Source organism: Myripristis murdjan, chromosome 12 (assembly GCF_902150065.1).
Source record: "Myripristis murdjan chromosome 12, fMyrMur1.1, whole genome shotgun sequence".
In the NCBI taxonomy this organism is placed as follows: domain Eukaryota; kingdom Metazoa; phylum Chordata; class Actinopteri; order Holocentriformes; family Holocentridae; genus Myripristis; species Myripristis murdjan.
In genome coordinates this window covers 11,603,701-11,675,789 of record NC_043991.1, presented here as the reverse complement: position 1 = coordinate 11,675,789, position 72,089 = coordinate 11,603,701, and the positions used below count along the sequence as shown (strand labels likewise).

General features: G+C 39.9%; 1 protein-coding gene across 1 annotated transcript; it reads left to right on the top strand.

Annotated features, from left to right (window-relative positions):
- Positions 1-31,583: 31,583 nt before the first annotated feature.
- LOC115369255 (zinc finger protein OZF-like) lies at positions 31,584-71,714 on the top strand. Its single transcript, XM_030065830.1, has 3 exons — positions 31,584-31,818; positions 70,606-70,902; positions 70,993-71,714. The coding sequence occupies exons 1-3, from the start codon at positions 31,584-31,586 to the stop codon at positions 71,712-71,714; spliced, it is 1,254 nt and encodes a 417-aa protein (XP_029921690.1).
- Positions 71,715-72,089: the final 375 nt, after the last annotated feature.

Below are 72,089 nucleotides of genomic sequence, written 5' to 3'. Positions count from 1 at the left end.
AAGAGTTTAGATTTTGTCAATTATGCATACAGTATATATGGACCTGTAGACGGTTGCTGTGATTTTATGGCTCTTTGGAACACTTATCTATCTAAAAAAAAAAAAAAAAAAAAAAAAAAAAAAAATCAGATGCAAAAGGTGGGTGACCAAGCTGCAGTATAGTGTGTTGGCCATTGTAAGTCTATAATATTTCGCTATTGTTTTGTTCCAGGCAGGGACCAAGTGCTTGTTGTGTGTTTTTCTTTCCCTCCTTCTGTTCTTTCTCTCTTCCTCCCATTTTCTGTCCAGGTGCCAACAACAGGATTGGTTTCCACCTGTGACATCCTCTCATGCAGCTCTTTGGCTCCCTGGCCTTTGAACCCTATACATACCCTACACCCAATACATTTTTACACTTACATAGTAAAACAATGTCTAGTCATTAGGATGAGTGATTGGTACCCTTGCTCTTTGGTTTTGTTGTGTTGACTTGCTTTTATTTGACACATTCCTTGAGTTCCATCCAAAAGTGGACATCACAACTATGTTAAAATAGAGTGGACAAGGTAATGTTTATTCAAACAGCACATTTCATACAGATGTAAACTCAATGTGCTTCACAATTAAAGTAATTAAGTGCATTATTATATTTAGACATGTATGCTATACCAACTACACTACTCACAAAAAGTTAGGGATATTTGGCTTTTGGGTGAAATTTATGGAAAATATAAAAAGTTCACGCTACAGTGATAGTATATCATGAAAGTAGGGCATTTAAGTAGAAGCATACACTGGTGATTTCCTCATCTCAAACAATTTCTTGAAACAAAAGCCAACAACAGTGGTGGGTATACCACAACAAAAAATGTCAGTGTCAGTAACTTGTCATGTGCCCTTGAGCATCAATTACAGCTTGACAACGACGTCTCATGCTGTTCACAAGTCGACTTATTGTCTGCTGAGGCATGGCATCCCACTCTTCTTGAAGGGCGGCCCTCAAGACATTGAGGTTCTGGGGTAGGGGAGAGTGGGGTAATTTGTGCCAAGGGGCAAGCACTGCCACCCCTGTTATCTAGAAAACCATAGAAGAAGTTGGTCATGTGACCACATATTTTTGAAGAGGCATCCATTTCACTCATCTTATAAAGAAGGGAGACACATGGCTTGAGAGGTAAGCACATTTAAGTTCAAAAAACATTTTTTTGCCCTCCAGAGTAAAATTTCTATGATCAAGGTTTTTTGATTGCTGTGTTTGAACAATTATAGAAAATTTTGAAAACAGTTCACACAGGTTTTAGTACTTTAGTAAGCTACACCATGAGTCTATACAGTTAGCATGATGTTTGCTCAAAACAGCTGGGGGATGCATTTTTTTCAAAATGGTGGGCTTGGGGTAATTTGTGCCAAAGGGCCTTGGGGTAATTTGTGCCAGTGGCACAACTTGTGATTATATACTATATATTACTTTCTTGTATTTTATTGTTATTGTACATTATTTTCTTACCTTTGATCACTAAAACTATTCAGATTCAGATGAAGATAATTTGCAGGTGCTCATTTTGGAATTTTTATTTTGTTCTGGGTATGTGTTCATGTGGCGCTCGGCCTTGTTATAGAAAAGTGGCCTGTGAGCTTGTTAAAATAATAAATAAATGTTAAATAAATAATTTTGCATTGAATTTGCTTTACTTTTATATAGCATTATCATTTGTGAGATTAAAATGATCTGTTTTACTTCAATTATCAATGGCACAATTTACCCCAGTGTGTTCTCTCTAATGGCACAATTTACCCCGCACCGGGGGCAAGTTGTGCCACAAAACCACTTTTTTTTCGAAAGCTATATTTCTCAAACAGTTTATATAAGATCCAAAGTGATTGTTCCCAGGGATGCACAACATCCTAAACTATATGTGCATATTTTAGTTGGAGGCATTACTGTAATCCCCTTGCTTTAAAGGCACTTTAAGTAAAAATTGGCACTATTTACCCCACTCTCCCCTACAGAGCTCCGAGCCTCTACACGGCGACTCAGCTGATCCCATAGGTTTTCTATGGGATTCAGGTCTGAGAAAGTGCAGGCCACTCCATTTGAGGTACCCCAGTCTCCAGCAGCCGTTCCCTAATGATACGACCTCGATGAGCTGGAGCATCAAACACTTGATGTGAATTTGGCCGTTAAACTCCTTGTTAGAGAACAGTAACTTGTGCAAAAAGTACTGAAACATTGAACAGTTGGACATTCAAAAGCATTCAAAAAGTTCACAGAAGGTCACATTAAGTTCACCTGTAAAGGTTATAATGCATTTTAGGTTCATCCTGAAATTTCACCCGAAAGCTGAATATCCCTAACTTTTTGTGAGTAGTGTATGCACACAGTCCTGACGATACTATTGCAGCAGATCTCAGGTCATCGGGCAGTTAGGATTGTGAACAGTGGTTTGCTAAGTTAACAGGGGATAGTAGTTTTAAATGCAGCTCCAGGTTAATTTAGAACTGAATAAGAGAGCTCTTGTCAAAAGTGACGAGCCAATATTCGCACTGGACTCAGTTTAAAGGTTTAAAGGCTGCAGGTTTTCATTCCAACCAACAACTCCACTAGGTGATTTCATCGATCATCTCACCTTCAAGCAGAGAGGAGGGACTAATCAGCGAAGTCACCTGGTGTAGATTTTGGTTGGAATGAAAACCTGCAGCCTCTTGGCTCTCCATGGCACATGGTTGCCTACCCCTGTTTCAGAGGTTTCCTTTTCCTCAGGACTCACCAAATTGAGGATACCTGTCATTTTGCAGCAGAGAGCAGAGACCATGCAGACAGTGGAGTTACTGGCATGTGTGTCCGCAGTGTTGCACAGAAAAATCTCAGTTAGTATTTTTTTCTTTATTTATAAAATTTCAAAAACTTGATACCTCAGAAATGTTTTGATATGATAAAATGCTGAACAATATTAAATACATTATATTATACAGTCCTGTTATTGCCATCACCACTCAGACTAAAATGTGAAAGCATAAAATCTCACTTTGAGAGAAAAGACAAGGGGTGTGTCTGTGTGTGTGTGTGTGTGTGTGCGCACAAGCAAGTACTTGCTAAGCAGTATGCAGAAAAATGTTGTCATTATCACTGTAAGATCTCTTGCTCTCTCTGTCTGTGCATCTATGTTATGCTAACACAGAGACACCTTCAATTCTCGCATCCAGTTTACTTTTTCCATTCTCACACATATACACACTTTTTTGTCCCTGCATCTCTCTCTTTCTCTCTCTCTCTCACTCAGTCACACACACACACACACACACACACACACACACACATGCACAAACACACTCCCTCCTTTATTGCCTCTCCCTGATCCTTGTCAGCTGTGCCAATTACAGCCAGAGTATCTTCTCTACTTCAGTGAAGGGCCAGGGAGAGAGCCTGTCACAAGCTCCTGCAAACTTCTTGAAACTCTGATGTTTCCAAGCTTCCAAAAGTCAGCAGTCATTTTCATCACGCTCAGACTTGGCAGAAGACTTTTTTTTTTTTTTTTTTTTTTTTTTTTTTTTTTTTTTTTTATCCTATAGCCACAGTGCCTGGTTCATTCCAAAACTGATTTTGTGATGGCTTATTGATCCTGCAAGGGAAATCTAATACTCTGTTACGTTCCTTCAGGGAGGTCAGAGGTCAGGGTCAGCTACAAAACAGTGCCCATGTTGCTGGTAGGGATTCAGCGTCAAGATCATCTAAAAGGTACTTCAGCAGGATGGAGGTTTGCCAAAGCTGAGCTTGAACCTGCGGACCCTTGGAATAACAAAGCCACACTGCTACCCTGCAAAAAAATTGCACTGCATTTCAAATAGACAAATTGCAAAAGATGAATATTAGCGGCATTTGATTGGTGGCATGTTTTTACTTCCCGGTGGCAGAACATAGGAAAAAAGACATGTTTTTAACTTTAATGAACATCTCTGCGTGTCTTTTTAGCAGAGATCTTTCTCTTGCTGCTGCCCATACTCTGTATCTAGTCTCCATGCCAGTGCCCCCCAATCCCACCCCACCTCAACATATCTCTGACATCTACAATGTCAGCTGGGCCAGAAACACTAGGACCTGTTGGTTTGGATACAATGCATACAGGGTGGGGGGTTGCAGATAATGCTTTTTCTCTCCAAAAATGTGTGTGTTTACAATCCAGAGACCCAGAAGCTGATCTCAAAACATCTGATCATTTCACTCCCAATGCTCCTCTACCTACAAACACAGAACAAGGAATATCTCGCTGAAAGTTAATGGAGTTCAGGTGCCTGTCTCACTCTCCCTCTCCCTCTCCCTCTCTCTCTCTCTCTCTCCTCCTGACCAACATCAGTCCCAGCCTCACTTGCCACAGATGATAATTTTTACCCTCTTTCTTAACAAGCAATACCTGACAACTTAGAATTGGTAGTGATGACGATGATGTGTTGCTACATTTTCTGTTTGCATTAATTATCCAACCGCTTTCAAGCCAAGCAGTTGAAAGTCATGTTTGCTGACATCACCTGGCCATGTTGCTCCTGCTGACGAATAGACCAATAGACTGCTTGTGTTTGCGTTCACAATATTTACGAGCCAGTTAGTTATGAAGCCCAATTGCTTCGAGCAAATATGATTGGGTGAAGTGATTGATAGCCGTCCCGCTTGCCAGGCCTCACTGCGAGGGAGCTCTGTTTTGCTAGAGTAATGAATCATTGCTCTTGTGCAAAAACCCCATAACTATTTTTTTCCCTTAAACTGCAAGTTTACACAGTGCTTTGACTGTGTAAGGTTTGTTACCTTAGTGCAAATTAATTCCTTTCCAAGTCCAAGAAATCCATTCCAAAGCGATTTATCTCTTCAAAAATGGAATGCTTGCCAATTTGAAAGCAAAGGCTGATTTAATTGCCCAACTACTTAAATAAAAAAAAACAACAACAATAAATTATCATTAAAAATAAAGCACTTTTTTAAAAGATAAGTCATTTTCATCCTTTTAAACTCGACAGAGTGCTGAATCGGTTGAATTGTAGACTCCCATAGATCACCTTTCACTGGGACTAATGTTTATTGTCATTGCCATAGAGGGGAATTTGGGCACAGAAACAGAGGCAGAGAGAAATGGCGTAAAAAATAAAGAGTCGAAGGGAAGAAGAGAGAAATGGAACAGGCAAAAAGAAATGCGATGGAAAAGAGAGCAGCTGTGTGAAGTAGATTCAGGGACAAAAATGGAGGGGAAGAGGGAGGTTGGGAACAATGGGGGCAAAATGATAGGAAAAGCCACTTAGGGGTAGATGAAAGTGAGCGAAAACAAGGAGAGAGAGGCGGCAGGAGATGGGGAGTAAAACTCGGTAGAAGCTAGGGAAGAGAGAGATGGGGGTGTAGAAAATTATTATTGTATAATGTTTTTTAGCCCGTTATCCTCAGGAACATTAACGGGCCTACAGTCCATGGCAATCCATGTACAAATTGCACCAGTCAGCTCTGCTGTTGTGACACATTTGGCCCTTACACACTACACAAGTTGTACGAGGACTGCTGCTTGGTGCACATTGAAACATTAAAGGTGTGCTTCAAAGTAAAAAAAAAAAAAAAAAAATGCTTAAAAGGAATGTTATCATACTCTACAAAACAACGCTGTGAGTATCCTATAATATAATTTCCAGGAACTGTTTTTTTAATTTTCTGTAATTAGGGTCAGCCATCATGCTTGTGTGTGTTGTAAGAGAGGTAGACACGGTAAGCTGTACTGCTGCTGTACTGCTCAACAACCTGTTTCAATAGGAAATGCTTTGAATTAAAGAAGCAAGAGGCTCACACAATGCTGTTTCAATGTGACTTTAAAATGTCTGTGTGTGCCATTCAGAGTAATAGGGCTTGATATGTTCTTCAGCTTGGTGTGGGGTATCGTTTTGGGAACTGACTCAGCACAGCAGAGGGCAGCAATTTTGTCCTGTGTGTTTGGGCAAAGCACCAAACCCTCCCTGTCCACTCATTTGATTTGGCACTAGAGATCATCTGTATCACCTTAAATGCCTAAAATGTAAATTAAAACACTTCATCTCCTGAAAACCAGACGCCCAGCCTTATATTAAACCATTTCCTACATTTTGAAGAAATTACATATTCCTTGATTTTTTTTTTTTTTCTTCATTTCGTTTTATAGAGGGAAGTTGGGGCAGGACACCATGTGAACCAATAGGATATCATTCAGAGAGAAAAACTTTTTTATAGGGCGGTGGGGTAGCATTGCTCAAGACTTGGCTGAAATTTTTATTTACACCTTATAGTGCAGCTTCATCTTGCATCATTTATCGTAAGGAAAAACTGGCGCAGTATACGTTGAATTTATATCATACTAACTACCAAACAGTTTACTGTGAAGTCCTCAATATGTACTGTTTAAAATTAGTATTTAGTATAAGTTTAGTAGTATGGTTTTGGCACATGGATGCTGTTTTCCAGGGAGTATCAATTAGGATTTTTAGCAGGATTTTTATTGGGGATTTTGAACAATGTCCTTTATTTTGTTAATTAAGACATGGGTGGCAGGGTTAGTTTGACAGACTGATTTCATTTCCATTGTTCACCTCTCAAAACACAGTCTGGGCTGTAGGATTCAAGCTGTTTGGGAAAGGGGCAGCACCAACAAGCGTCTACAAAAATACACAGTAGGTGATTGGATGAACCATCTGTCTATCACTTGTCCAATCAGAAAAACAAGCCAGATGATGTAGTATGAGAGAGGTGAAGCGAAACAATCAACAGTAACTGTAGTGGTGAAAGAGGCCAAACATATCAGTAATTATACTGCCAGCTTGTTAGCATGTTGGTAGACAATTTGTATGATTTTTGTAGTGAACGTCTACATTGATGTTTAGGTCTACTTGTTTCTGTTTTCCAGTTCAGTGTCACTTGACACTGTCTCATCAAATGGGCAGGCCATTTTCCAAGAGAATTGATTGGTCAGTAGGTGGGGCTTTATACCTGCTGAGCTCTTATCCTGAACTTAACCTGCTCCAGAGCAGGTTAGGTGTTCATCGTATGTTACCACGGCAACGTACCCTGATAAAAAGTAAACCACCTTTATGGTACAGAAAACCCAGGGTTAACCCTGAAGTTACCTCGCTAAGCCAAAATCCAGCTTTATGTTACAGGCCTCTGTAGCTCCTCAAAGAGTGCTGATTGGTCTGGCCTGTTTGTAGTTTCCAAATGATGCTTTGGTTGGATCATGGCCAAAATGTTGTGCAAATCAAAAGAAAATGCTCAGCTGGCTGTGCCACATTATGTCAGAGTTACATCACGCTTGACCTGTAATCAAATGATGACATGCTCGTTCCTGGAAGCTTCAATAAATAAGTCCTTGAACTCACACCTATAATGTGAGGTAAGAGGATGGAGAGGCTTTCAGCTGACAGCTGCAACGTGTGTGTGTGTGTGTGTGTGTGTGTGTGTGTGTGTGTCTGTGCTTTCATCCAAGTATGCTCCTTAGCACAACAGGTGTATTTTGAATCTGAGTCATGTCTGAGGCAGCACGGGGCAGCTTACTAATGAACCTCCTCTCGGTGTAATGTTCTCCGCTCAGCAGGGAGCACCTTTCTGAGCTCAGTTAAAAACTTTTATTTCCTCCTTTTACAGGCTCGGATTCACACCATGCTAAATAACGACAGATGTGTAGATTGAGGGGAATCGTGACATTTTAATTGGGATTTGATGTTTCATAGTATACACGCCCCGAATGCACGCACACAGACACACACGCACAGTTAGTTAGTTAGTTAATTTTATTGACAACAATATAAAATATTTGTGTCCAAACATTAAAATATCAATTTTTGATCATTTCCAAAAGTCAGATACACATGCACATCTTTAATTTTACAGTGGTCTTCTATTCAGAAATAACTGACTACACAGTGCCATAGCTGACCAATCAGATTTGAGTATTCGGCATATGATGCCTCCATATAAATGAGTAACAAGACTCGCTCCTGTAGTTTCAGCACTGTCATGAAGTATGTCGTCCATTTAAGTATTTGAATATTTGCCATTCCTATTATTGTTATCCATTATTTTCTCATGTTTGGCTCTTAAACCTACCCTACCTAAACCACCAATCCTAAAAATAATTTTGTTTTGGCCTAAAAAGAATTTTTGCCCACAATGTGCCATAACTGCCTTCTTCTTTCAGTTAGTCCTCCAATCCATATGACCACACAGGTTGTTTGTTCCAACCCTGTAATACGATAGGCAGCTAATATGAGCTACCTAGCTAAATTGAACTCTGTTTTCGTTTGGATTTGAACCTGGGTCAGCAGAATGAAAGACATGTTGATCGACCCATCCACCACCACACCATGTCCTTAATATGGACTTTGCCGTGCCCTCTATGTCATTATTTACAGGACCACTAGAGGCCGCTTAACGTAAAAAAAAAAAAAAAAAAACAACATAACTGGAGGTAATAATAGGCTGCTGTACAAGCTACTTATGGGGTCAAGTCCTATCCATATACACACACCCAGTCCCATTTGCAGAGTAACTAGAGTCAACTTTGATTGTCTGTATGTTTTTCAATTAAGCAGCCACCTGAGACTGCTAGTGTTTTTGTTAAGACAACTGAACTGAGTGTGAACTCGACCAGATTAAGCATAAAAATGAGCAGTGACAGCTGTATTTAGCTCATGGCCGATGAGATAAAGAACCCTGAGGTGAGATGTGGCTCTTCCTTACTGACCAAAACACATTTGCCTGTGTAGAGGATTATCAGAGATTAAGATCACACTAAAGATGGGAAGATTTGCAGTTAAAGTCAGATTTAAAATACAGCTTTAACTGCATTTTATTAATGATATATCCCTCAATAAAGAACGGAGTCAATTTGTACCACACCATGATAGTATAAGTGTAGCTGAGTGTATGAGAGCTCTTCTTTTAGGCTGTTGACAGTAATGAAATGATTCACTACCAGCTAATGTGATTCACCTCTCATAAAAATGACAGTTTAATAGCACAGACCATTTTGGGTGAGCCACCCCCCATATCTGAAACACTTCATAGGAAAAGTACACCACCAGAAGCCACATAATTACTTCTCTAATCACAGAAACGTCTATGTATAATCACAATAGGTATGGGGGGTTGCAAAAGGTGAGAACTTCATATTGTCAACATACTGTGTAATTTGAGTGGAAATCTTTGGATAAAGGTAACGTCAGCATATAATTCTGTGGAAATGGAGTAAGATTACTATTTTTTTCCCTCACAGTTTTCAAAAGAATAAAACAAATCTCTGTCCTCTATCACAAAGAAAAATAGTGTGGAGTTGAATAGGGCAGACTTTGTTGTTGTAAAGCATAAATCTTGCCCAAAATCAGAGAGAAAGTGGATCAGGACTGGGAGAGAGACAGGCAGGCAGAATTACATATGGAGGAGGAGAAAAAAACAAGAGACGGGGCGAAAGAAAGGTATGCAGACAAAAGAATGTGCAGAGAAGGAGGGAGAGAAATGGGATGAGAGAGAGGGAGAGAGAGAGAGAGAGAGAGGTAGAATGAAGTGCAGGCAGAGTCAGTCACACAGAGAGACAGAATGAAATACAGGGAGAAAGGGAGAAGCCAGACAGCTCGCTGATGTCTTCAGGGAATGAGCTGATAACTTCTCTACAGGGATTGTGTGTGTGTGTGCATATATGTGTGTGTGTGTGTGTGTGTGTAGCATGTGAGGTTTCAAGAGGAGCATTGTAGACAGTTGCATCTCTGAGACAGCTGCTCAGGAGAACTGACCTTTGGAAGATCAGAGCTGAAGTAGAAATGTGTGTGTGTGTGTGTGTGTGTGTGTGTGTGTGTCCGTGGGTGCTTGTTTGCATGTTTTTGTGTCTGCATATTTATGTGAAAATCACCAGCTGAAGTGTTTGTATATCTGTGTCCAAGTGTGTGCATGAGATATCTGTGTGTGTGTGTGTGTGTGTGTGTGTGTGTTAGTTGAGGTTTTTTTATGTCGGCTACTGTGTTGAATTAGATGTGTTCGTGTGTACATGTGTGCCTGTAGGTACATAAATATGCATGCATGTTGTTTTTAAGCACATCAATAGCGTGCTGGTGTTTGTTTGTTTGTGTGTGTTTTCATCTGTGTCCATGTGGGTTCTCATAAACCTTTGACTTTTACTTATGAGTGGGCATATGCATGTGTGTATTAAAGTGCATGTAAAAGTACTGTGTGTGTGCATGTGCGTGTGTGTTTGTGTTTGCTCTTGTGTTGACTGGAGCCTCCCCTCTCACTGACCTGAGGTTAGGACAGTAAATTGGAGCAGTGCAGTGTTTGCAGGAGTTTGAATTGGGGTCAGACTCCCAGGAGACACTCTTGACTTTGGAACAAAAAACTTTCCAAGCTAATTGAATAAAACTCATAGTAGCCTACTGAGCGCGGTGCTTGTGGTCTAATATTTACAAAACTGAAATATTAAACCACGTAAAAATTAAATTAAAATGATTTGAAGATAATCTTGTGGATATGTGGAGCAGCTACACTCCTCTTCAGTCGTAGATCAGAGGTGCTTATTCACTCCAGAAAAAGTAGTCTCACTAGAAAGATGAAAAACCATTAAAGACCATGAGCCGGCCTAAAGGTTTAGCCAAAAACAAATATAGTTATGTAACAATAGAACTTCTTCATATTAGTGGCTCTGTACCAAGGTAGTGGGAACAGAACAAGAAGTGAGCCCAGAGCCAAATTCATTTTCAAATTAATAAACAGGAATAAATCTTCATCAACCGATATCTTGTCACATAAAACAGTTCTACTTTGCCAGATTTAAATATTTAATGCAATGTTGTGACCACACAAAATTAGCTTGTCATTTCTATAAGGTTTATTCTCAAAATTCCCATTTACTCTGGATGGAATAACCCTCCTGTCCCAAAGGACAAATGGGACATCAGCCTCTAAAAATCACTAAGCCACCATGCCACTGCTGTTTTTTTTTTTTTTTTTTTTTTTTAGCACAGTGACATGTATTAAATTCATATTGATTAATAAATGAAACTCAATAGGGTGTGATTCTAAGCTGTTATTGTTGACTTTTTGAGAGTTTACCTGTTATAACCTACTTCTACAGTTTATGGTGCCTTTCACACTTCTACCAATGAAGTGTCACCTGAAGAAAAAAAAATGTGTGTTTGTGAGGGGGCGGCTGAGTTGGGAGATGGGATAAGTTGAGAAGTTATGTTGTCATGTGTCATGTTGTATAAAGTGATCAGTGCCTTCTCACATAAACAACTGTCATCCTGGGGGAAGAGTGGGTTACAAGACTGCAGGGTGTGAGTGATGATGTCTTGAGTTTTCTCTAGGAATTTGGAAATTTTAGCAGAGAGGAGAGTGCAGAGAAAAGTCAGGTGTTAGATGAGGATAAGGGGGGTGGGGGTTCAGCTGAAGAAGAGGTCAATGAGTGAGAGAAGAAGAAAATGAGGGGTGAAATAAGTTGAAGTTGGGAAAGGAGGAGACAGAAGAGGGAGAGGAAGAGGAGGAGTGGAGACAGGGCACCAGGGAGCGGTATCTGCTTGGTCAACATGTCCATGGAGCTCAGGCCAAACCAATCCTAACATTCATCCCTGCACTCCTGAACCCGGCCTTCAAACACGACTGGGGAACTTTCTCACTTTATCTCTGCAATTTCTTAGTGACAATTCAGTGTTTTACACCAATTTCAAATTTTACCTTATTTCATTTTCAATCTTACCTTTTTTCAGCACATTTCATTACAGTTCATTTTATTTTTGTCTGTTTTCTTGTCTCTTTTTTCACTGGCAAGTGCATTGCATCACATCTTAAATATATGATCTATGTGGTCTATATTATCTATATAAATGAATAAATAAGACTGATTGTTTGACTGATTGGACTTTTGCGCTGCAAATGCCTCTGGTTCATGGATTGAGGCATGCGAAGAGGAAATTAAAGTTTTCATTGACAGAATCATCCTCACGTGTGTCAAAAAAGCACTTGTTGACTTCTGGTCCACTGAAGAGGCCTCCTGATTAGCTTATATTTGCAGCACGATGTCCCACACAATGTTTTTAGCAATTCTACAAGTGCATGCATGTATCGCATCCAGCAATAAGATAAGCAGCAGGTCGGCCTCATCAGTGGAAAGACTCTTCTCTCTGCTGATGGGGCAGTGATTAAATTTGATGGTATGCAGTGGAAACAGTACATATCGAAAAAGTCAGTGAAGTGAGGCATCAGTGAGGACTTTGTGACAGCTTGACAGTGGTTATTGCCTGGCATTCAGCGGCTACATATGGGAATGATGAGGCACAGGAACAGGCTGAGCTCAGCGTGGCATATTCAGTCATCATGAAGCTAATGAGAGGCTAGCTGCTGCCATACCACCACTTATATGAAGATAGTTTATTCCCCGCCATCTCCCTTGTGAGTGACCTACTGCAGGCTGTACCTATTACAGCTGGTACCATTAGGCCAAATAGGAAGGACGATCCCAAGGTAATCACAAATGGGGCCTTAATGAGAGGGAGAGTGTCAAATGGTCAGTCAGCCATGGGAAGGGTGAACGGGATGTTGTTTATCCCCGCAACCTCACCAGGGACTGATGTGCTGAAACCAGCAACCAGGATTAGGCAGGATGACTTCATTATCGTGCTGATATTGGTTCTCGACTGTAGGGCCAAAATGGGTTGAGCATCTATAATGATGTAGGTAGCACAGAAAGAGGTAGAAGTGTACATATCTTTTTAGTTTTAGTTTTAGTCAATCTTAGATTTTTGAATCTTATTATAAAGAGAGTTTAGTCATTAAATGATCATACATTTTTCATTAAAATTTAAAATGAGTCAGTTTTCTGTTCACCTGGATGGTAGGTGAAGTGTGTCCAGATGTAGTCGGCATGACTTTCGTTGACAAACTTAAAACTGCTTAAAACCTTCAATCAATGCCCACGCCCTGTGTGATGGTTACAAAAAGAGGAAAAGGTGTGTAGAAGATGTAGTGCATGTGTATTATGAAAAATTAAAATATCTGTTGTCAAATTCAGTGGACACAAAGGTTGGGCATTAGGAGTCCATTATTTTTTCACTGTTGTAAAGGTCTTCAGGCTTTCCCATCATGTGTACAGCAGATGTATAGAACTGATCTAAATCACTTTTTATTGCTTCATCTAGGAACGTGTGCATCACATTGAGATTAATGCTTTCTCCACTGTGAAAACCAGTGAAAAACAGTAGAACCGGACACTTCTGTGATCAGAGATGCGTAAAATTATGTAACACTCAGATAGTAAACATGACTGCAGTGAAAATGCCAGACTATTTTCCTGTTTGCCTTCAATTTACTATGGACACACAGCTGCCATCCCTACAGGTAAAGACCATTAATTACTTCATAACCCAGACAGTCTGTGACACATTGAAAACAAGCTCCCATCCGGAACATATTGGCAGGCACTGATTGATGGTGTAACAGTGGCAGATAGGAAAAATTTGACATATTGCCCAACTCTAGTGGCCACAAGAGAGGGCGTGCTGCTTGTAGGAAAAATGGATGGAGAGCAAAGAGCAGGCTGGGGGCACATACAACAGGTGTGTAGTGCCATTGTGTAAACTGGGATTGTGTTTTCACAAATTTCACAGCATACTGCAAATATGTGGCTAATGATGGGGCTGCTTGAATTTAATTGTTTGGGTATATTTCAGTAAGTGAATTGATGTGATATGTTCTTTTCTTTTAAAATGATTTATTCATTATATTTGTATTAAAAATATGTGACTGGCTTTGATTTACTGCATTTATTTTCAACTACAGATTCAGCACAATACAACATGACTTGATGTACCAGTCATTTTTGTTTTGCATTTCTTGAACATCCACTGTGCAAAATAATTTGCAACCACAATTTTGCCGAGGAAGAATTGCCAAAAAAAAAATCTCAGAGTAATTCCCACCAAACCTGCCTTGAGGACAAACTTGTCAGCCTTGCTGTGTCCATCAGTCCACAGCTTGTACTTCTCTGTTTGTGAGAGCTCACCTGTGGTTCTATTCACTTCAGTCTGTCTTTGGCACAACCCACTAGGAGAAGGATATTTTGTTCTGGTCTGTCTGTATGACACACACAGGCAATATTAGTGTTTACTTTCCTGAGCTGCTTCCTTTGTTGGAGCTGTAAGAAGCAAGGTGATACTGTCTGAGCAAAAGAAACAGAACAACAGGTGGCTATTTTATCAGAAAGCTGCCACAGAGACTCTGTGAGGTAGAGGACAAAGCAAGAAAACAGTCCAGTGCCATCCTGATAACATGGAAATCAGGTTGAAATTTCACTAAGTGTTACTTTAAGGGCGCTTAATTAACTTTGATCACTTGTTTTGATCCAAGTTAGGTCCATTTAGTGTTCACACAGCCCTGTGTTCAAGCTAAATATAGCAATACTCCATGCATTTGGTTGACCCCTTGTAATGTGAGCGTCTTAACTGTGTGTTTTCTTTCCACCATACCATAATAATAATTATTGCCTGGTGTTAGCACTATAAATTTCTGTAGTGGCCCGAGAATATAAGCTCATCCTCTGTCTTCCACGTCACCCCAACTTACTTCATTCAAAGCTTCTCAAAATTTCAGATCAATCACAATCAGTCAATCAGTCATCAATCAATCAGTGACTCTTCTTTCACCCGAAACTAACTGTTGTGTGAGATGCACTTTATATTTTCAAATCCTGTTGATCTGTGCACCACTGGCTGATCAATGGCAAAGCAAGCTAACCAAGAAAAAAAAATAAAAAATACAAGCCAAACCAATACCATTTCCAGTCACAGCCACGTGGTGGGGAGCTAAATGGAGGCAAGGCGTTGCTCATTTAGTCTCTGTCTCGCTAAGTCAATACTTATCAGTTCATCAAAGCATGACAGCAGAGATTATTCTTTGGTCAAAATGAGGTAATAACAGGTTCTCTGCTCATCAGTGTCTGCTTCATTTTACTTTATTACTCCCATCTCACTGCTGGTTCCCATCTGTTTCTGACATCCTAATAGAAATGCCTCTCTGTTGATTAATTTGCACATTTTGTCAGAGCAATATAATTAGTGTTACACTGCTTAAGACCGAAAAACAAGACAAAACAACAAAACAGAAAAAGAAAAAAAGAAGAAAGAAATGACCACATGGAGATCCTGAAAACATGATTTATTCTTTAAAGTCTAATAAGCTGCTGAAATATCTGTGTACCAAATAAAACCAAGACAAATTCTTCTTGATTTATTTTTCTTGTGACTGAATCGATGGAGATACTGACTGATTACAGATAGCTAAGTATTTGACAGTTTCTGATGAAACAGTGGGAATACAAAACTAAGAACAAAAATATCCATGATCCACTTTTGCTATTTAGTCTAGTCCGAAGGAAAATTGAGCCTGTGATTGCGCTTCAGAATGGCAGCAACAAGTCGCCTTGGCACAATCAAGCAACACCAGATTTATGCATTTCTGTAATCATGAACAGAAGTTGTTGAAACCATTATTTTTCGTGTTGAAAAAGGATCAAGAATGAATATATCCATGCCGTGAAAGGTTTAAATGTGTTTTTGTGTGTGTATATATATATTTATAAATCAGTATTAAAGAAAAAAATTCTGCCATACCTGAGGAAGCATTTGCAGATGAGGTTAACAAACTTTGTGGATCTAATTTAAATGTCACCACTGTAGTGGGTATCTCGCAAATGTGAAAACCTGTGTGATTCAGCTGGCTCGTAGGGCCATAAGAATTGTGTACATTGCAACGGCAGTGAGGGGGTAATTTCCTAATCCTTGTACGTCCTCTCTCACCTGTACAAACAAGATTGGATGTGTGACTAATCCTGTTTTTCCTCTCCATACTTCTCCAGACGTATACAAACACACACACACATAAGGCAGTGATCAGAGCAGTCTGACCTGTTCCAGTGCAGAAAGTTTGTGCTGAAAACTCTCCACCATCCCCTCCAGTTTGGCCTTGACTAAGTAATTAGATCAGGAGGACAAAAACAAAAACAGGAAATACCAAGTAATAAAATGAGCATGCTTACCTTTTTTTTTTTTTTTTTTTTTTTTAACAAAGTGTGTGTTAAATGGTAATACAGCAGGCGAGGCAAGATAAGCTTTTTTTCCAGCAGGTCGCCTAATCATGATGAAGTATTTTAATGCTGAATGTGTTTCACAGTGAGATTTAACAAGTTGATGAGGAGGCACAGACGCGACCTGACCTCTGTATTACTCTATCAGAAATAGATTAGCTAGGTGTACGTGTGTGTGTGTGTGTGTGTGTGTGTGTGTGTGTGTGTGTGTGTGTGTGAACTGATAAAAAGATGAAGACTCCTAAAGGGGAGCAGGGAGTCTGCCCATTGCTGAGCCCCAAACACCAAGACCCATTTTCTCTCTTTTTCTGTTTCTGTCTTTGTGTTTATGGGTCACTCTACATGGATGCTTTTGTCTAGAGTTTGGAAATTGGTACCAAAATCAGGTAGTTAGGTGACAACAAACAAATACATGACTGAAAATACTTGATGGCACTGTTTCATACTGTCCATGTCTGTTTGTTTTCAGGCTAAAACATCCTTATTCCTTACCTTATCTCCACTTTCATCCACATCTTTTTGGCAGAAAAGGGTTTAATGGGTTTAAATACCCTCTCTGTTGAATCCTACACTTTCATTAGCTGAGAGGTGCATGTTGTTTTCTTACCTAGCTTTTAAGTCGTGACAACAATGGGTAATCACAGTTCTTAATGTGCCAATCAATATTTCCGCCATTGTTTTCCATTTTCTCTTGTCGTTAATAGTGTTGCAGATCCATTACAACAGGAGCACCGTAATCTGTGACCACTCAGCAATGTAGCCCGAGAGTTTGTGTCTTAAACTGCAATCCACCTTAGTGATCGTTACACTAATTTGCTGTCATTGTCCCCCAGTCGATGGAATCAGTAAGGGGAGGGGCTCAGAGGAGGCAAAATACAGATTCGCCTAATGGGCTGCTGCGAATAAAGTTTTTTTTTTTCTTTATGTTTTACTCAAATGCGATATCTCCAACAGTACTGATCGATTTTGACCTATCTTGGAGAGATGATGCATTTGGGCTTGATGCATGATCCTGACACAAAAATTGCATATCACCAGTTGATTACATCCCTCCACTTTAAATGCCTCCGACCACAATCTCACCTTACCCATCTGTATTATCTTGTATGCCATATATTTTTAGACTGCTCCTATCTGAGCCTTTGTTGACACCAATGTGGACTTATCAGGATCTTAACTTTACCCCCCTTTTGGTAACCACTGCTACCGCACGGCCTGTTTTATAAGGTTATTGTGAGCCTTCACATAAGTATATTCACATTCTCCCCTCCCCATTCACCCTGCCCATTTTTTTTAAATTCCTTGTTATGTTTTCATCTTACATGTATGTTAGTATAGTTTAATGACATTAAGGCACAGTCATATAATATACATAGTCTATATGGCATGCACATGTGAGTGCAAGCTCTTGACGAACGCAAGCTGTCATCCTTGTTCAGTTGTTGTATAATTCAGTTTGCTTTTAGAATAATATTTTGCTCCCTCCTCTGAGAGAAGTTTCATATTATTGTTCTCGCCCACATGGTTTGCTCATCTTTTGTACTCTGCGTTCCCCTGCTTCTTTTGTCATTGTCTGTTCTTTACATTGTTTATTTGACATGTTTTATATGTTGAGTTTGATGTGTTCTGTAGATTTTGCCTTTGTGCTCCGTTGTATTCCTTGCTGTACCCATGTTTTTGATGTAGGATAAATAAAGCATTGAGCTTTAGATACAGAGCAGTGCACACGAGCATATAACTGATCAGTATTAGAGTGGGTGTGAACACAAATGACTCTGGGATGCCAGAATTTGCTGTCACAGAGTCAGGGGTCTAATTAAACCTTGTGATTGGAAGAGCCTGCTTTATAACTCTAATGACTTAGGTCACTGCCTAGGTTCTTGAAAAAATACAATTTCAGTCGTTATGACAAACCTTTGCCAAACCTCAACAATAACCTTTTCCTAGCCTTAACCAAGTATTTTAGAGGCTAACTTGGTAGCTAGCTCACTGTGGCCACATTAGAGACCATCCTGTGGTTTGTATGTGCTACTAATTCCTGAAACAGTCAATCCTATTCCAAGTCCCGACTTCTGTGCCTGGCTGACCAATCACAATGATCCATGAGACTGGCTCCGTTAGACTCTGTGTTATAAAATGTCAAAGAACTTATTTCATCTCAGACTATGTTTGTCAGTAAACACAGAGAAGCTTGAACTCGTCAATCATCTGCCCGTGACGTTTCAGACTATATATCAATACCTGACGTGGTTCACAGGCTGGAAACTGATTGCTAATAACAAGAGTAGAAAAATGTTTCATTAACCTCAGCTTCTCGAGTGATTTCATTTTTCACCTGTGCACTGGGCTGAAAAAGTTTAAGAACCCCTTCCTCAGGGCTTTAAAAGATTAAGTTTGACCCATTAAATAATATATCTCATTTCAAGGAAGTTTTGACGGGGGTAATGCAGCCTTTGGCAACAGTCAGTGTGGAGAATAATTGATTTTACTGACTCCCTGTCTGGTGTTATTGACTTTTTTATAAGTTTAAAGGAAAAATCCAACCGAATGCACCTAAACACTTAAAAAAAATCAGATACTGGCAATGTATCTAGCATTTCTTGAACTGTCTGGCTGTTTGGTGATGTGTTTTTCTTGTTACCATGGAAGGCTGCTCAAACGCAGGTGATATCAAAATGTCTCCAACATTTACAACTCCACAACGGAGTTTAATAGCAAAGCTATCTGAGGCATCAACAGTAAAGCATCAGGTTTTTGGTGTCACTTTCTGACAGGGGCAAACATTTCAATCTCGATTCAATTTTGCGCCCGTGTTCAGCACAACATACATGGAGAAGTCCATCATAGACGAGGAGGAGGTGAAGATGTCAACACCAGCTTCACTCATTAGAATGCAAAGCAGACACAAGAGCTGTGTTTGGAGTACAGGCCATGACTCCCACTTATTCTCACATGGAAAAACTCTTGTTCACTCACTCTCTCCACCTACACAAACTGAATGCAGCAAAATATTGTATATAAAAAATAGGGCAGAACAATTCACTGAAATGTTAACAAAATCACAATATTGCCAGGTGCAGTATCCAAATCACAAAACTTAATTTTAGTAGTATTTTCAGTGAACATTTAAATTGGGAATTGGTATTGGAATATATTAAAAAATATATTTATTTATTTATTTATTTATTTATTTATTTATTTACTTACCATATTTTTAAGCTCTAAAACTGGATTGCCAGGATTAACTCCAGATGAGCATACTGCAAACTGGATTGCCAGGATTAACTCCAGATGAGCATAACTTGCAAACTCCACAAAGAACAGACCAGCACCGGAAATCAAACTTGATCCTTGGTGCTGTGAGGCGGAATTGCTAACCACTGACCCATGACACTCATGTCACCCCCTTACCGGACAGTGATGTTTTAGGGTGCTTTGACTCCGACCCTGTTTTGTCCATTTTAATGAAAACAGGGTGCGTTTACTCCGGCAGTTCAGTTTGTCTGGAGAAAGTAGCTGCACAAACAAGTGAAAGTGGACCAAACAAGTTAAATGTGGACTCAGCTCAGTTCCAAGTGAGCCAAGGTTGACCTTGTTAACAAGTTAGAATGTAACCTGACTGAACTTGATGAAGTGAACCAAAATAAAGAGCTTTCCGGCTCAAAAGTCAACACTGACGTGAAGCTGCTGCTGGACAGACAGAGACAAAATGGAGAAAAGGTGAGGTGAGACTCTTCTCAAAATATGGGCTGATCAAAGCATTTACTAATGCTTCAGGAAAGATAAAAAAAAAATATACTGGTCTACTTTGCTACCTTTTTGTGCTTTCCATTGTTCCAGTATTTCTCTATTTTTTGCAATATGTTGTTGTCCATGAGCAGAGGTTCTCCGGTAAAATCTTAGTCCAATAGACGGGCGACCTGATTCAGCCATAGGTCCTCCTATTGTAACAAGATATTTAGCCTCATATTTACTGTTTAAGTCTGACTTCTCTTTTTCTTGTGTTTTTTTTTTCTTTTTCGAGTGGTTTGTGGTAATCACACTTATTCCCAATGCTCAACTTATCAACTGAATCTTGAAAGAGTCTAATTTTCTTAACACGAGTGGTATTATCTACCTTATTCTGCTTTGCTCCACGCTTGTTCCCAGAAACATTTGTGAAACTAGAGACACTGCCCTGGAAAGAATTATCTAATCCCACTGACAGAATTTTGCTTGTTTTAAGAAAAAAAAAAAAAAGATTTTAAGGGTGAAAATGACAGAATTTTTGCAGTGAGTGTTGTTGTTTGCAAAACAGTTGGGAGCAGAGCCTTCTCCTGTGTGGACATTTCTCTCTGGAACAAGCTCCATGTTCTTGTCGGGGAATCAGACGCTCTCTCAGTATTCAAATCTAGTTTCAACAGCCATTTATTCAGCACCACCTACAGCCCTCTCAGCTGCATCTGCCAATCACTAATTTCTCCTGTGGACCATCCCTCAGCTCCCATTTTCACTCAAGACACAGGCATATGTGGTCGCACATGCTCAAATGTGCACACACGCAAACCGGTGCACAAGCTCAATCGCCGTTTCTCACTGTGATGTATCTTTTGCTCTTCTTCTCCTTGTTTTTACTCTACTCTTTGACAAGGATAAACAATTTGCATTCATTTATTGTCTGTAAGGAGCATGGCATGTCGGGACAGATTGCACCGCACAACATGCCACTGGTGCGGTGAAAAAGGCTGAATAAATTTAATGTTATTCAAATGAGCACGGCAGGTGAGGCACGAGAGCCAATCACATTCAGCCAAGTAGCCGCACTTGGTCTGCAGGTGCTGTCAGTTGTGATCTAACCAGGTCTCGCGAAACTCTCGACAAAGTGGAGACCTCGAGCCAGCCGGGCTCCTGGTAACAAGGCAGTGAGTGACTAAGTGTGTGAGTGCATTATTGCAATGTCATTTTTATTTACTCTCACAAATAATCTGTTTCTCCATTCGCCCCCTGCCCTTCTCTGTCAGAAATGCTCACACACACACACATACACACATGAGCACATGCACTGTGATTGTTAGTGAACTGTCTATCTGTCAGTGCAGCTCTGGCCCCAGGCTGGCAGTTTAAAATCCACCTATAAATACACATCAGCCAGATAATGACAATCGCTGTCAACGATGACCTGTGTGTGTGTGTCTGTGTGTGTGTGTGTGTACATGAGCCACTAAGCATGAGTGGGTGAGTACAGTGTGAATGTATACCTACTTTTACATGTGCACACTATGTGTATGTACATGTGTTTGTGTGTGTACATGTGTGTACATGTATTTTTCGTCGTGTGTTGTTCTTTTCTCAACATGTCTGGAACAAGATATCTTATCATTTCAAGTCGGTCTCATTGGAATTCCATCTGTGCATAACTGCATTTGTTATAAGCATGTGATATCGCTCTGTGAAGTGAAATTGGACATACTGTATGCTTGTGAAGAAGGTAGTTAGTGGAGAAGTCCTACATCAAAGATGCTTCATAAAATCAAGGGGAATTTCAAGTTTAATCTCGGGTCACCTCAGTCAAAACTAATCCCTCCTGAATCGCGCAGTGAAACCTTTTGTTTATGCCGGATTTAGTTGAACTTTCAGTGGCTTCTGCATCATGCACTAAGCACCTCAGTCTGCACACCGTTCTTCACTTCTTACAATAATTAGCCTAGTAGCTCATGAAAGGCAAAGCAGATTTAAGTATTCCTTTCTGGAAATAAAGCCATGACTTTGATTAACTTAGTTTAGGCTCTGGAAATCCCACTCCAAAATAAGTTGTAAGTTGTCAGTGCTGCATCCCTAAAAGGCAACAACATAACAAAAAATAAAAGAAAAGAAAAAGAATAAATAAATGAATGCAGTCAGTGTTGGTGTATGGTTTATCTTGTGCTTAACAGTTAATATTTAGTATGTATGAGTCAATATCTCATACATACAAGATATTTTCTTGTACATATAATATTAGCAAGGTTTCCTCCAACACTATGTACACAATAAATATACAGTGAAATAAAAAAATAAATAAATAAAATAAAATTACCATCTTCCATACAAGGTATAAATGTTTCGAACCAAAGTGCTACCATATGGCCATGAAAAAGAAAGAAAGAAAGAACAAAAAACTACTTGAAATTCGTCCTTATGTTATCCTCAATAACAAGTTTGAGTATAACTTCCATGTTTTATCATAGTGATGAATCATAACATATTTCATTTTGTATAGGTACCAGTGTTTTCGTTTTTTTTTTTTTTTTTTTCTTTTCAGTAGGGGATATCTCCTTTTTTGGGGTGAAAATGGAGGTTTCATTTTTAAAGATTAGCGCTTCCGTTAATTTTCATTGCAAGTTATTTTAAAGCACTAAAATCAAGCTCCAGCTGCTGGTAGGCGTACGTTGTTTATGTTTGTTGTTTCTGCTGTGTGTGTTATCTCTGCGTGTGTGCGCGTGTGCATGAAAGGGTGGCAGTGTTGATCTTGTCGATGGAATTATGGCGTTTAAATGACTCCAGCAGATGTTGTTGTCAGAGAATGAACTCTCTAAGTGCGAGGTGATCTGATGAGATTACCCTTCAAGGACAAACTTCATTGGCTCTGTAAATCAACAAAGGGCTCATTTTGGAAGAATTACGCTGCCATCTCTCAGTTGATGGAGAAAGAGATGACAGTTAGAGGTGATTAGTTAAGCTGTTTAGGTGATTTGTTGTTTATGTACGTATGAGTGTATGAAAACAAATGAGAGAGATAGAGTGGGTGTTGATGCCCATTGTTGTAATTACACTAATCACCACTAGATGTTGCTGAAGAGTCCATATCACTGTTTGATCCTGATATCAGTTCTCAGCTGGACTGGTCTCTGCATCCACGTCTGTCCATGGTCATTTGGTCCAGCCACTGGCTAGCTTAAGTCATTCATTTTTATTTGGCAAAAGTGCTGTAATCTAAAATGCTTTGTACAATGTTTAAACTCAAAATAAATAGGAAAGTGCATGACATGACATGAAAAAATAACAGCAGCTAGAGATTAATTCCGACATCAAAAACTCTGTTCTATAAGTTAAAACAACAGGACAATAGAATATTTAGTTGCTTTGATGAAAAGGATTAACACAAGAAAACTGCTTTGTGAAATGAATCAGTCATAAGTCTGATGTGAACTTGCAGGTTGCACTGGCTTTGTCAGCCTGAAGGTCTTTTGCTGATGGAAAAGGGTTTGTTTACCACAACCAGCTCTCTCTGGTTAGCTAGCTAGCAAGTGAGTTGGCACAATATCAACACGACTGGATTTCTGTTTCTCATCTCGTGCCCTGATGTGCTGAGGCTGAACAGGCATTCGATATGTGGAATTGACTGGGAGGCCACCACGGAGCGCCCATAAGGCCTGAAGGTGCAGGACACAGCACACAGGCTACAGGCAGGCTGTGGCCACCGGTGGCCCAGGACAGCCAGGCAAGAGCCAAGGACAACCTGTCAGCTTAGTGTGTCCGCAGCTTTAGACCTGAGTTTTTATTACAACAGCTTAGGTCTATATGGGAGTCAGCTAAGAAAGGAAAAAAAAAGCAACTTTTTACTGTCTGTTTAGGAACCTGCGCCCATGGTTTACAAACCATACTCTTGGATTCATAATTCGTGCTCATAGATTATGAATCCATGCCCACAGAGTTGTAAACACTGCCCTCAAATTTCAAGGGCAAAGCCATGGGCAGTGCACACAGGTTTCTAAACCAAGAGTACACATTTTTTTTTTTTTTTTCCCTCAGTTGGCCCAAGGGTGCTCCGTAGGCCCATATGTTTTTCCTTCCTCATGAATCTATACAGTAATGAAACACTGTTTTTGATGCAAATTGAACTTTTTTGTATGTCTGTTTTCATTTTTGTTTTGACAAGGTGGACCCATGTGCCTGTGTCCACTCAGAATTCACATGTGGCCCACTTATGGACCACAGGCCACCAGTTGCCACATTGGCTCTAAATATGGTCCAACCTCTCCAATAAACACTCATTAACACAGTAAAATTTAAAGTGTTTAGATTGATAATGTAATCACTGTTGGATAATACAATACAGGGGGAACAGATGGATTTGGCAAGAGCAGAAATCCGTTTAAAATTTTACTGCATGCGCTGGCATTGTGAGTTAGGGAGAGATACAGTGAGAAAGTGAAAGGCATGGACGATTACGGAGAGGGATTTGGAGGGAAGTAGAGAGAAATCTATTCTAAATGTTCTCAAACCTGTTTGAGACAAGAATCAATCAGCTGGCACTGTGAGGGAGAGACAGACAGAGGAAGGGATGGATGGATGGATCGAAGAGGGATGGATGGATTGACAGAGATAGAGAGTGTAATAGGCTCTAAATATGACCACCTGTTTGAGATTTTCCTGGATAGCTGGCCTTGTGAGCGAGGGAAGGGAGCCACAGACGATTCGAAGTCAACAGAAAAATTATAAGTACCTCTTTCAGATCATGCTGCATGCCACGGCATTGTCAGAGTAATATATAAAATGAATAAGGGAGAGAGGGATTAAAACGGAGTGAAGATGGAGCCTTTGAAGGAATACTTCATCCATAATTCATGATATTTGTATCAAGTACTCACCATGCACTGCCTTCAGTGCCTGACAAAGGAAATTTTACTCTCAAGCTCTCATGGTAAACTCGTATTCCAATAAATGCTAGCCATCTCTCATCGGTGAGAAAAAAAAGAGGGTCCATGCTTTTACAACAGCAAAACAACATCAAATGTTTTGTTTTGTCATGCAGTATGATTCAAGTCTCCAGTCAGCCTGAATTGAAAAATACCAAACCTATGCTTTAATAAATAGTAGGCCTGTTTTGTTTTGCTTGCAAGTATCACTGTGAAGTGAATAGAGCCAATGGATAAACAAATGTGTGCCCTATTTCATCTGTTTAGTCATTCATGTATTTTTCTCATTTCTTTTTTAACAAGTGTGGATAATGTATATATTCCTACCAAAAAGAGAGAAAGAGGAAGATAAAGGAGATATTTTATTATGTCATTTCCTCTATTTTTTTTCCCTCAACATGCTACTCCATCAGCTGGTAAGGGAGAGACCAAGCCAGAGAAAGATGGAGGAGAGAGAAGTATAAAAAGATACATTTTAAATATGACACCCTGTGTGAAACTTTGTTGAGAGGAAGGGAATGAACGACGAATGGCTGAGAGTAGCCAAAAAGATTTGTTCCACATATGCTGACCCATTTGAGACCTTAGTCAATTAGCTGGCATGGTAGGGGGAAGTGTGCACGGGCTGGGAGTGGAGTGATAAATATATTCAGAATAGGACCACCTGTTTAGAGGTGCCACTGGATGAACTGGCAACGCGAGACACTGAAAGACAGGGAGAGACAGATAGATGGATGAATAGGACATGGATGGATGGACAAGAGGAAAGACGGGTGGATTGACAGGACCTGAGAGAGAAATATGTTCCAGATAGAACCACCTGTTTGAGCTCTTAATGGATGAGCTGGCAGCATGAGAGAAAATGAGGGCGAGAGGAAGGAGACAATATTAATAAGCTAATAATCTTAGCATCTGAATTCACAGCAGGGACTCGGGGACAACATAAAGACATTAAGTGTGAGATGGGCTGGCAGAGTGAAACCCTCTCAATGAAAGGACGACAACAGAGAGATGGCAAGGGAGGAGATGCATTAAAATGCCGGTGCTCCTTGCCTCTTAAGTTCCTGTGACAGCCAAACACCCCGCAGATTTTTAATGATTCCCTGCCATCCACAATGCTTATCCCTCACCTGTTCTGCTCTCTCTGTCCTTACCTCCCTTTTTACCCTCTTTTTTTTCCCACCTCTCTCTCTTACCCTGTAGCACTAGTTATCTGTCCTCTCTACATCCTTTGCATGTCTCTCTTTCTCCCCCTAGCTACTCTCAGTCACCGCATCTCATGAATGGAACAATATGCCAGGAAAAACCCAAGAAGCTGCACCAATTAATGGCCATTTTCCACAATGTTGACATCATCGCTCAATGCAATTATTGAATTCTGACTGTCTTATTCACCCTACAAGCTGTTTTATTTATAATTTTACATAATTTCCATACTGTCTTCTCTTTGTATATATATTTTATTGTACATGGGCTTTGTGTTAATGCAGTTACTGTGTGTTTATACAGTGCCTAACCTAAATTAACTAAACTGTCTTTCCCTCCACTCCTAAGATCATAATTTGTTTATTTGGTGTCACTAATTATGTTGTGGATGCATCCCAAAAAGTCAAAGCAGTACTATTAGCCCAAAAAAATATAAAATAAATAAATAAATAAATAAATCCTAGCTTCTCAGTCTATTCAAATTGGCAAGTAGCATACACATTACATCTGCATGCTAGGGGATTTTACCCATCTGACAACTAAAAGGTTACTGTCTAGCACACACTGTTTCAAATATAACAAACAGCAACCAGTATGGCACTTGGAAATGTGTGTTTCACTTTCATTTTCACAAGAAAAGGATCTGTCAGATAGGATGAGATACAAGAGCAGAGCTCCCTTCTATTTCACTTGCACAGCCTTAAAACCAATTGAACAAAAGTGGAGATTGGTCTGTCTGGTGCACAAATCCAAGGCTCCTGACATCAACAGGATGATCAGATTCTGGAAAATTGCCTGCCTTAAAAACAAAAATTACCTTTGAAAATGTCGCTGTCTGAAAGGGGGGCATTTATCTGTAGAAAACACTGCATGAAAAAAAAAAAGTTATTTAAAGAAAGTCAAGCTGATGTTTGATAGGCTAAAGCAACAAATAAAATGAGAGTGGCTGTCTTGTTTGCTCCAAAGCCCTCCCATCAAAAGTCATATGTAGGTGTGCCAGTGCTCTTTTCACAGACCATGCTGGTGTCTTTCTGAGCAAAGAGGATCAGATCCACAGCTCAGAGGTGGAGGGAACAGAGAGTGTGTCCCTAGCCTTTCCTATATAAGTTTCCTCAAAGTAATTTCAAAACAATCATATCTCCTAAAAATTACATTCCTATGTACCTTAATTGCATTCTTGATTACTTTTCTCTATTTCTTTCTGGTGTGACTACAATCATGTGATAGCTTACAAATAAACGTAATCCAGCTACAAAAAAAAAAACAAAACAAAACAAAAAAAAAAACGTAACAGAGAATGCAGTTTAGCTGTATGAAAATGTGATTTTTAGGAGACATGTAAAACATGTAAAACAGTTTTCCATCAATCCCATTATTTTCTTATCAAGGGAAAACTGCCACACCCCGTATTCAATCACCTACAGTATCACAATGGGCAAGATTAGTTATTTGTTCTACAATCACAAGCAATTATGATTAACTTTTCTAAAATTATGTCTATTATGTGAATATCAATTAATTTATCGAACATGAGAATATTGTACATTACATTATGGTTTAAGGTGCACTGCATACAGGACATCTCTCAATATCAAACGCTCCTATCACATCCCATGCAACCAATCTTACTTCAGTGCCAGTCACTTGCCAAACACAACTCAACTCTGCTTCATAGTCACACACTTAGCATCGCTTTAATGCCAGCTCTGTGTCAGACTCAGTTTTGGTGAAGGCTGGCAAGCAGTCAGGCTTCATAAGCGTGTTAAACGTTTTTGTCGTTATGTCAGCAGGAAGGCAGCCTCGGAGATACAGAGCGCTCATGGAGTAATGCCACACTCTTAGCAACTAAACAGCATGATGGCAGAGCCGCCTGGCTTGTAACACACACTCTCTTAAAAGGGAGATGTCCTCTGTTTTATTTCTTAAGACTACACTCTCAAATATTACAAACAACATCCTGATAGCTACGTGAAAAGACTCAGGGCAAAGATTTGAGAGAAATGCAACTTAAAAATAAACTGGTTGGTAGGCTATTGGTATTGGTCATGATTATTTTATACCCTGCCCTCCCCTAAGAAATGATTTTTGTTGTTGTTGTTGTTGTTGCTGCTGCTGTTTCTGCTAGTAGGTCCTTGTAAATAAGATATTGTCCTTTAAATGATGCATTAAATGAGGAATACATGAGGAAAATGAGGGAATGAGGAATTAGGAAAACACAGCAAATTTTCCATGAAATGCAAGTGTTCACTAAATTTTGATTTAAATATATTTTAAATGTTTTATTATTACCATTATCAATATTATTATTGTTGTTGTTGCTGTTACCATTGGTATTATTCCTGTCTTTAATGATTACATCATTCCCAACCAGTGGGCCTGAACAAAAATTTCAACTGATAAAAATATGAGATTTTTTTTTTTTTTTTTTTTTGACATTCACAGCCCTCCCATCAAATAAAACTGCTTTTCTTGCCCTGTCTGATCACCCATTTGCACTTTTAAAAGATGCCCCTCTTGTGTCTCACCCTGTTTGAAGATCTCATTTGCACAGGGAATACATCAAAAACATTGCCACTTCTTCATGGGCAGCACAGTGTATGTATAAATGGATATATGATGTTCTGTTTAATTTGTCTACATCACTCAGCTACTGTCAATACACATCATGCTCACTGGTTGAAGTAATTGGCCATGTCTCCTATCTTTGCATCTATTCACCTGTTTAGATATGGTTGATTTGGTTGTGCATACCATTGCCATATCTCATAAATTCATCCTGTGAGGAAAAACAGTGTGAATATTAAGAGATCACAGGTGATGATAACAGCTTTAATCTTATTTGCTAAGCTTGACAAAATATGTGCAGCAGAGAGATGAGATCCTAAAAAAGACCAGTTATCTATAAATTAATTTTAATAATTAAATGATTAGACAATGATAACATCACTAATCTTCTTGAGAGTTTTTTTCTCTCTTATACGGAGTTATGCATAAACAATTACACATATACACTCAGTGTCCACTTTATTTGGTCCACCTGTACAATCTAATGCAGTTCAGTGCAGTTCAGCTCTGCCATAAATTATCCCTTTTAACAAAGTTTAAAATGTTGTTGACATTGGGGAGAATGTGTTAATTGAATTTTGTGTTTATTACTGAGGTTGTAGTTTGCAGAGGTCTTGTACTGGACTACATTATACTGAGAGGTGTTTCTATTTTTTTGTCCTCCCTATTTATATACAATGAGGGGGACAGAATAGTGGAAACAGCTCTCAATAAAATGCTGTCCAGTACAACAGCACCACTAACTATGAGCTCAGTGCCAAACATAGAACTGAATGAACACTTCTGTTACTGTGACAAAAAGAAAACCTGAGCATTATAGGCATCATAAAAGGAAACTTTATGGCAAAGTTGTATTGGATTGTATTAGACTGTGGAGGTAGACCTAATAAAGTGGCCACTGAGTGTATAACATATACAAGTTAATTCTTGTGACTGTGACACATGAAAGTTTCCCCGTAACTGTTGAATCAAGTGAGAAAAATAATTCATTAGATTCCACACTCCCATGAAACAGGCTCATTTGAGCTGACTCGCATTAGGAATCACAATTTAATTAAACTACTTTGTTCACAAAGAGGAGCTTGAGGAAACTGCATTCGTGTCGAAGCAGAGTCAGTGGTTTTCTTTTGTTGACTAAAGTACAGAATGTTGTGTTTTGAGGTGTGGCAATGTGCTTGTTGATTCTCAATATGAACAGCCTATGGAAATGTATTTTCTGAGGGCATTCACTTTAAAAAAAAAAAAAAAACAAAAAAAAAAACAGTCCAGATAATGATCCCATAATTCTGACTTAATTACATGACAATTGAAATAGTTAGCTCGATAAATCAAAATGGGGATGATGCGCTTGTAGAGGTGCATTTCACAGAAAGCCAACATGCTTGAATCCAGTTGTGTTTCCACATGGCTTGAGACATTGGGACTTGTGTCTATTAGTGTTTTTGAATATATTGTAGATGGCATAGTTAATAGTTTGTGGACTTTGCACAGGGACATTAGGACTTGGGTTCACCTGATCTGGCATACATTACTGTGTAATGAGTTGAGCCAATAAGGCACAGTCAGAATTCTGAGGTAATTATCTCATTAATTTGAAGAAGAAAGCAGGGTAAATATTTTAGTTTTGTTTTGTTTCCAGAAAACCTTTCTTCAAAATTTCAAAGCATGTGCGCAGATGAGATGCTGCAAATCAAGTGTGCTGTGTGCCAGACACGCAGGTAGAGAGAGAGAGACTAAGGAATAGCAGGGGCAGGGAACAGAGACAGACAAAAACCAAAACACACCAAGCACTCACTGAAATGTAGTAAAAATGCTGAAAATGAACATAGACACGCTCACACAGATAGGCTGACTGCTGTCACAAAGGAAGGATCGTGACAGTGCCCCCATCTCAACAGGTGCCCTGACAGACTTGCCCAGAGGTGAAGGGATATCAGGTGGGGACAGAAGGACTCAATTAGATCACCGAGTAGGCAAAGGAGGTGTGAAACAAAATGTCCTTGTGGGGCTAGCACTCATTGCCTAGGTCAGTTAAGTAATGGGTTAAGGCCTTACGAGGGCATTTAGGGCCCTATCTTGTGCCACCCGCAATCCGCTGCCACTGCCCGCTACCCGCAAATTGCGGATTTAGGAGCTTCCGCTATCCCTAAACGGTATCTTGCGCCACCCGCTACCCGCTATCCTTATGCCGACTCCGTCATTTGCGCCTGGAGGTGTGTCCGTGGGCGTGTTTCATGCGCATTCCCTAAAGTTGCTATCTTGCGCACACACTTGTTTGGGCTGTTACGAGAGCGCGCCCAGGCGGCTTCAATGCGCACCCCGACGGAGCCTCACCACGCACACGGTCGGACTGATACCGGGACGCCGCCGAAATGGACTGAGTATATTACTCATATAGACTGTTTAGAGGAAAGACTGTTTTAATTGGACACTTACGCCAGCACGTTTTATTGTTTTATCATAAGCCAGCAGCTGTGCTATATTTTTATTTTTAATATTTTATTTGCCCAATCTACCTTGTCAATAAATTAGTTTACACATAGTTCCACCTCTGCCTCTTGTGTGTGTGTGGTGTGGCCGGGGATTTTACTCAATCAGTACAACCATGTGACACGTCCACTTGGACACATGTGGCTCCACCTCCCGAATTAACTCGCCTATAATATAATATATCATATGTATATATATATAAAGCCAACTTGCTTTAGCCTCAGTAGAAGCCCTGAGAAAATCTACCTCCCTCTCTCCATCGCGGGTTTAGGATTTAGGATTTAGGATAGCGCAGCCTGCCCTTAAAGGCAATGGCACCTGGCACACTGATTGGTTTAACTGGCGTAACGCCCAAAACACGCCTATTCATAATATAGCGGGTAGCGGAGGTGTTTTGCGGATAGCGGGAGGTGCACAAGATAGCAACTTTTACGGGGGAACGCCTCTTTCTAAATCCTAAATCCGCAAATAGCGGGTTTAGGGAGTCTGGCGCAAGATAGGGCCCTGAGTCTCTCATGACCAGAGACCAGGGCCAGAGGAAGAAGCTGGGGACAGGGCCAGGGGCTGGTGGAACATGCACAAGGAACTGGTGCTGCAGGGACACAAGCACAGAGAGCAGGGTAGTTTGCAGGTGTGGTGCAAGGCTGAATGGGAACCACCTGAGGGGGAGCTGCAGGCCGGGGGTATGCCGACTGAAGCCGGCCTGCTGATCCTGAGGCTAATGGCTGTGCTGCGGCAGTGGCCTCGGTGGCAGGCTGAGGAGGAATCTCTGGCAAGGGGGAAGTGGGATGTGCCGGGACAGGGGAGAGGTGACTGGAGAGGATGAAAGCCAACAGGAACAGGTTGAGGGAAGCTTGGAGCCAGTGCTACGGTGAACATGACTGGGCTCACAAGTAACTGGACAGCTTGAGATGAACCCCTGATGAGATGAACCCCCCACTCTTTGCAAAATGAAGCCATGCAATTTATGGGAAATGTTCCCATGGTCTCATTTGTTTATGATGATTACACAGTGCTATGACAGTTTTGACAGTGAAATATTGTGAAATATGGATGGTTAAAAATGCAGCGCACAGCAACATTTATGTCACAGCTGATGGCCTCTACCCTGTCAAGATGTCCATCAGTCTTTTGTAGAGTTGCACTTACAGTGAATGTTTCATCTAAAATCTGTTTCAGAGAATCAAGTGCTATATTTCTTGTGAAGACTTGCAAGCTGAGCTTCTGACACACTGTCAGTCCACCAGGCCAACGCTCATGTCAAACTCTGCACATCTTTTTTTAGGAGGGAGCTGTGGTCTCTTACATAAAGCAGGCAGCTCATATCACAGATTTTTTTTTTTTTTTTTTTTTTTTTTTTTTTTTTATAAAAGGAGAGATGACTAATTCCTGCAACTGTGGTGAAAGACAGAGAGCACGAGTCATTGACTCACTGTCTTTCTGTCTCATGCTCTCCGACTAAGACTTTTTATTTTATATATTTTATTATTTGGATAGATAGATAGATAGATAGATAGATAGATAGATAGATACAGATTTTTTTTCATATTTAAGATATTTAATGCAAAACCTCTGCCTATTGTCTGTAATGCAGGGTCTTACTGTGTTTGCCCTGTTTTTTAATCTTTCAGCTGTAATATTATAGTCTGTTGCACACCTTAGACTGACTTAAATACACCGTGTTACAGCAATGCACTGAGGCTGCAGGCAGGGAGATACAGTGGGCCTCATTTATCAAACTTGTGCCAAAATGGACGGTGATCCTGTCGTAGGGAATCACACAGATACTGCTTCACATTTGATGTATCAAGCTGGTGCACAGTCCTCGAATGAGAGGTGATTTGAGTGTAGATTGATGAATTGCCTCCAACTGGTACAGCAATCCTGTTCGCCACAGGAATCAAGCCTAAATGTACCCTGCATATACATAATTATTTACAAGAACACATCATAAATTATAGAGTATCTTGCCTTAATGAAGCATTCAACAGGCTTCATGAACTAAGGCCCAAGGAGGACTGTGGCATTTCATGTTGTAAATTGTTGGGATTGCTTGAAATATCCAGATTTTCGCAGTGTTTAGCAGTGCCATTTTTTTTTTTTTTTTTTTTTTTTTTTCAAATTTCACCGGTGCTAACCTGTGCTACAGCACTTGGCAAATCAAGGACAGACACCAGTGGTTTCACTTGCACCCCCACAAATCTTTGATTAATCAACCCTTTAACCTGTGATTGTAAATCGTCCATCTCAACAGGACAAACAGTTCATGCCCTGCGTCCTTACCTTTCTTGAAATTAACACAAAGAAGAAAAAATAAATTATTGATTTTAGAGTATGCTTGAACAAATACATACTCATATTTCTTTTGTGGGAGCAGCATAACTACTTGGTTAACAGTGATTGATCACAAACTGACCTGGGATTCTAAAATGTAAATTGCCTATGAGAAATGTCTGCAGCAGGAGGGTAGAGGGAGAGAAATATGGGTCTTATTCTATCGCTCATTTGTTTTGACATTGTTTTGTTGCGTGGTTTTCCTAACTAACTGTGAACAATAAGAACATGATAAACAAAATAGCCACTATGGCAGGTACACTGGGGGCATTTCAGTAGCCTAGCATCTTTATCTGAGATCCGAGCAACCAGGTGGTGGTTGCTAATGATGCAGCGCACTGTCTCAGTAACAGATATGAGTTAATACCCTGGGGAAGAGGATACAGGGTACTGCAACTCTGTAAATCTCTTGTGCCAGTTAGTATTGGATTTAGGAACAGGCCTTTATAAATTGTACTTGTGATTTATTTGTTATTGTATGGTTGATATGCATTCTTGTGCAACTGTCTTTGTTTATGTGAATGTTTTTTACTGTAGTGCAGATATTTGTTTGGGTAATTTAACTGCTGGTGGGCACAAAATGAATTTCCCCTAGCTAACTACAGTATTGAGAAAGCAGCTCTAATTCAGTGCATGCTTTTTTGAAGCACTTTTCTTGACTTTTATTCAGCAGTTGGCCTACATATTGGTTAAGGGTGCACCCCTCTAACCTTCAGGGTCCCACTTTATAATAATTAACTGTATAGCTTTAATACAGAATAACAATCTTAAATAACTGAAGTCTCTTGTCACTATTTCTCATATTCAAATGGCAGGCTGAATCAAAAGAGTTGGAGTTCTCTGGTGCAGTTTAATCTTTGTACGGTTGCTCCATAAGTGAATGGAGTGATCACAGAAACCATGACATATAGCTATTTTTAATACCTGAAAGACAAAAGACAGTGTTATTTACAAAGGGAGAAGGAAGCGCTGCATTATTGATTGGTTTTTGCGTTATCGATTGGTTCACAGATCAATTTGGGCTTTCTAGTCATACTTTATGGAAGTAGTTCTCAACTGGTGGGTCATGATCCAGAGGACTGCTGGTTAATTTGTCGTTGATGGTGGACATGTGAGTCCAATTCATCAAAAGGAAAAAAAAAAAAAAAAATTCTAAGTGTAAAGTGTAAATTCAGTACTTTCATTTTGAACTACTATTGCTGCACTTAAGCAAGACCAGCTTCGTAAATGAAGAGGAGGCTAGCTAGGTCCACAAAATGGCCAAACACAAGAAGGATACTTTACTTGCTTTACTTTATCCTGACTTTTCAGTTTATTTTGAGTTTTAACAATGCATGACATTGCAGATTGCTGCACTCTTCATTTCACGATTTTATTTTCATTTTATGTGTGGACCGTGACTCTAAGTGTGGAGCCTGAAACTAGACCAGTTGCGTACCGCTGCTTTAAAGTGAACAAATTCAATCGAGTCACAGAAGGAACTGAGTTTAAGTTTATAAGTGCCCGTAGTCGATCTGCAATCCATCCATTTCTAAGTGCACCTGTGAACACAACATGAGAATTTGGCACAAAGGTGGATGTTTTTTGCTTATCTTGACAGTGACTTCAATGCAGTCCAGTTGCTTGTGTATGGGTTAGCAGCTCAGTTGCTGATTTGCCAACTTTAGTTCAAACTGAGTGAACTGTTCAGTTTCTGGGTCCCTCTCAGCAAATTGTTTGTCAAAAGACATGGCACAAATGTGTGATGTCTTTGTTAGCAGTTCACTTAATGAACCAAGTCTGTGAATCTCGATTGATTCACAGATATCGGACAACCCAAGAGAACTGACTTAGTTAAAAGAATCAGTCTTTCTTGCCAAGTGAAGCAGCTCTTCCTTAGCCAGAGCAACAGCATCAAAGGGATGGCAACCAAAATTACTTTTCTTCCAGTGATGTCTGGCTGTCAGAAAATACACTCCTCAAAGTGCTACCTGTCCTACCCTTTGTTTCATCTATCTCCTCAGCTTGTCCATAAGCTTTCATATTTAAACACCTCATGTGTGAGATTTTGCTTTATGGCAACATCCCTAATTTCTGCCTGTGCTGCCCCGGATCCTTGCAGCAGCTAAGTACTGCATTCACACAAATCGCAGCAGAAGAGAAATCCACATGCTGTCAATTAGAAGAGGATGGTACACTGGATGTACCAGATGGCAAATATGGTCTATTGGACAACAGTTAATATTTAAAGCCAGATATGACAACACACCATGAGACAACACAAAATTACTCAAGATATAACAAACTTTTGGACAAAACGACAAAGGAAGGTGACGATGGAAAATGACACTAAATTTGGAAAATTTGACCTAATAAGACATGCTTACAGGATAATTTCATAAAGTACATCTTATTTAAAAAAAAAAAAAAAAAAAAAAAAATCATCATCATCATCATCATCCATCAGTTTTATTTTTCCTCTGTGGCCTCATAATCTAGATGAACCTCCCATTGTACACAGCTGGTATACTGTGCTGTGGACTATCTTCTGTGATTCAAGTGAATGCAAAATAATTCTCTTATCTCTAAAAGTCCAAGGTCTGCCTGTTTAATTATGCACAGATTTTCAGGCTGCAGACGTCACCTGTGCTTTGCTATCAATACATAACCTTGACAACCACTCACAAGAGCTATTCACTTTAAAAAGCATCACGATGAGAAATCCCAGTTGCTCAATTATTTAAGCCGTGTGCCATCTAACCACAGCGTCCTGTGTTCAAATCCGGCCCGCAACCTGTGCCACTTCTCATCCCCTTCTCTTTTTTAGTCTTTCCCATCTCTTTACTTTCACCTGTCAGCCAAAGGCAAACTCCAACAAAAGTCTTACTAAAATTTTGAAGAAGGATCGTGACTTCAGCAGTTACCCTAGTCCTCTCCCTAAATAGCCTGTCAAACATCCCCAAATCTTGCTCTGAGCTTTGTGTTTGTTTTCAGCCCACTTGTGACCTGTGTTAAAAGACGAAGTCATTCCTATCCATCAGAAATGCTCTGAACTGGCTTGCCACTCTTCTCACCTCCTGTAAAAGTTTGCACACTGCTCTGAGTAGGCAAACAGTGCCACTCTCTTTGCTAACAAAGGATTCATCATCTACAGCCCCATTATCATCTCCACCCACACAACTGGCTATCTGTGTGCCTCGCTTGCTCTTTGCACTTTTTATACATGGTATCCTCACTCAATTGTTGGTACCCTTCAAGCTGAAATAACCATGGCAATAGCAATTACTTTGACTCCTGCAGATAGATAAACTTCTGCTGTTTTCTTCTTTGAAGTAAAAGAATAAATGTATTTTCTTTCTTATTGAGATCCTGAAATACCTTTGTAGCGTTTTCGATTGCCCTTCATGGAGTTGATAAAATAGTTTTGACTGGATTTCCACTGGAGGTAAAAGCACTTGTAACTCCCAGGATAATGGTGTTATTTTAGCCTTATCAAGGGGGGGATTAAGGGAATAGAGACTGCAGAGATTTTCAATGAGAGATTATAATGGATGTAGTGCACTAATACACTCTAATGTGCACAAACACACACAACCTCTGCCTCTCTTATACACATGCATACACGTGCGCACACACACACACACACACACACACACACACTCACACACACACTCACACACACATACACACACTGTTTGACTAACTTGGGAACACAGGCACATCCACAGCCACACACCCAGACCTGGCTGGCATAATGAGTTGTGGTATCTCCCCATCTGTGTTTGTGTTTTATTTTAGCTCATTTAGAAGAAGCCGGCTCTTATTTAGGACTTGGCTTATTAGTGGTGGTGTGGAGAGAGAAGTGGTTTGATTGTGGAATGAAGTCATTTGAAAGGAACGGCATGTTGGGAGTCACCAGGGAAATCACGGATTAGATAAAGCTACCTGCTTATTCCTCCTGGATGAAAACACAGAACACATTACAGCCAGAATTAATAGGTTGGGTGAATGAGTGAGTGAGAAAGAGAGAGACAGAGAGAGAGAGACAGGTGAAGAGAAGGGGACAAAGAGAGGTGTGGAGAGATTCAATGTGGTCAGTCATGAATTAGATGAATCTTTTTCCTGAATATATGAAAATCAAGTGTCAGGACACAAGAAGGCAGTTAGGTAGACAGATAGAAGACAAAAACTCACATATTGGCTCAAGCTACCTGCCTACTCCCGCCTAATGAGTGCTGGTGGTAGTACAGGCAGCAGAGAGAGAGACAGATATACCCACTGACAGACAGACATGGATAAAGCTACCTGTCTATTCATCCTGGATTAAACCACAGAACCTATAACAGCCAGAGCTGGTTGGAATTAAGAGACACAAAACCAGACCGACTCATGTAGTGACCAGCAACTTTTCCGGTTTGATCTGCTTTTAATACTGAATTAATTCTTGATTGCCATGAATAGGTACTTCTAGCCAACACACTACTTATCTGTGTTGTTGGAATTGATGGCTGTCGTATTTGTCAGCCTTGTGGTTTGCTTTTAACCGTGGAACTTGGGCTTGCTTGTGCTTGTTTCACTTTTTCACTGAAAAAGACTGCACTGGAAAGAAGTAGGATTATCTCATTCCACTAGCTGATTTTTTTTCTTCCTTTAAATATAAGATTTAACACTGAATATGAGACAAAATGACTCAAGACAGAGTTTTTTTTTTTTTTTTTTTTTTTTTTTTTTTTTTTTTTTCTCTGATTGATCAATAGTTAAAATTACAGGTTAAGACTGTATAATTTACTTATACAGTGCAGGGAGAGGTAAAATAAATTATTCATTTAAGATTGGTAAACAGTGCATTATGACTGAATGACTCAAACCTCACAGTTTAGGACTTGGGACTTGACTTGGACCTGGCCAGCCTTGACTTTTGACTTGACTTGACCTTGCCTTGGGACTTGAAATGGGACTTGGGTGCTAGGATTTGAAACTTACTTGTGACTAGCTGTAGTAAGCTGTTGCTGAATTGTTCATGGCTAACAATGTCTGCTTTGGCCATTTTCATGGGCATTATCTCCAGTCCAGTCATGGCATTGCTAATAAATTAGCCATGCACAGCTTGCACTGCAATCTCCTGCCTTCTGTCTTGCCTGTTTTGTTTCCCAAGGAACACATTTTCATGTGCAAAGTCGTCTCAGCTTCCTGTTTTATCTTACATTCAAATTTTAACAAGCTGCAGTACAGACTCTCTGTGGAGCATTTGACGATTGTAGAAGAGAGAAACAAGCTTGACAGACTAGTGGCAGAGACGTCCATGTTGGTTTCAGTGACTGTACTCTTGCCATTCAGACTGCCCAGGCTATTCTTCACCACCTTTAAAAAGACAACACATCTTAATTTCCCAGCCAAGGTTGTGACCTTTTCTCCTGCCTCATCTCCCCACACAGCTGGCTGAAGTTCGAGTGCACTAAGACCCACCTGAACTTTTCTGACAATGCTGACCTTTTCTGGAACCAGTCTCAGCTATACAAGCATGGCATCCTACTCCTAAATCTCACAGGAGAAGGATGCTTTCAACAAATGCTGACTACGCTATATCTAACTTGTTTTCTCCATTTGTGTCAACTGTGGTAGTGTATTCCCTCCTGAAATAACACCCCTAAGGTAACATCCACACACATTCTCACTTGGGACGTGCCCAAATCCAAACCCATATTCGTCAGGTGACAAATTATGGCTTTCTGATTAATAAAATGTCCTTCCAAACAAGTTCAGCCCTGGATTACATATACAGTATCTTAGCACTCATGATTTTCTTGTGAAGAATAACACTGCCTTGCCTGTCTTTGACATCTACTCTTTTACTTTAAAGCAAGATAACATGTTATATACAGGAGATATACACCAAAAGAAAAGACCGTAACAGTCATGGTGCACAAATAATGTAAAACCATCCAAAACTTGACCACATGATACACAAGAAACATACAAACTCAATAACTAAATAGGGAACATGAGCCAAGCAATAATGAACTGGGCTAAGTAAATGCATGTTGCCCAAAAGCATGCTGGGAAACTCCATGGACTGGAGAGACAGAAGACAGAAGTCTAGATGTCTTTAGATTTGCAGAATGCATAGTCATTAGAGTGAGTTTCCTAAACCTATGTCGTTTTAATAGGCAGGAATTCCATTCATTTTCTTTGTGGTTAAAATCCAATGACTTTTCCGCAACTCCGAATTTGCTGACATCTTCCCTTATCATAAAGCTTGATAATTAACATTGGCAGTTTCAATATTCAAGTGGATGGAATCTCCAACTCTTTTGTCACTAACTTTTGCCCCACTGGCAGGCGGGGCTCAAGGACAGCCATGTTGGTTGGTTGATCTATTTGTCCGTCCATCCAGCCAACATTTTACTCAAAGGCATTGTTTCTCCAAATATATTGGGTGGATTACCATGAAATTGGTTGAGCACATTCATTCACCCCAGAGGATGAACCCTGTCAACACGGTAACCTCAACAGCTTTCCTCTAGTGCCACCCTATGGCCAAAATGTCAAATGTGACATTTTGGTCTTTAGGGAGGATGATCATGAAATTTGATGTGCACATTCAGCATCCACCCTGTCGACGCACCAGTGCTCCCCAAAGAAAGATTCTTCTTGATTTTGGTGACCCTTTGACTTTTTCTGTAACACCACCTTTTTACTTTAATTATAACATGGTACATCCAAGGTAAATAAATGCCTGAATAAGATTATTCAGTGCCTGAAAATAGAAAAAGAGAGGCCAAATATAGGTGAGAAACTCAAACTTCACTTCAAGTCATAATAGTTAATGAATGTAATTTAAATAAACATGAGTGCCCTGTCTCGTTAAATCAGTTTAGTCCAATCTCTTTACATGATCTCCTTTTGGCTGTGTCCCAAATGCTTCCATCATCCAGCTCCTTCAATAACATACCAGCTTAATTGCTAAAATGGGTTATGCAGACCATTGGCCTGGCCCAACTCACTGTCATAAACAGCTACCATGTCTCAGGCCATATGTTCCCGCTTTCCCAGCCCCTTCTGGGAAAAAAAAAAAAAAAAAAAAAAAAAATCCTCTCCTTTCCAACAGGTCATCTCGAAAGTAGTGGCTAAAGCTCAGCAATTTTATTTGTGTTTTTAAAGGCCCATAGCTTTGACTGACATAGTGTGGTATTACAGAAGCATGGCTGTAATTGTTTTGGTTAAATCTGATTGTAATAGGACAGCAAACGAACATGAGTTTGTGTGTATTAAATTAATCCAATTTCCACATTCTTTCTGGAAACTGAAGTAACTGGTTAGTTCTGTCAGAGCTCTGGTGGGGAGATGCCAGTTTATGCCATCATGTAAACATGTAAATCATGTAAAAAGACAGATTTGGTAATTGTGGCCCCATTGTGCAGAACTGAATGTAGTTTTGACTAACTGAATGCAATTTTTTCATTAAATGAAAATAAGTCACAGGCAACCAAGAAGATAATGGAAACAAGGTTTGTTATTCTACAAGGTTTGTTGAAAATGCACTGTGATAGTGTGAGTGTTTATCCTCAAAATATTGCATCAGCATCATCAGCATCACAGAGAACATGGTGACCCGGTTGTTATCATCTCCAGAAACATGAATTCATCTCATTCAAGGAACATACTGGGAACATATTTATGCAGTATATATTCATGTTTGGGGTGCTGCACAGTCAAATTGGGGTCTATATATTCTGCACAGTCTGCACCTCCTGGGCAGGAACACTGATTTCTCCTTGGAGAAGCCAATCTCCATTAGAAAATGCCAGTGCATCATAGCGGGCAGTGCACTGCTTTTAAAGGGGATAAGAGAAAGTGATTTAACCGGGCTTTGTTGAAATCCACCCAAACTCCACCTGTTAATACGATATTCCTGCAAGTGCCTATGGAGCCAAATACGCAAGAAAACAAAGATGCATATGTGCTTTGTCTCCTTGGGTCTCAGTTGTTTTCTAAGCACTTGTATCACATATGATCATTTGTTATTGTCTTGTTAACATTGTTTGTCTTGTTAGGGTCTCAGGCAGCAGAGGTGGTGGAGATTAAGTGTGCTCTGCAATTCATCCATCCCAATCAGACGAGATGTAATTCATGGCAGTGTTGTCAAGGAGAAAGGAGGAGAAACCCTGAGGAATGACTGTCTCGGGTTCAAAATAAAGATGTAAGCATTTTACTTTGAGTACACATACAAGCATGAGCACACACAAACGCAATTTGCTCATTTGTTACTTCTTATTACATGACTGTAAATGATGGATATGCTTTGCTTTTAATAGTTTTGCCACAAGTTTCTTAGCACTTGAACAAAGTGTGAATTAGTTTTGTGCCAACTTCCGTCTCAGCTCTGCTCCGCTCATTTCTTCATTTTTAGGCCGAGTGCGGCAGTGATATCATCTCTGGAGGAGTGCACCTCAGTAATGATGCCAGTTGCAGCAGGTCTTAACATTCACCAGGCAGAAACAAACTTTCACATCACTCGACGTCTTCCCACCATCTATCTTCTGGAAGACAGGTTGGCAAAGATGGAGTGAAAGTGTGCCTCCCACAACATGGCCTCAACAAACAATCTGGAGAAATTAAGAATGACCCGGAGCTCTTTATTGTAGCCCTCCTGCTCCCCAAGTGGGAATACTAAGAAAGCATCCTAAATGTGGATAATCTGGCCTGGTGGAAGTAATAAAAAATGAATACAAGATTCAAAATGCTTTATTATTGCCAGACAACAGTTCTGGTGTTAGATATTTTGGTGCAGCTTTGTACAGTAGCTTATTCAGGCAAAAAAAGAAAATCATTTGAGTATACAAGCACAATATAACATTACAGTCATAGGACATCCATGAATGTGAGAATATTTACAGTGGATAATTTGTGTAGTTTCCCAGATAATGACCAAAAAAGCACATATGATTTAAATTCATGTGCACATTTTGTTTTACTTACTTACTTAGTTACTTACTTGCTTGCTTACTTACTTACATACTTACTTACTAGTATGTCGTAGGTGGGAAGAAGACAGAAATACAGGCAATTAAGGAGACAGAGACAAAGAGGAACTCTGGATGACAGACACGGATAGAGGTGGACAGAAAGATTTGCCCTTGGGACAAAAATAGACAAATAGAAAAACAGACAAACTAGTCAATGAGTTGGGTATCTTTACCTGGAGCTGCATGTCACTGTTGGACCTCAATAACAGATTAAGTATGCAAATAAATTCTGTTAAACAGAGGTGTAAATAGACCAAAGAAAGATATTAATTTCATTTCACTCAGCCATCCATGGGCAAAGCATGGAAATGTGTCTCGCTTTATTGGCCATAGTCAGCCCTGTGTTGAGATATGTATTGGAGCCATATCAATCCACAGTCTTAATAAATCTACTATCAGCACTGGGATTCCAATGCTTCATGTAAACTGAGGTTATGTATATATAATTTCATATTAAAAAATAAATATTGATAAATATTACATGTGCAGTTAGCTGGAAATGCTTCACAGTTATGTGTTTCTTGTGCAAAAAGTAATAAAATTCTAATTTCATATATCATATCCTCCTCATCTTCCTCCTTTTTCTGTTTCTTTCTCCTTCAGGAAGGTACAAAATGCTCCATTGTGCCAGTCTGTGTTCATGTGGGTGTAACGGCCAATAGCATATTACAGCGCCGTGTGTGTGTGTGTGTGTGTGTGTATGTAAATGAAATCCAATAAACAAACACGCACACATTCAGGGCAAACCCAGAATGACTCTCCTTGCAATGTGTCTGTTTGATATCAGAAGCAAAGTCTCTCCTGAGATATTCACTCAAACTCATACCAAAAGCCGCAGGGAGAACACATTTTGTCTCTGGCTTTTGCCAACAAATAAACTTTTTTTTTCCTTTTTTGCAGCTTTCCTGAAAAGTGGCACAGCCATTTTTAGCTCTTGTTTTCAATGACAGTGTGGGCGTACAAGTTAAAAATCAACGTTTTGATGAGTAAATGTCACGTTTATATATTGTCAGGTGTAACGTGTCAGGACTTTAATGGTAAAATTATGGTAATGATGAAAATGCCTGGGTCAGTAAATATGTGGTAAATGAAAGAACAAGCCCTTGTTGATGAGGTCTGGTGGGTTGAATGGATTGGTAATTCAGCAGTGGTTGAGAGTTGGTTAGTAAGGTGGCTGCAGTAACTTATAGCATATCAGAGATGTATATAATATAATATAATCTATAACCCAAACAACTTTTTTTGTCACTGATTATGCAGAAAAACTAAAGAAAAATTAAATTGATTAAAATTTGATCAGGTGTATCATTATTCCTCTATCATCCATTTTTTTTACATGTTACATGGTAAGGAATTACTACAGCTACTACTACAGCTGAAAAGAGGACTTAGCTGAACAGATTATGAGATGTTGTGTTGTTGCTATGACGTCACTAAGGTCTGGAATGCTGTATTTTTTTTCCCCCCTCTCATTGCATGACCATGGCCAGAACCAACTACGAGGACGCTGAGGTACAGAGCCTGGTTGAAGGCACTTCCTATATAATGTATTATCCTATTAATGTTGTAGGAATAAACAAACTCTATCACACACACACACACACACACACACTAAAGAAACACAGAATCTTGGCTACGGCCATGCACAACACCAGATCTCCAGACCCAACACTGGCTTGCACTGGGTCAACATGATTTCATCCAACGCTGGGTCGAATATTTGGGCCAATGCTGAAAAATGGCTTGGAACAAAAAAAAAAAAAAAAAAAAAAAAAAGTTGTTTGCACCAATGACTTGCTATTATGTGCCTCCATCCTATTTGCCTCTCATTCTCCCTCCTCAACCCAACATCTCCTCTCATCTCCCTTTCCCATTCTCCCATTCTTCTCTCTTCCCTCACCCTGTGCCTGTTTCCTAATCTCTTCCCCGTCATCCAAACCTCTTTTCAGCAACTGAATAAACTGAGCAAAATGCATGGACATATTTGCTAACCCTGTGGAACGGATATGAAAAAGTCCATAACTCCAAAGAGCTGAAATGAATAAATAACTTTAAACAGTCAACCTGTCAAAACTGTAATCTCTTTAATCATCAGTGCAAAATTCAGTCCTCCACATTTGCCCCTGGCTTATATCGATGCCTCTTGCTTTTGACACAGACCAGTAACAATTCAAAATGTGGATTACCTTAACAGTTATAATTATTTGACCAGATGATCACAGGATGCAGAACTCCATGTCATTCCTTGTATTTAAAGTGATTTCTTCTGGCCACTAGAGGGAGTTGATAACTCAAACTCCATTTCTAAACACATAAAGCAAGTCCTGCTTTCAGGCAACACATTCTCATCCCCAGGTTGTCAAATACCGCAAAAAACAGAGCTTGGTCACGCCCCTTTTGCATCTGAAATCAACCCCTTTGGTGTCAGGATGAGACACATCGGGGTTTATTTGCAGGTGTTATTTGACACCATGCAAATGGGAATGGGCTGCTCCAGGTCCACGGCAGCTTGGTTGTAAAAAAATGGTGAGAAAATGCTTTTGAATATGGAAATGAGTTACATTTCCCTCTCACAAGGCTCTTGTAGGATTACTTGGATTATGTTGTTTCTGACCTCCAATTCAAGAATGTCGCGAAGCTGCCGACTTTCAGCGACAAGGTAAACAACAGCTTTGAATGATTTTTTTTTCTGTCGCTGTGGGGCTGATTGCAGCCACAGAGGCACTTGCACAACTGATTTGAAATTTGGATAATTTTATATTTGCAGAATGTTCAGTTTCAGATACGCTTTGAATGATACTGAAGAGGCAAGAGGTTGAAGCAGGAGGGGAAGAGCGCTGGTTTATATAATTAGGAGTAGAAAAGTCTCCATTTAGCACAATTTAGTTTCATGATTGTTAACAAGTTCTGAAATCTCTTTGTGTTGTCTTCGCCTTGTCTTACAGGACTGCCTGTTGTCTATAACAAATGAACTGCTCTTGCTGGCAAATCCCACTCAGACTATGTGCACCAGGGTTGTTCAACTAAAGCAGCAAGTGGGCCAAATTGGAAAATCACTTGGGGTTTGTGGTCCACACAGATTAATTTGTCAATGAATGGCTACAGGTACATCTTACTAGGGCTACAAAGCTTGATACACCAGTACAAAAGGTTACATCTAACAAACCAAATAGACTTGGGGTCCTATTTTAATTCAGTGAGGGCGTATTCAAACTCACTCACTATTTTCATTCGTCTGAGTGCAGCCTTGCCCATGCACTCTAACCGTAAAGGAGCTGGGTGTGGTGGAATACATTGGAGGGATTTGGAGATTAACTGCTATCTTCGCAGAATTCATTATGTCAGATGAATGAATGAATAAAGTAGACATACAATTCATTATTGATTTTTTTTTTCTTTAATAAAGTACGAAATGTAAGTAATGCATTAAGGAAAATGCAATCCCAGGTTACAACTCTTCTGTGAACTGGTCCCTCCTCTGCTGTGCATTGCTCTTTGAAATGTCTCCTCTGAAAAGTCACAAAGAACGTACAGATTCTGAGCTCTGTATTGCAAGGTCCCACCTGACTTGTCCAGACATCTAAATCACATCTTCAGCATGCCAAATGTTCACTCCACTATATGGTTATTGTCCTTGACAACACATTAATGAATCTACGTTGCTGCTGAGGGAGTAAGAAGCCTCATGCCCATAGGTCTCCAAACAGCCACATATCCAGGGCTGCATTGTCCTGGAAGGCAGCAGGAATGGTAAAATAGACATGGCACTGAGATTTGACATGTTCCTCGGCGGTCTTATTGACTTATTGACTTTTTTTTTTTCTTTTTTTTGCCAAAATAGCAAATAGCAACATCTCACGTTGCACTTCCTCATCTAAATAAACCTCCTATTTCAGAATGCCAAACCTCCCACTCTTGTGTTAAGCCCGATGCAAAAGCACAAATAAACCGCATGACCTGGCAAAGTTGGTGTTGCTGCTTGCGATGATCTTTGCACACCCACGAAAACAGAACCCATGGTGTTTTTCTGACAGATCTGCATCCATAAAGATAGAAAACCGGATATAGTAAAACGCTATCCATCAGACAAACAATCGCCAAAGCATGCCTGTGGTCTGTTTCAATTTAATTAGCATAGACTATAACAGATGCCAGCCTGATTCACTCACCGTCTTTTGCAGGGCATTGAAAAAATTAAAATGGCCATTTCCAGCCAGCAGACTGCTAGCTGAAAGTTAGCTGCTTGCTGCCTGATGTACACTGTGTAGTGGAAATAGAGGAACTCATCACAGTCAAATCAGTGAATGCGTATGTGACAAAAAAAAAAAAAAAGTACGATGTTGCCTCTTAAAAATATATATATTTTTTATAATCAAATGGAAATGGGTACAGTGCGGCCGTTGGAAAACTGTGGTAGAGACCAGCACTGCCACTTTAAGGGATCAGCTCAACATAGGGCGTGCAAAAATAAGGTGTTTTTCAATTATGGTATGTACAAGGAAGTGGCAGTTCAGGACAACACTGACTGACTGACTGCTCATTTTTATTTACTTGTTTATTTATTTATTTATTTATTTATTTATTTATTTATTTATTTATTTATTTTCAAAAGTGTTCTCTAAAATTTAAGATGACAATTTGGGTTCTACCTATGTAGTGGTATTTGCTGGTCTGTAAGTGTAATAGATTCTTTTTGTTTGACCTGTCAGCTCCTTCCCTGTCCTGAGAATGTTTGCTTCGCCAGGACCGCTCTTCTCCAAAAGTGTACCTTTTCACCCAAAAGCTGAAAAAAAAAAAAAAAAAAAAAAAAAAAACATTCTGAAGGCTGGACAACAGCACATGTTTGTTTAGGATTCATTATTGATGCCTTCTTCCCTCTTGCTTGCCAACTTGTGGAACTTTATTTCGGTATTACAACACCTGCAACTACCAGATGTGTTAACAAACAAGCAGCACTGAGGTGAGCTGTTGTGCATTTTTATATCTTACTTTTTTCATATATTATATAATAAATACGTTTTATAAAGATATGAGTGAGAAGTACAAGTTATACTATAATGAACTGCCTGAATTTAGAGTCTTTGCCCCAAAATTAAAACTCCATGCCAGTATCCTACTCATTTACTCCCTCACTGGAGACAGGGCTGAGGTACACACACACACACACACACACACACACACACGCACATACATAAAGGGTTGCTGACACATGCACAATGACACACACGCACGTACTGAGTGATGAGAATTTGTTATAGGTCCTGTGATTAATTAAGGCCTTATGCCTTGTGATGGCACATCACTCAGAGGATGAGAGAGAGAGCAAAAGGGGAAAAAAAATGGGAAAAAAAGAGAGAGAAATCAGAAAGTGGATGGGGGAAGAAATGGGAGGCAAGAAAGAGAGAAAGATAGAGGGGAAAAAAATCATAAGATAATGCAATATACAGGCAGTACCTTCAAGCCAGCAATCTTATTGGCTAACACTGTTTTATTAGTAGATGCTGATTGAACCTCTGATAAGCAGTTTTTTTTTTTTTTTTTTTTTTTCACCATGATGTACTGAATATGACTGTGTGATGGGAGAAAAATCATGTTAAAATAAGCAATTTCAGAATGTTTCTCATAGTCACAAGATTTTCACATTATAATGAATAATAAAAATAATGTTTTTTTTCCCCCCTCATTCTTATGATATCAACATAATTGAGCACTGAGGACACATTGCTGCTGTTTACACCTGTACTTTTATTTATTTATTTAATTTATTTGAGGTGTCAGCTTGTGACTGGATTTCTCAGGACGGACGTTAATAAAAGATGGGAACAGGATCGTATTTTCATTATAAAAAATAAGTCTCATTTTAACATTTTCTCCATGGCAGCAATATGTACATACAATACTAGATACTGATACTGATATGAAATGGTATGAACAAAATGTTTTTTGTCAGTGGAGAGGTGTTGGTCGCCACTGTACCAAAGCCATTATACTCTTGTGGGCCTTCTTTGCTGTGATTACAAGGACTTTAGTGACATGGACAGTAATCAGCCATCACTCTGGTTCCCATAATTACAGCAGAAAATGGCCACATAGACATCAGTGCTATAACGGGACATGGCTCTCTCACATCTCTCCCACCGTTTTTCTTTCTCTTTTGATGCCTTTTGATGCCTCACTTTTTCATACAGTCAGCACGCTCATCAACTGGACAAAGTAGATAATGGACAAGGTCATCATCCTGCTCTCCCTCTATCTCTCACTCCTCATCTTTATGTTTTTTTTTTTTTTTTTTTTGTCTCTGTTTCCCCTGTTTCTGAATCTGCTATAATCACAGAGTAGACGGGGTTTTGCCCCAGTGTGCTTTTACCTTTTTTAGCTTAGAAATGTTTTGCACATTTATCACATCACAATAGTTATATTTATCAAAACATAAGAACAAAACATAACAGATTAACATTTTTCTACTTAAACACCATCGATTTATCTACTGTCCTAATTTCACTCCTACAGACAGAGTATGTTGTTAGACTCACGTAACAATTAAATATAGCCTGAATCAATCATACGTGTAAGTCTACTATGTTTACACGAGACGTGTCCTCTGGCAAAAAAAAAAAAAAAAAAAAAAAAAAAGACCCTGTAGGTGGTTTATACAGCAGCTTATTACGATCTGTAGTAATGTTTTAAGGTCAAGTGACCTCTAGTGGCACTGTAAAAAAAAAAACAACAAAAAAAAACCACAGCTTTCACTTAGCAGACTCCATTTCAAATCCAAGATAGAGCAGTGTTTGTTTTTTACCTAGCTAACATTAGCTAGCTAGTATTAGGTAATGTTTGCTAATATTAGCAAATGTTAGGTAGTGTTTTCTAACCTTAACCAAGACCTTTTCCTAACCTTAACCAAGTATTTCAAATGGCTAGCACCCTAGCTTACTCAGGAAACTGTCTTCCGGGTCGTATTAGAGATTCTCCTGTGGGTCGTATTATAGTCCAGTAATTTTAGGCCAAAATTGGGGTCAACCTAGGACAAATTGCAAGAGAAGCAAACTCAACTGATTTTGTATCCTCAGTATGTCCTGAGTGAGAGGAAAAAAAGTCCCAAGAAATCCCATTGGTGGAAAGTTTTGAAAATCACCTATTTATGACCACATATTACCAAAAAATACTGTTTTTAACACACAGGGGAAAGGGTTCACACATGCATATCACACATTATCTGATTTGATATGTGCTAATAAGGAATATAAGAAATAAATGCCAGAAGAGACATTTAAACAATGAATTAAAAGGTCACTATATATATAGTAACCTTTTAATTCACTGTTTAAATATCTGAACATTTTTTCTTGTCTTTGTGTGTGTAATCAACTTATGAATTTTATAGTGATATCTGAAAGTAAAATTTTGAACCCCTTTCCCCTGTGTGTTAAAAACAGTGTTTTTTGGTAATATATGGTCATAAATAGGTGATTTTCAAAACTTTCCACCAATGGGATTTCCTGGAACTTTTTTTTCCCTCACTCAGGACATACTGAGGATACAAAATCAGTTGAGTTTGCTTCTCTTGCAATTTGTCCTATAGGTTTTTTAATAAAATGACTGGACTATAAGAGGGTTGGAACAAATGACCGGTGTGGTCTTATGGTTTGGAGGACTTTTTGCTTTACATTTAATTCTCAGTGCAACGGCTTTCATTTGATTGACAGGCTCAGTTGCAGCCGTCAACAGATGACGTGATGACACATGACACATTACTGGAGTGACATAGCTAGACTAGCTGGCAAGCTAACTTACCAGTTTGGAAAGAAGAATGCTGAATCTGTTTATCGGTTCTGAGAGTGAAGGGACTGTGGATTAAACATAAAGAGAGACAAAGAGAGAATTTAGTCTGTAGTTTGAGTTTTGCAATGTTCTCTTTCTGTCCCTTTGATTTAAAATTGACTTTGCTGCTACATATCCAACCACAAGTCACCGAAGACCTTTGTGAAAAGCACAATAATGCATTTCAATATGTCGCTGTACTAATAAGCGTATATGGTGATCTGTCTCAGCTGTCCACTTGTGATTGGATCACCTGAGATAAGCTGTATATTAACGCAAGTCCCAACAAAGCGGGAGAAAGAGAGAGACAAAATAATATTTAGCAGACAAGACACTGATGACAACGCTAGGACATCCAGAAAGAAAGGAGAATTTAGACCTAGAGGAGGAACATAGGGAGAAATAGAAAAAAAAAAGAAGAGGAAGAGAGAGGATAAAGAACACAGACAGGCAGGGGGAAGGAGGGGATGCTGTGACATGAGAGACTATGCAGACAAAGCTCAGGCCTTGAATATGTAATAGATTCATGATGGATGGCTGGCCTGCAACCACATGTACTTTCTTTCCCTTATGCATGTCATTAAGTCACTGTGTAGAGAGGGCTCGACCTGCACAGCAAGGCTTAAAGGCATAAAAACTGGCAAGAGATAATGACCAATATAAAGACATGCTGGTGGAAAGACAGTATATGCTTGACTGACAGACAGGTAGGTAGAGACAGACAGACAGGTCGGCAGACATTAAATTGGTGAAACAATTGGACAGACAGGAAAATAAATATAGACTAATACACTGGTACACTGGTATGGCAGAAAGACAGACATAATGCATAGTGGAAGATAAATATACAACCAAATAAACTGCTTAGCAAATAATTAGGCATAGTGGGCTAACATTATGGAGGTAGCTGCAAGCAGAAAGGCAGAAAAAAACATGTTTACCAGTAGAAAGACAAATGTTCAATATGTTTGCATGCATAGTTTACTGGAAGTGGTGAGCTTAAAGCTACATTAAGCAATAATACATTTATTGTATGTAGAGTAAAATGAGCCCTTGCAATGTGAGAGTCATCATTGTGGGTCTTCTTGCCACCATACAATTTACAGGCAGCCACTTTCATCGCACTTTCTGCACTTATAAATGTATCCAAATTTCAGATCAGTTGCACCAGTGCCTCTGTTGGTGCAATCAGCACTGTGGCGAGAGTTCAAAGGTTCATTCAAAGCATTTGTTTACCTTGTCACTGAAAATCTGCATCTTCACCACATTTTGTTATTGCTGGTCAAAGATGAAAATAATCCAAGCAATCCAACGAAATCCCTGTGAGAATGAAGTGTATCCCTCATTTCCATCCCAATAATGATTTTTTTTTTTTTTTTTTTTTTTTTTTTATCTTAACTCATGGTTTTGTCATCTACTGCAAACCCTTATGCAGGACTGACTCTACTGCTGCGCAAGAGATGGTAATGTCCCCGCTCTTGCAGCACAATCAATATCTGCTCCTGCAGTTCAAACCAAACACACACATATATATCACCAAAATGCAGTGTCTTCTGCTGAATCCAGCCATACTCAAGTCAGTCTGATGCATACTTTTGACGTGACAGTTGTTGGAAGTCAAGGAGGCACCTTCACACAGTACACAGTCAGTAGAGAGTGATGAGTTGTCGAAATAAATTTTTAGAAAGTATTTACATTTTTTTTTTTTTTTTTTTTTGGCATTTCTGCTTTATTTGACAGTCACAGTGAAGATAGACAGGAAAGGTAGGGGAGAGCAAGGGGATGACATGCAGCAAAGGACCTGAGGTTGGATTCGAATCCTGGTTGCTGCAATCAGGACTGAGGCCTGGTACAAGGTACGTGCTCTTTACCGGTGAGCCACCGCTGCGCCCGAACATATTTACATTTTTTTAGGCTTGTTTTGTCATAATTCTCCACAGAGCCGCAAGAGGAATACTTGTAACATTTATTATGTTAACATCAAATTATTAGACAAACATGCAGCCAGATGGATAAAGAGGGACATTCAGGTAGTTTCACTGAGTGACAGGTGTGTAGACACAGACAGATGGAGAGACCGATAATTAAAAAAAGGCTGGTAAACAAAAAGGCAGAGTTACATAGAATTACAGAGATTCACATATGGACAGAGAGACTAGCAGGCAGGCAGGCAGGCAAATTACAACAAAGAGACAGAGAGATAGGCAATTACAAAGCGGCTCCAGACCAGCTAAGACCCAGACAGGTCGTCAAATAAAGAGAAAGACAGAACCTTGCCTGCCCTCATGCAAAGCCCGAGTGAGAAAATAAAGAAAAAAACAACAGTGTCTTAAAGTCTTCACTAAGCTGACAGCTTTCTCAGGGAGCATGTGTGTCCGTGTGTGTGTGTGTGTGCGTGTGTGTCAGAAATACAGGTCTGCATGGTTCACTGGTCACGGCCTGTTGCACACACACTCACACACACACTGTGACATTGTCTTCACCAGGCAGCCTGGCTTCTTGTTACTGTAGAAAACAGAATCTAGTTGTATGGCCCTTCTTTGCCAAGACAAGTCAGGTCAGTCACGCAGGGTCAGCCACTAAACCTCAAAGTTCAAGCTTCATCATCGTTTCCATCAACAGAGAAAATCAGACTCTAGTTTACTGCGCAGTGTGTAATTGAATCTATTTGAAATGAAGTAAACAAAAAGTCCTCTGTGTGAAATTTTCACTTAAATTAAGACTGTCCATTTATCTGCCCATTTCTAATTGTCTTGAAGCTTTTTAAAATCCTTATTATTTTTAAATCATTTATTATTGATAATCTGTGAGATAGAGTGTCTTCATTTTCTTGACGTTTTTAACAAACAGTGAGGGATTGGAAATTAAATCATACATAGAGGCCTGCAACAACCGCAACAAAATTATGATTACATTTAGCTACACATGGTGGTTGACTCTCACACACCACTGATTTGATCCTCTTCTTGTTTTCCCTTTATCCATTTTTTTTTTCTTGCCTAGTCTAATCTTATTCAACCTCCCAGCTGAGGTGTCCTGGTCCTGGTCCTGCTGTCTGTTGTTTTCTTTCCTGGTGGTTGTGTCAGCTTGTTGGGATTTAACATGGGAGATGTTGCCAGCTTTATTACTGTTCTCCTTGTAGTCTTTCATAAAAAATATACCCTGCACAACAAGGATGTTCCTCAGTTAACCCCAAATTTCTCAGGTGGAGCTGCTCATTGCCCACAGCAGAACACTGAGGTTATACTTGTCAGCTCCCAGGTGGGTGTGTGTTACTGTATGAATGTAAAACAGAGGTTGCTGCAAAAGCATATGTATGCCTGCAAAGCCCTTCCTTGTACAAATAAAGGTTTAAAAGGGGGCATACTGGTGCACTTGACATATCGCCCTTAATTACATTATTAGTTTCTGCCCTAAGCTGCGAATGACAGCGAGCATCTTGGCAAAAATGTGCCTTTGCAAGTGAAATATTTTGTGGGTGTAAACCTTAACAACAAAGCTAAAATGAAAGAGAACATTTGTACAGCAGCTCAGAAAATGAATTACCAAGGATACTTTCACCAGTGTGCACAAAGACAAATTCTACACACAGATATGTGCACGCAGACACACTGTCCCATTCACTCACCATCTGATTGTCTCCGGATGAGAATGTATTTTCTAGTTCAAACTTAATAGCCCCTACCTTATTGTGACACTAATTTGATTTTCAGCATTCACAAATTGCTCCTTAAAGTGCTCTGTGTCTGTACCTAGAGTGTTGCTACTTTCTTAGTACATTTTGAAATGGTCATATTCATTGTGTAAAAAATATGTGTTGCTGCTGTGCAAATTGATTTTTCCCACTGAGATAAAATAATTTATAATAAGTATCTGTCTTTCTGTGTATCCTTCTATCCCTCTATTGACTGAGTATCAGCAGAGTTGCTGCATGCTGTATGTAAACATTTTTTTTTTTTTTTTTTTTTTTTTTTTTTTAAATTTACATTACATACCACTCTTGTGTGTCCCGCCATGGTGACTATGACATGTTTTTTTTTGTTTTTGTTTTTGTTTTTTTTCTTTCTTTCTTCCCAAGGAAAAGCCCATCCAACACAGGTTATGTAGAATAGCAATGTACCAGTCAATCCACTACTTTTATTACATAATTATGTATGTTCTATGTCCACACACAGCAGTACTGCTGGGTTTAGGTCCTTGCATTAAGGATAAAGTTGAAGTATTTTTAATTCATTACACCAGGGGTGTCAAACTCGTGCCATGGAGGGCCGAGAGGCTGCAGGTTTTCATTCCAACCAAGAACTCCACCAGGTGATTTCACTGATCACCCTACCTCCGAACAGAGAGGCGGGACTAATCAGTGAAATCACCTGGTGGAGTTGTTGGTTGGAATGAAAACCTGCAGCCTCTCGGCCCTCCATGGCACGAGTTTGACACCCCTGCATTACACCTTCCACTTTGCATCTAATGACCTAAGAAGGCGACAGGAAGGCCTTATTTTATGTTCGGCAACAGTCCTAAACATTTTAGAATTGAACAAAGCGATATGTAATGATATGGAACCATATATTCCCATATTCTTTGAATTAGCCTACAATGGTAACTTCAACATTGTCACTGTATTGCTTTTCTGTATTGCAGTATTAACGCACCAAGAAAGACTTCTTTGACTTTTCCTTCCTCTAGTAAAGACAATCTGGCAGCGAGGAGGGAATCTTTAACCTGAGTGCTGCCAGCCCACAAGGAAACTGCCTCTGGACTCAGACAACTCTAATAGTTTGGGAACCTCAACTAACAGTAAACTGTTTTCTAAAACACCCACGGATTTTGGTCATTGGCTAACAAGACACCAGTAAGTTATCCGTCAAATTATTTTTGACAATACTGTGAACAGTCAAGTGAGTCATAAAATTTCACTTGTGGAACCTTGTCCATGGTCAGACTCTGAAAAGGCCTGGGATTTCAGAAATCCTGTACAGGTTCAGGACCTACTGTACTAGTAGTACATTTTTTCTTGTTCAAGTAGTTTTTAGAGTGAAATGGGTCCTCTATGGGTTTCTGTTGTACTGAGCAAGTGCAGGCAGGGCATGTGTGTGTGGGAGAGAGAGAGAGAGAGAGAGAGAGAGAGAGAGAGAGAGAGAGAGAGAGAGAGAGAGAGAGAGAGCCTTAGGCCTTACTCACACTGCCAGTCCAAATTTCACTACTAACATATCTGGACTGGACTTACTTGATAAAATCACTGAGTGATTTTATCAAGTCTGAATCACTAGAAAAAACAAACAAACAAACAAACAAACAAACAAACAAACAAAAAACACTTGGATAACAATTTGGCAAATCAGATTTAAGCTATATTTGCGTGGGGCTTGAAATCCAATTCACATCAGATTTCCACATGCATTGCAGTCTGACTGCTCTGGCCAGGAAAAACAGGTTTCAAACTGTTGTTCATGTCACTTGAAACTCAACACATGATGGTGGCATCACGCCTGGAGCCCCAGAAATGAAAAAGTGGCGAACTGGGATGATTGCAATTCCAAACATTACTGCATGGATATCTCCTCCATTCCTGATGCTGTCTGCTGCTATGGAGAAATTCAGCACCATGACTTGATAAATGGTGGTGTCAAGGCAAAGATGATGCATGTACATTCCCTTTAAGCCAGCCCGAGGAAAACAGTACCATGCACATGTGTCATTCACAGAGTCTTTCTAGTGAGGTCAAGGTCATTAATGAATTGCTGTGCTATCAGGCCACAAAAGCCTTTGGTTTTAATCACATGGCTCATTTTTAATGTTTATTCATCCGGGAAGCATTCACTGAGCATACTCCTGTTTCCAGCCTGGTGAGGAGATAAAGGAAAATACAAACACCTCAAACCTGCTGAATGTAATATTCTATGTTTCTCCACACACAGAAGATGTAACCTGCTGCACGAAGAGCATGCATTGTCAGCATAGACACCACGTGGTCTGCCACTGTTTTGTCAAGCTGCTTACCAAAAAGCTGATTTTCCACTACCACGAAATACAATCAACACAACAAAATCAGTGTGTTTGGATGTTCAGAGAAAAATGCTTTGAGATACTAATGCAAATGTTATAGCTTATTTATTTATTTATTTTTAAAGCTTATGCATATGTGTGTGTGTGTGGGTGTGTGTCTTTGTGTTGACTTTTTGTCATCCCATTATGAGTTTCAAGCTATCTGGGGGCTCGTCTATGTCTTGCCTCTTGCGCTGTCTTTCTCTTTCCCACACACACACATGCACACACACAGAATCATTAAAGCTACACTTTGTTTCTCCAAGCTTTCCCCAGATAACAAAATACTATCTCTTTCACTCTCCTCCTCTTATCCTTTTCCCCACTCTCTTGATGTATCTATAGATCACTGTCAAAGAGGATATACAGCTTCGTACTTTGTCTTCCAGCCAAATTGATTTGCTGGTGTAATTGACTTGATACTTGACAACTTTTAGCAAAAGAGGACCTCACTTCAAATGGGTTTTCAATAATCGCCGTCACAGTAATCTCAGCAACAAGAGCCATGACCAGCACTTCCCCTGAATATCCATTTTGTGCCACAAAAAAGGAAAGAGATGCTCAAGATCACACAGGGGCAGAGAGGAGGAGTTGATGGAAGGAGTGAAATATTAAAGTGTGAAACGAAGACAGCTCAAGAGAGTGTGTGTGTGTATGTGTGAAAGAAGTGAGAGAAGCCTGAGCGACAAGATGGAGGAGAGGAGCTAAAGGAGAGGAGTTTTAAAAATGTAAGACTTAAAATAGAGGGTTAAAATAGAGAAAATATGACAGAAAACAGAATGAGACAAAAGTTGAGAGAAATGTTTAGTGTACCTGCACACCTTGAACATATGATAAAAAAAACACTTTAAATAAGAGTAGTAACTGCAAGGGAGAAAAATAAGGGTGCATTATGCAAGAACTATTCAGTCTAACTATTCTCAAATTTCATGCTTTTTGCATGCTTTTTGTCACTTGAGTTTACTGGTCCTCAATTCAGTCGACCTTCTGCAATTTGGTGCACACTGATTTTAAAAATGACCAAACAAACCAAATCTGCATTGAAGTAGCTGTGGTTGTTTTTATGGGGAAAAAACTGAGAAGTAGTGTTCTGCATTGCTTTTCTTTTCATTGAGGATATTACACATGGACTGAACCTTTCATGTTTTGCACTCTTTGGCAGTTGTTTCACCAACCAAGGTCTGAACACAAACTGAGAAGAAGTCATTCACCAAATGTACATCCTCTCTCTCAGAATATTGATAGGCTTTTTTGTTTTGGTCTGATGTTTGTTGTCTCAATTTGTTTTCTATGTTGTTAAAGTTTTTTTTATTCCAAAAAATCAAATCAAATAAAGCCAAAAAGGGTAAAACAAATAAAACATTTTTATAGCAATGATAAATGTAAAGTGGTCAAGATAAACTGAAAACATTTAAACTGCAGAATGAAAAAACAACAAAATACATAAATTACAAGGAGAAACTAGAAAATCCCTGCAGTGGAGGCAATGACAGTGCAATCAAGGGAAAGTCAAGTGTGTGTGTATGCATGTGTGTGTAGATATATGTGTGTGTGTGTGTGTGTGTGTGTGTGTGTGTGTGTTCAAGGAGATAAAAACACAGAGGAGATGTATCGTGGTGCTGCATGTGTACGTCAGAGAGAGCAGTCGCCCACGTCCTGTCTGTCTCCCGGCGGAGGCAGAACAGAACTGCATATTGACAAGCTCAGCAGAAGTGTATCGATCAGTCTGATCCCCACACTCCTTTGATTAACGCACAGTGCTAACAGGCTAATACAAGCTAACAATCTCACAGCGGTAAGCCCCATGCATTCAAATCTCTTTCAGGATTTGTTTATCGTTGGTGGCTCTTTGGTAGTCTAGGAGAGTGATTCTCTCTTGAAGTGAGTTTTCAGTGGCTCAATGACCTGATGGTTCAAGTGACGGTCATAAACCTGAGGAAATGCCCTGTAAGATACAGGTATTGAATCCTAATGTTTGGACTGCCAACATGCAGACTGAGCCGTTGTGGATGAAGGTTTCACTTACTCTGACACTATTAAAGGGACAGTTCACCTGTTTTGTAAGAGGTCCTGAACTATTACTGTTGCTTCATCCTGGTTTTTGTGGTGTGCAGCTCTGCCAACTGTCTCTGAGGGTTTCCCACAACCTTGCTGGCTGTGTTCAATGTTTTTGTAAGCTTGCTTTTGCTCCTAGCTCCTAAATTAAGAATGTGATATTGTAAGAAATTATCCTTTCCATTAGGCTCACATCAAAGCCATGTAATTTCTTTAAAAGAAACAATCTTTACATTGCCTACTTAAAATCTATTCATTATATAATGTAAGTTAGTGTTTAAAATCACAATTTAAATCTACCTACCATCTCTACTGCTAGGTCGGCTCATCGGCTGACACATTGGTTGCTCACCCCTGTTGTTGATGAGTTCCTTTGCCTTGTTAGTGTTTAAGAGCAGAGCATCCTCTTGACAACATGTTAATAGATTGTTTAATTCATCATTACCCTTGAACATTAAAGCCACCATTGCTCTCCTGCACAAAAAAGTGCAGGAGATAGAACACAACCTTGGCGCACACCAGTATTCAAAATGATTTCAGGGACTTCAGGGACTCAGCCGTGCTAGTGCATGCCAAGGCCAGTTGCATTTCCATTGTCAATTCCAATCTTCGATGGTGGTCAGTTTCTAGGTGCTAATGGTCCACCAAATACCCATGGGCCAGACAAAGCTAACCGAGGTCTGAGACGGAATTAAGACGGGTGCAGCTGATAAGTACAGAGCTTTTGTAGCAGAAAATAACAGAGGGAATTAAAATGGGGAACAACCGTCAGTGCTGGTCAAACAAGGACATTAGGGCTTTGCTCACTATCTGGGCAGAGGATAATGTCCAACATCAAATTGATGGTGTTTGCCGAAATGAGGATGTTTTGGAATGTATAGTGAGAGAGCTGGCAGTGGTGGAGATCCAACGCACAATGGTACAGGTCCGAGAAACACTGAAAAAAAAAAAAAAAAATGAGTACAAGGCAATAAAAGCACACAATGCACAATATGGCGTCTAAAGGGAAAAGTCCCGTGGTACATAGTTCTGCATTAGTTCACTGGTGCTTGGTGTGCAGACTTTAACCACTTGTTTCCTACTTCCCACTCATGTGCATGGACAGGATGAGACTGCGGGGCTACCGGCACAACAGTGGAAACGCAAATGGTTGCTCTCATGGCTGGAGGCCGAGGGCCAATAACACTGTCTGATTCGCAGTGGCACAACGGTGGAAAGACGCCTATTGAACCAACATGCAAGGTGTCCATGGGTATCAAATTTAAAAAGCTGATTTCATAAAATGTTGGTCCTGGTTGTACTAAAAGCTGAACTACAATCAATAAATAAAATTCTGGCATGAGCCTCAGGCTGCTGGATGTGTTTGGTATCCAGGAGCAGTGGTGTTAATGGAACATCCTCAGTGCCTCTCTGTGCTTTACAGGCAAATTGGAGGTTGTTTAGCTGACCATAGTGGGGATATCAGGTGCCCGCAGTATAACCTTTTCCATACACTTCCATCAGATAGTGGTAGAGCAATGTGTCTGAAGTCATTAGGTGAGGAGGGGTGACTATTTTTAGAGTCACGACATGTTAATCACCAGACCCTGAAACCCTTAAAATCAGAAAATCACAGCAGTTCACTCACCCATATAAATCAGTTTTAAAATGGCAAAAGAGGATTTGACTCTTGTGTTATTTCAACTTCTTGTCACAGAGGTCACCCTTTTTGTTTAGAGATGGATTTGAGCACTGGGGCTTTAATTTTGCAGCATTGACCTGGCGGAGTAGCAGCTATTTATCATAAGGCAGAGTGCATTGACACAGAAGCTAATGAGGGTATTTGCTAACACTGAACAATGGAGCCTTTTAATAAGGAAAGCCAATGGATATGGATGGAACGATGCGGTAGATGAGTGATTATGCTGAGGGAGCAGAAGACCACGCAGTCATCCATTAAAAAGAGACAAAACAAGACTTGAGGAAAAATGTCCTACAGTTTTAGTGTTGATTCCCTAATGATTTTGACTTCTCATTCAGCTATTGTTGAGGCTATTTGTGACATTGATCAACAGATCAAATTTTATTTTATGCAGATGCAGTGATGCATGTATTTTTTCTTCATTTTCTATTGCTCCATCAATTCCATTAACTAGTACATAATGAGTAATGAGTAATGATCCATTACATTTACTGTCACGATATTATTATAACAGGTTTTTGACATGCAGACAACACAGTTTTAGTAAGTGTCTCCCCTATTGTAGTATTGACATCACTTTTTGGATCTTAATAAGTAAAAAACATGTCTCATAAGCTTGTGGTCTAGACAAGGTAAGAATCTTTATCTTCCTTTGTATAAAACATCCCATTATCAGTTTTCTATGAAATGTCATGGAATTATCCTGTGGAATGAAAATGTACATTTAATGGATTCCTCTGTGCACACCCCGCTGCCAAAAACATTTGATTTGGACCAATATCTAAATATATTTAAAATATATAAATATGCTGGTGATTTAGGGTGATTTTATGTGTATGTGTTTTACCTTCTGAATGTCTTTTTGCTGCAGTTACTACCACACTTTTATATGCATCATTTATGTGTGTGACAAACTAAAAACTAAGAAACTAAATATATCCTTTTCTTATGCATTCTTAATCAACAGTATAAATACACACACACACACACACACACACACACTTTCTCTCTCTCTCTCATCAAGAGGGTAATCATTTTCTGCTAATGAGAGTATCCGTCTCTATTCATCCCTTATCTCAGCTCTTTAGCTCATTCTCTGCTCTTCCTCTTCTTTATTCACATCCATTAGTTTCTTTTGTGTGCCTCCCATCGTCTCTGTATCTCATCAGCCTCCATTGTCTGGAAACTGACTCTTAAGAAAAGCTCTCATCATTAATAATTTGGGATTTCATGTTTTAAGGCCACACATATTCTATTCTTGCACAATGGAGATTTCCCACTGCTATGTCTGGCTGTCCTGATCACAGCGTCAGCTTCCCCAGGGATCAGACAGCAACACAGGCAGCTGTGAAGGGGACTTATGATCAGATCTGAAATATATTCATTATTATACACATTTGGGCAGTAAGCTATGTCACTGTTTAAACACTGAAGCCATTCAGCCGGAAATCTGTTCTTCTGTCACCTCTATCCATGTTCAGCAGAGGGAAGATGAGTGAAAAGGACAAAGACTGAACTGTTTTTGACTTCTTTAAAGGACCATACCAGTCCTGTTTTGATTTCTCATCAACAGTTGTGTTTGTATGTCTGTCACAAATGCCAGTTGCATACGTGTTTACCTACTCTGTGAAATTTGTGAACTGAATGCTCCAGAGAGATGCAAGTGACCAAGCATCTGAATGAGTGAAGGTACTCTCTCTCTCTGTTTCTAGTGTTATGATGCAGCTGTTAGGCCACAACAAAAATGGGAGACACACCGAGATGAAGGTTTAATCTCAATATTATTTATTAAATTAAAGTAAATAACTGAATAGGCATGGGGTGTGGATATCAGTAAAGTCAGTGATGTAGGTGTGCATGAGTGAGAAATGTGTGTGCGTGTTGTAAGGTGTAGAAAAGCTGATTTAATTTAAAATCAGCATCACCAAATGACGAAGGAGAGGAGCAAAGGGAGGAGAGAGGTTAGCAGCAGCCAGGCTTTTGTAACCTGGGAGCACCCGGGCCCTCAGGTGTTCCCAGCTGAGCTGATGACCCACCTGCAGGACAAGGAAGTCAGACGAGCCCAGCCAACCCCAAACTAACCAACAGGGGTCATCACACTAGTTTACATGCAAGGAATATTTTTCTCTGTTTCCATGGTGCAACTTTCAGCCAATCACTGACCTCCATTACACTTGGGTTGTGCCCTCTGAGCTATCAATTACAGTCACTCACAACGGAGCTGAGGAGAGCTGCTGAAGAGGATTTGACTTCACCTGAAAACAGTCGTCCCAGCCAAATACCAGCCAAGCATTCACAAACTGCAATTACCTGTGTTTAGCAATTTTAAAGATGACAGAGCAGTTTTTGACATTATTTGAACATCAGGAGTGAGTTGGAATAACTTAGCCTGGACATATTCTGTACATGCTTATGTAAACAGTATTTTTGATGGACAAATATGATCACGGCAATTGATAAGAAGTCAAAATAGGACCAATATGGTCCTTTAAGGCTTTATTTAGCTTTCCTTTTCCTGTGGACGGTTAGGATGTGAATGAAACACATAACACACACATCTGTCTGCAAACTCGAGTGCATGAGTGTGTGTGCATATTATGTGTGTTATTTACGAAGGTGCTGGCACAGTAAAAAAAAAAAAAAAGTTCAAGCATGGCTTCTCTCACTCAATCAGGCTGTAATTGACCTCTCAATAAAACACACAGGCACACACACACACAGACACACACACACTCACACACAAACAGCCACACAGTCAGAACAGGAAAGCTAGCTTTGAAACAGATTTACAGCCTGTAAACTCTGAATCAGCCAATTTACACTCTGCATTTTTTTTTTTCTTTGACAGAGGCAGGAGGAAGGGAGAGAAGAGCCACAGTGAGTTAAAAGTGGAGGAGGGGAGATGGAGGGAGAGGAGGGGAGAACAGAAGAAAGGAGATGCAGAGGAGTGAACGTGAGGTGAGTACAAAAACACACATATGTGTAATGGACTGAAAAGCACATATTAATCATTATTATTATTAGTAGTAGTAATAGCAGTACTGATGTTGTTGTTGCTGCTGTTGTTATTTTATTAATGTTAAGTTTGCCATCATGTTAGCCTCAGATTTTACATATTTTGGCTGACTGATACTGATGATGAGAATTTAACCTTTTTTTTTCTTTTCTTTTCTTTCTTTTTTTTTTTTTTTTTTAAAGCGAGCAGCTCTTAACATAGACTGGCAGCATTACAAGTTAGTAGCAACCATTATACGTGTTTTAGAGTGAAGTTGTGCTCTTGATCTGACTTCTCTATGTCCTGTCATATGTTTGCTGTGAAGTAAGGCGATCACAGTATTTACATTATTATATTTAGGGAAGAATTTACGGAGATGTGAGCATCTGTTGCTTACAAGCCCTCTTACCAACTCCCTAATAGGCTCACTCAGCTCATACAAGCACTTTGGTTTCACAAGCTGGGCTGTTAGATTCATGTTTCATTCTGTCCACCTCTTGTTTCTCTGCCCACTTTCCCGTCCCTCTCTTCTCCTCCTTGACCTCCGTCGCCTTCTCCATGCGCCTCCTCTCTATAAAACTGTGCTCGTCCTCCTTTTCTCTGTTTTCTTTTCTTTCACTCCTCTCCTCTGGTCTTCTCCCCTCAAGGCCTCTGCAGGTGATCGTGTCAGCTCTGAAGACAAGTGTCTGCGCTCCTTTAGTGCCTCCTTTCTTTGTCCCTATTTCTCCTGCTCTTCCTTTCCTGCACCTTGAAGCAGATGTCGTTTGCTATCTCAGTGTTTGCCTTCCTCTCCTCTCTTCTCCTCTTCTCTCCTCTGCTCTTTGCCTTCTAGACCTAAGCAGGAGGCCTTGTCAGCTGTGCATCTCGATGTGGCCACCTTTCTTTTATGTTCTCTCCCCGTTTGTTCCTCTCTCTCCTCCTCTCCTGCCTCATCTATCTCCTCCTCCCTCCCCCTGGATATCACACTGTGTGTGTTTGTCTTAAAGGGCTGTGTGGGACCCCTGCCACCAGCTTCTGATAGCATCTGTGTTTGTGTACAAGAGAGAGAAGGATAGCAAGAAACTGGCATAGTCTGTGTTTGAAGTGAGTTTGTGCAGTGAGTTAGTATGTGTTTAATTGTGGTTGTTTGAGTATTTATGTGTGTGGATGACAGAGAAAGAGAGATACAGATAAAGGTCATGTATGTGTAGGTGTGTTTATCTTTGCATGAGAGTGTGTCTTGAAGGGAGCACTGAAGAAAAACAGGGAATGAGAGAGAGGTGGAGAGGGAGAAGTGGTGGGGTATTTCACAATTTTTGTGTGTGTCAGTGTTGTATGTTCAATTGTTGTCTAATAAATACAAATATTTAATGTCTATATAATACCATACTTGACTTTTACATTATAGTAAAGACACTTCAATCTGAGTTCTGAATTATTGTTTTTTAAGAGGTCAACACCTGAAAAAACTGAGATTTGTGCATGGATCAGGACAGGTGCATTGTCTAAATGTTACTCCATTTTATGTAGAATTAAGTAGTTCAATCTTGAAATGAGGAGTGCGGTGTGTGACTACACTGTAATGACAGAGCTAGTGAGTATAATCATGTAAAAGACATCACAAAAGACTATCTGTTTTTCTTTTTTAGTCTCATCTTCAGTGTTAAAAAAGTGGGAAAAAAGCTGCAAGTGGAATGAGATAATCCCACTTTTTTCATTCATTCATTCATTCATTTTCCAGGCTGTTTATCCTAATTTGTCAGAAATATTTTCCGGTTACAGATGCGAACACTGTGCGGTACCACACCAATTCTGGGTTTGCTCACTGGCACGCCTTATATTAAAGGAGAAACTTTACCTAAGTATGTTAGAGGTCAACAGCCCTGTGTTCATGAAAGGCGTCAAGCTGCAGTCTCTGTGTCTGTCATGCCCCACACTTATAGCTTTGGTGGCATGGAGACTGGACGTCTTATCGGTGCAGCTCAAAGGGGCCTGTATGTCACCTACAGCTACTGAGAAAATGCCTTCACAAAGAGGAGCGCTCTTTTGGTGCCATGACTCCCGTGACGCAGCGGCTCTCACCTCTTTCATTTTCAATCTTTCACTCTATGACTCTTAGCTTTGTCGGTCTATTTCTCCACCTTTCTTCCTCCACTTCAGTGCTCTTCAGTGCTCATCTCTGTCTCTCCCTCTCTCTCTCTCCCCCTCCCTCCCTCCTCTCTGCCCTCTTTTTTTCTCTCATCACCTTGCTTGGGCCTGTCTTCATGTCTCTCTCTCTCTCTTACTACCCTGCCTTCCCTCCCTTCTTCTCTTCCTTTTTTCTTGCCTCGATTTTATAGGCCAACATCACTATGCTGTGTGTTTGTGTGTGTGTGTGTGTGTGTGTTCTTGCAGTTCCTCTGAGAACCAGTTTGAGTTTTAGACCTCTACACTGATGCTATATACATACATGGACAAGATAATAGAAACAGCTTTCAACATGATGGTGATGAAATGATTTTGTGGTCTTACTCCCTTGCCACGTTACATAATTTTGCAGAATTTTTGACTAATGAACTAGCAATTATGGCGGTGGCAAATGTGGCCTCTTTGCACCTCTGTAGATTGCCTTGTTTTCCCTTGAAATTTTACAAAAATGTGATTTTAATGCTGACACTAGCAGCTAATTGGTAATCAACTGAATATAACATACTGTACTTGTGAGGCTGCCCCTTGTAATTGCGGTTTACAGGCAAAGCAGAAACACCACTAAGAAAGGATATTCAATTTAAAGATAGCTACATAAGAGTATCATGACCCCATTCTGGCTGTGTGAGTGTGTTTAAGTTTATTTCAGCCTTTTTAGTTGTTGTCTGTCTGTTCCCCTGCCCCTGCTGTCCTTCAGTCTCTCTCCTACCTGCCCACCTGCCATGCTGGACACCTGCTCTGCATCTTCTCAAATGCACACCTGCTGATTATTTTGCCATCTTCACACCAACCACTACCAAAGCCTGCTGCTTCTTCCAGTCCTCGCCGGATCCCTAACTCACGGTTTGTTATTCAAGAAACATCTCTAACTTTCTGATTCTGAGAGCCCATTTGCCTATTTAGTCAGTTTGCCTGTCTGCCTTCCTTGCCCATCTAAGTCCCATTCTCCCAGTCTTTAGTTTACCTGCTCGCCAAGACCACCAGCCAGCTCGCATCCTCTAGACTCCCTCAGTTCTCTCCTTCACCCTGGACCCCCCCACCTGTGGCCACACACCAGCCTGCCATCATCTCACATTTCCTGCAACTCTGCACAATAAACCCTCGCTTATCACTTCAGCTGTTTGCCTCGTGTGTCTGCGTTTGGGTTCCTGTCTCGTACCGTCGTTCCATTCTTTGCACATATGAGACAAAAGGAATGTCCTCCATGACAGCTAGATCTGTCTGTTTGAGGTCAAAGGGTATTTAAATCCTATGCGCATATTCTGTTTTTATTTTGTGAATGTGTTTTCATCATAAATGATAGCATTTCTTTTTATGAAATATAAAGCTTGTCCATGTCAAGCTTCAAGCAAACATATAAACTTTTTTTTTTTTTTAAGTCAGTGGAATAAGCATGAAAAAGGTCTCAAAGAAAAGAAAAAAAAATTGCACTGTATAGTAATAGAGGAAGGTGTTTCAGTAGCTTCTGTAGTTTAGGCTTAAGGTTCAGGCTGAAGGCAAAACCACCAACAAAAACAACCATACCTCTTTTGAAACATCAAATAAAGTCACAGACGTGGTAAAATTCTATATACAAGCAGAAAAGATCATAAAAGTCAACCAACCACAAAATTCATGACATTTTACCTTTGATATGCCTGGACAAAGCTAAGGAAGTGAAGACTGAGATACTGAATTGATGTCTCTTTCATCATATACCAGACCTGCTATGTGTTGTGCAAAATCATTTTGCCATGACGTCTACGCATATCTGACTTTTTTTTTTTTTTTTTTTTTTTTTTAGGTCATATTGTCTTCCTTGCGCTTTGGTGATGCAAATGTATTTCACCATTCCAGTAAAGCACCTCTTTAATTCAATTGAACTGAGCTGAATTGAAATGAGAACAGTGTGAGAAATGAGAAAGGAGATGAAAGAGGGAACTCTTTTGTCCCTACGACAGGTAGCCTGCCCTGCTCTCATATCCATATTTTTTTCTCCTGTCATTGCTCTCTACCTCTCTACCGCCTTCCTCCAATGATCTCACCATTTCCCCTACCCTTTACCATCCCTCGCTCCATTTCTGCTTTCTTCTTCCTCCTCCTTCCATCCCTCAAACATTACATCTGCCTCACCTCCTCAGTCTCTTCTCACTCCATTTCTTGCTTGAAGAATACTTATTTAATTTTTCAACCCAGTCTGTATTAAAATGTTGTTTCCCATCATTTTTAACCAAAATTAGCTGAAATTTGCCAGCGCAGCAGGTTCTTGCTAGCATCTGTGATACAAGCCATTGCCCTACCTCAATACAATCACCTGGTCTCACTTCAACAGTTGCAAATTCAAGATGTTAGATGATTTAGCTTTAATCCCTGATAATATAGGGCTACATTATCTAACGAATGACATAACAATATTCTCCAAGAAGGTTTTAACTAAAGGGCTAAATTATTTTACCCAGGGATATGTCCATAACATCCATTTTTTTTGATAAAGGAGCTGCAGATGACAACGTTAATAATGTTAACATTAGAGTGGATGCCAGGTGTTGGCATAGCATGAGGAAAACACAACCACATCATTCAGTGTCAATCGAGATACACTAGGAAAAAAAAAGGTCCTACTGCAGTTGCGAAGCTGGGTGACAAGGCTATTCATTCATTGTTATAATGGTTAGACTCTAGGTATACCTAGCTAACGTTATAACGTTATAACTAGAGCTAACGTTGCACTGTTGGACATGTCATTACATTACGTTAGCATATCCCACTGTAGCACTCAAGGCTACGTACTTCTAAACAAATTCATCTGCTTACCTGCTAAATATGCATGACAGGACATAAGTCTAAGGCTATGCGAACATTCAATCCAAATAAAGGGGTCCTCTGAAGTCTTAACATGCTCACAGACTGAGCACACATTAACCATCGTTACGTCCGGAGCTAAGACGCATGTACATATATATATATATATATATATACATATATATATATATATATAGAGAGAGAGAGAGAGAGAGAGAGAGAGAGAGAGTGCTTTTTGAATTGGATGATTTTTTTTTTCATTTTGTATGTTTTTATTTTGTAGCAGTTGCCGTTCTGAGTGCATAACAGCCATGACTCGTAGTTAAGATTCAGAGTTTAAAAAAACAAAACAAAACAAAACAAAAAAAAGAAAAAAAAAAAAAAAAACTATAATAACTCTGGTTCCAACCTAGATTCATAGAAGCTTCACAAATATAGTGCTACCATCAAAACACAGGACCAGTTGTTGTTAGTTACCGTAGTAACCATTAGCATATTTGAAGAACAACATTCTCAGAATCAGAATCATCAGCCGAGGAAGAAAATAAACAAAAACTCATTTCTGAGCTGAATATATTGAATTGAATATATTGAGTCCTTTTTCTTGGAGTCAAAGCAGTATTAAACATCAGATCTGTTGCAGACGGCCGAGGACAAAGTTTGTAAAGATGTCTGAACTCTGCGAGCTGAGACTGCAGGTGATGCGGCGACAAACTGCAGCCGCCGAGGAGACGCTGGCTCTGCTGGAGGAGACGCTGGCCGAGTACCAGCTGCAAAACTCTCGCCTGAAACTGAAGGTGGAGAGGCAGCAGAGGCTCCTGGACGCCATCTTGCTGCCGGAGATCCGACTGCACAGAGGTTCGTAACATTTACCCGTTTATCGGTGCTGTCGCCTCCTGGAGAATCAAAAACCAAAAATGTAGTAGCAATAGTAGTAGTAATATATTAATAGTTGTAGTTGTAGTGGTAGTAGTAACAATAGTAGTAGTAGTAGTAGCGGTAGTATATTAAAAAATGTAGTTGTAGTAGGAGTAGTAGCAATAGCAGTAGTAGTAGTACTGGTACTATATTAATAATTGTAGTTGTAGTAGTAGTAGCAATAGTAGTAGTGGCAGTAGTAGTATATTATTTGTTGTAGTTGTAGTGGTAGCAATAGTAGTAGTAGTAGTACTGGTAGTATATTAATTGTAGTAGTAGTAATAGTAGTACTAATAGTAGTACCAATAGTAGTAGTAGCTGTAGAAGTAATAGTAGCAATAGTAGTAGTAGTAATAGTAGTATATTAATTGTTGTAGTTGTAGTGGTAGCAATAGTAGTAGTAGTAGTAGTAGTAGTGGTAGTATATTAATAATTGTAGTTGTAGTAGTAGTAGTAGCAACAGTAGTAGTACTAGTAGTAGTAGCAGTAGTGGTAGTATATTAATAATTATAGTTGTAGTAGTAGTAGCAATAGTAGTAGTAGTAGTAGTAGTAGTGGTAGTATATTATTAATTGTAGTTGTAGTAGTAGTGGTAGTATATTAATAATTGTAGTAGTAGTAGTAGTGGTATTATATTATTAATTGTAGTTGTAGTAGTAGCAATGGTGGTATATTAATAGATGTAGTTGTAGTAGTCGTAGTAACAATAGCAGTAGTAGTAGTAGTAGTTATAGTAGTAGCAATAGTCATAAAAATCATAGTACCACTACAGAATTTTCTGGATTAAAGTTTAAAAAATCAGAGCAAAAAACTCTTTGAGATTGAAGTTATTTCCAAAAAAAAAAAAAAAAAAATAACTCTCAGAAATCCATGGTAAAAAAAAAAAAAAAAAAAAAAAAAAAAGTCCAAACTTCTTTGAACTTCAGTCTGCATACTTATATCCATGTGATATTTCAGGTTTTCCTATTTAATACATTTGCAAAACTGAAATGTAGATTAATGAGAGAAAAAAATAATTTAAACAATTGTAGTATCAGGCTGCAACATAAGTGAAAAGAGTGAAAGGGGTGTGAATACTTTCTAAACGCACTGTAGATCCTAAGCCATTCCAAAAATCTTTGATAGAGATGTACTGAAAGGCCTAAAAGGCCTAAAGATGAGTGTTTAGAAGCTGCAATCAATAAAATCATATAGTTTATTCTGAATTTTACAGGGAGGTGATAGAAAGAAGCCAGAACAGGGGTGATGTGAGACCTGCAGCTCGTTCTAGTTAGGACTAAATCAAAGTGTGAATTAGAAGTTCAAAGTCTCTAGAAGACAAGCTATTTTTGCGATGTTTCTCATTTAAAGAAAATACTGGGCGAACATTGAGACATGAAGACATGAACTGGTCAAAGATGACACCGAGATTCTCAGCGGCAGGTTTGATGTTAGAGTGAAGTCGGCCAATAAACTCACTGAGACAGTGAGGTTATCAGGACCATGTAAAACAAAGTTTTTATTGGGGATCAGGGGCAGGAAGTTATGGGACGTCCGATCTTTGGTCACCAAACAATCATGGAGGGAACTGGAATTAGCCGAGAATAAGAAACAACCTATTTCTCACCTAATTAAAAAAAACAAAGAAACAAACATACAAAAAAAGAAAATGTTGGTTGTCACCATATCTGTTTTTGGCAGAGCTTACAAAAGCTTTAGTAGGGGTTATGATGACATGAAGTGATGCTGACAGGCTCGGGTCAGCTTCCAAGCATAATTATGTGTGTGTGTGTGTGTGTTTGTGTGTGTGTTCCAGTGGTGTGTAAAGAGGAGGTTCCACCTGAGCAGCAGGAGCAGACCCCCAGTCTGGAGCCAGAGCCCCAAAACATTACAGAGGAACAGGAGGAACTCTGGACCAATGAGCAGGGAGAGCAGCTTCAGGATATTACCAAGCTGCTGTTCACTGCTGTCCCTGTGAAGAGTGAGGATGATGAAGAGGAAGCTCAGTGGAGCAGAGACGCCCGCCACTCCACTGGACATATGGAAGCAGAAGATGGTGGAGAGGAACGAGCCAGGACCCCAGAACCCTCCTCTGAGGCTGAGACTGAGGACAGTGATGACTGGGATGAGACCAGAGAACTCCAGTCGGGTTCAAACCCACTGAGTGAAGTCCCTCTCAGTCATGACAGTCCTGATGTGGGAGAGAAACCAGCTTCCTGCTCCAAGACCAAGAACACAGCAAAGAGTACAGTCTCCTGCTCACTCTGTGGTAAAGGGTTTGCAACGAAAGGAAGCCTCAAGCGACACATGAGAATCCACACTGGAGAGAAACCGTTCCCCTGCTCACTCTGTGGTACAGCGTTTGCAGAGAAAGGACACCTCAAGCAACACATGATAATGCACACTGGAGAGAAACCGTTCCCCTGCTCACTCTGTGGTACAGCGTTTGCACTGAAAGGAAACCTCAAGCAACACATGAGAATCCACACTGGAGAGAAACCGTTCCCCTGCTCACTCTGTGGTACAGCGTTTGCACATAAAGGATACCTCAAGCTACACATGAGAATCCACACTGGAGAGAAACCGTTCCCCTGCTCACTCTGTGGTACAGCGTTTGCACTGAAAGGAAACCTCAAGCAACACATGAGAATCCACACTGGAGAGAAACCGTTCCCCTGCTCACTCTGTGGTACAGCGTTTGCACATAAAGGATACCTCAAGCTACACATGAGAATCCACACAGGAGAGAAACCGTTCCCCTGCTCACTCTGTGGTACAGCGTTTGCACATAAAGGACACCTCAAGCTACACATGAGAATCCACACTGGAGAGAAACCGTTCCTGTGCTCCGTCTGTGGTAAAGGGTTTGCACAGAAAGGACACCTCAAGCTACACATGAGAACCCACGCTGGAGAGAAACCGTAGAGATGCAGACCTGCGCGTGTGTGTGTGTGTGTGCGTGCGTGTGTGCGTGGGGGAAGCTTCATCGAGCATCATACAGATGTAAGCAAACACAATTGTGTCAGTGAGAGCAGCAGCAGGAGATGCCTCTGAGTCAATGCTGATGTTAGAGATGCAGCACATCCCAACACATTTTGTCACATATCTTGTGTTAATACAGAGAGAATTTGAGTTCCAGCAAAGTGTATACTGTAATGAATGGTTGTTTCCTAAATAAACTGTTTCATGTGCAAATGCAGACAGTGTGCGTGTGGCTGCTTTTCCTGTGTTTTTGTGGTCTCCTATGCAGCAGCAACCAAAGTTGACTCCTGGGCTCGGCCTCGGCCCCTCAGATTGCGA

Excerpts from the sequence above, each read along its gene's own strand:
- LOC115369255 (XM_030065830.1), top strand. The coding sequence starts at position 31,584 with ATGCACAAGGAACTGGTGCTGCAGGGACACAAGCACAGAGAGCAGGGT. Across the intron at positions 31,819-70,605 it reads TGTGCCGGGACAGGGGAGAG|TGGTGTGTAAAGAGGAGGTT; the intron begins GTGACTGGAGAG and ends TGTGTGTTCCAG. Across the intron at positions 70,903-70,992 it reads TGAGGCTGAGACTGAGGACA|AGAAACCAGCTTCCTGCTCC; the intron begins GTGATGACTGGG and ends CTGATGTGGGAG.